At 37.0% G+C, this 69623-nt stretch overlaps 2 long non-coding RNA genes across 2 annotated transcripts in view; both read left to right on the top strand.

Moving 5' to 3' along the window:
• The window catches only part of LOC112955400, a 14929-nt gene extending 9956 nt beyond the window's left edge, over positions 1 to 4973 (top strand). The window contains exons 2-3 of the long non-coding RNA XR_003250877.1: positions 1187 to 1350; positions 4945 to 4973. This is a non-coding gene — a long non-coding RNA (uncharacterized LOC112955400). The remainder of the gene's footprint in view (positions 1 to 1186; positions 1351 to 4944) is intronic.
• Positions 4974 to 32226: 27253 nt separating this feature from the next.
• Positions 32227 to 38803, top strand: LOC112955367. The gene is made up of 3 exons (XR_003250869.1): positions 32227 to 32342; positions 34380 to 34424; positions 38760 to 38803. It is a non-coding gene; the product is annotated as an uncharacterized LOC112955367 (long non-coding RNA).
• Positions 38804 to 69623: the final 30820 nt, after the last annotated feature.

Consider the following 69623-nt stretch of genomic DNA (forward strand, 5'->3'; position numbering starts at 1 on the left):
AGAGACCCTCACAGTGATCAAGCTCCATGTGAAGCATCACCAATGTACACAGGAGAAAAGGATGATTTATGTAATGTACTGCAAAAACKTATTTGGTCCTGGCCACCTTGTCCCACAGAACAAAAGCTTTCCTCCTCCAGGACGGGGTACCAGAGCAGTGCTGCAAAAAGCTGTTTTACTTACCTCAGTGGTGAGCGAGACGCTGAGTTTCTGAAGAGGAGTGTCACTCCTAGAGTTCTCTCTGAGAAATGTAGAGTAGATCGAACTTTATAAAGCCTGTTTCAAAGTGAGATCRTTTCTCTTGTAAGGGAGTAAAATGCATGCATCCTTTTATTTTATATTTGGTGCTTATTCTGAGTTAGAAGAGTCCCATTTATGTCAAAGTTCACTTACATTGCACTAGGTAAGTGAAATAGGAGAAAAGAACAAATACGATAACATCTCTGCTTTCTCTAGTCGTCCTAGAGTCTACCTGAAAGGGAAAACCGAGTAGCAGTTCAAGTAAAGGAGCATCTATAGATATAACCCTCTTTTTTCCCCATTTTGTGTCTGTTTTGCTAGCAGTCAAACAAGCAAGCAAGACTAACATAGCTCTTGGGATCTTTATGCTGATGTAGCCTTCAGTTTAATGGAAGATATAAATATTGCATTGGGAGCCAGTAGGTTAACAGTGTTACTTTGGACTTAGCCCAAAGTACCTGAGATCAGAATCTGACCTACTACTGTTCTTGTCCAYGGGAACTGTAGCCATTTTACTGCCAGAAATGAAACCAAGGATTTGCGGGATATTGTCAGTCTTAGATGTGAAAGAATGACAAGAGTGGAGTAGCTCCCGTGCCATGAAAAGCTGTATGCTTTTTAAGAACATCCATCTTCACCTCTTAGATGTTATGCATTACTCTTCCTTCTGTGTCACAATATACTGAAGAGATAAAATATCTTATTAAGATCAGAAATAATGAGTGGAAGTACTCTGAAGCTTTAGCTGGCTTTAAAAAAAAAAAAATCAGTTGTTGTATGCAGACCTTCATTTTCATTTGGTTTCATATTGCTGTCTTTCTTCCTCACCCCTAATTAYTTCATAAACATGCTTAAGAAAACCATCAGAGGTGTTTTTAGTTAAAAAATTAAAAAGTTAAATTTAGTTTATCAGTGATTAGTGACTGTGCCTTCTGTCTTCCTTTAGCATCTGTGGCTCTTCATCCCATACTTTGACCTGAATTTCTCATTGGATACTGAAAAGGACTTTGCAGCCTACAGCATGTTACAGTATATAGAATTGCTATTCTGGGGGTTCTTCTCAATGAGACACTCAGGATCTTTGCTGGTGACTTCAAGGAACTAAATGCAGTAAGCTGTATGCCACATTTCAGCATTCATTTCTATGAGTGCATATATGTTTTTTTCTTCTAGTGTGTAAAGCAAACCATTATTAATGTTACATATTTTCTGGGTGTGGTTTCTTCTTTCACTCAACAAGGTTCTTTAATTTTTGGTAAAATATAGTTGATACTCATTGAGCTACATAAAAGAATCTCCCTTCTGCTCTCAAAACAAATTTGCCAGGTRTTTTTTTAGCACATTCTAAACATAAACACCAAAATGGAATGTTAGCTCTATAGATGAGCTAAAGGAAAAGTTACTTTTCACAAAAGAGGATTCTGACCATTACTCTAAAGCAAATGAAAACTTGAAAACAATTATTCTAAAAACCATAGTTTCGAAAACAATGATTCTAAAAAGCATAGAGTTTCTAAGTCCGTGGTCTTTTCTGTGGTGTTTCTGTCCATGCATGGCAGAGTTTCAGAGCAATGCCAGTGGTGGAAGATGATCTAGGAACCAGAAATTAATGTAGTCACATTGCTAGTAAAGTGAGGAGAATGATCTTAGGACTGTTGTGCAAGTTATCTCCATTCTTGTAAGTCCATAGAATCTGTCGGGAATTGTGTCTACATCAATAAAATTACTTACAATGTCTTTTAGTTCTAGTTAAACCATTAGCCAAATCAAACTCAGACTTGAAGACAGCCTTGTGCCTCAGGGTGCTGTCAGGTGGCCCGTCATTTTTATCCTTTATATATGTGAGAATGTAGGTACATATGTAAAATGTATGTACATATGTGTGCACTTATATGTATAATCTGCATATATATGTATAATATTATGTGTAAYGTTTTGTTATGACACAGAAAACGTATTTCTCATGTTAGTGCAAGATGGCTGGATATTTTCTTCCCGAATATGACATAGCACTGAAATATGAGGTGTATGGTTTTGGAGGAGAATAACAGTTTTAACTATATTGCATGTTTAAAATCCCAACTGAACATAATATAACTTTACTAGCTCATTTCTCCTGAGGCATCAACACCATTTTTCACTGCTACTGCCATCTGGCATGTCTGAACTATCATGATCAGCATTTTATGTGGAAATGAAAGCATTCAATATGGTGTCTCTTCTCTAATGCTCTGAGGTCAGATACAATATTGCTAGAGGCWGGGAAGATGCTTTTTTATCACACACTTGAGAGACATCCATTTGACATATTTTATAGCTTTCTAGGTTAAGACCAGCCAAGCTTTTCCTTATTTGCACTGACCTGACATGAGGTCATTTGCTGTAATAACAATCTAAGATTCATACAGATGAGGTTTTTATACTGCAGTGTTCAAAGGCCACATACAGCCAAGTATTTGGAGGCTGAAAACCAATTCCTAGTATCCTAGTCCTTTTTTTTTTTTTTTTTCCTTTCCTCCTGCAAAACACTAGAGCTTAGAAAGGCTATGGACTCATTTTGCCCATTTGCCCCAGAAAATCAAAAGAGGTTTTAGTTGCACTCATTTTATCACAGACAGGTTCACAGAATGTGGTCTGATGACTTAGTTAAAAGTATCTTGTAGTTTAAGTTTAAAACTTGAATTCCAGTGTGTAAAAATATATGACCGTTCCTTTTTACAACACAAATTCATGAGTCACTGTCAATTTTCAAGCCTCAGTAATCCATCATGTGAGAAGCAGAGAACCACTAATATCTTTTATCATCAGCCATTTGCAATTGCTTGGAGGTAGAGGAGGAATTCTAGAATGAAGGGTTGAATCTAACCCCCCGTAGATCATTCCATGCTCTTCAATTGCRTTAGAATTCATGCTATTTATGTCTGTACAATTTCAAACTCTAATTTTTAGTGCAACGTTTAAAAGCATGAGTTTTTTTTTTTTTAATTGACGTTTTACAGGTCTTGAAAAATACATGTTAATTTATTATAGCCAGAATGCTGTGAATTCATGGGAGGGAATTTTTTTCTAAGCATTCCCTCTTATTGACCAATAGCGACTGATTTTCATTTCTCTTTTTGTATGGCTGGGTAATACTATTTTAAGGCAAAGTATCTTCCAAAAATGAAGCCAGTCTCTGAGGCAGAAAACCTGCACTTGTTAAAAACACTGGCAGTCAGTCATGAGAGAGCAAGTTCTCTCTTTGGAGAAAGCTTTGCCGTAAACAATGCTCACTGTTACTCACAGTGGTTATAAGCATACACACACAAAAAAAGATTCTCCATGTTTATTGCTTTTCATTAATTCTACATTGCATATATTCAATGTCAGATAAATTGGCAAATTCCTGTATAGTAGCTAGCATTTTACTCTCATTGATTATTGTAAAAATACTGCAGAGTGTATCAGTATACAGTCTGAATAAGCTTTCTTTGTGAGATTGGATTCTTCCTGCACGTGATGTCTTGCAAAACCACTATCTAAGAATGAATTCAGAACATTAAGAATTACTAGGTGTAAAAATCAACCTAAAAGTGTACATATACCTGATCAGTGAAATTTGCTCCTTTTTTTATTACACTGGCAAATTTTGTGTGCTAGATAGATTTGGCCTTTTGAACAGCAACTAATTTTTTTGTGGGAAGATGTTTGTTTCCCAAATGAAATCCCTCAGCTACTCTCAGCAATTTATAGCATAATTACAACTAAACAGTATCTATCATTTATACTTTTACAATGAGAATTTAAAAATAAACTTGCTAGGAATAAAATGAAAMGCCACTCTTGAAACTTCAGTCTAGAAACTAAATCTTCCACCTTTTCCACAATGTTTAGAAGACATGGATTTGATACTGATCCCTACTTAAAATAAAGTGATATGAACCCAGGAGTTCTCATAGTGCTGGTCCTTTTTATAGCCATACTTTGAGGTAGATCTTCAGTTTGGAAACCAGTGAACATTCCAGCAGATATTTCATTATGACTGGAGCCTACAAAGAAACAAAACTAGCAAGAATTCCTAAATAACTTTTTWAAATTGAAAATATAATTTCTAGTTCTCAAATGGATTTAAAGTCTGAGGAGAAGACTACTGGTATTTTCCTCTGGTGTCAAATGCAGCTAAGAAAAAGGTTTAAAAGATAAAACCAATATAAGTGTTCTAGTGCAGTTAACAAAAGCAATAATTCAGTTTTCAGATGTCTGAGCTTGATCTGAGCTTTATCTTACTGATGGTGTCTGGCTGAATTGACTGGTGTGTCTAATGAGCAGAAAATAGATCTGCACAACAGTGACAGTGTATTATTTTTTCTTATTACTTTGTACCCAACTTCTGGAATCCTAATCCTGAAAATGCAAGCCATTTCTCTTTCTCTTTCTTTGTTTCTCCAATGTTGTGAATATTATCTGTATTTTTCAAGTTCTAAACTGCCAAAATACCTCATTTGGACCAGTACTCACTTATCTTCTTCCATTTGACAGCTCAAAAATATGAAATTCACTATCAACTAAAATCATCAGGATTGAATGCCCAAAGTTAAAATTTTATGTAGTATGGCATGCATAATATTAGAATGTTGAAAAAATGTTACTCCTAAGGAGAAAAAGGTTGTAGCTAATTTGGTTGTCCTTCTCTCTCAGATTTTTCTTTTTCCCTCTTTCTYACAGTGTGAAGTAGCATTGATTTTAAGAACATATACTGAAGAAAATATGTTGTAAGCCGTTAGCACTGGTGCCAAAATCAACTTGTGCTTCTCAGGTAAATAGTAAACTTAATATTCAGGTATAAGCCAAGTTATGCCATAGTGTGTGGCATTTATCCATAGCATAAGGATAGTAGAAATAGTTAGAAATGCTAACTATGACCAGCATTTTTAGCTCATTTAGATAGCCTTGTAATTACGAATAATAAGCATCTATAAAGTGAGTCTTTATACATCATTTAAGAAAGACTTTCAGAAACTGAAAGTGAAGTGAATACATTATTTGTGGTTTCTTACTATGCTGATTCTGAGGATTACGAAATTGCGGTAGGTGCTTTTGTGGTCTTTCTAATTATAGCCTTTGGTATGAATGCTGCAGGTTAATAACTTTTTAAGTTATTAATTTGTCTGTTAAAGTGATGATTCTTTCTATATTTTAAACTAGTTTTAGATAAATATTATTTTAAAAAGATAATTAGGGATATTCAAAGAAAATAGATCAGATATTCATTTTAAATTGGTCAGTATAATTAGCATTCTCTCATATCAGAGGGCTGAATTTCAGGAATTATTGATTGATTCATGAAGACAAAGTACTAAAATTGTTTGTTTGACTCTGATAACTATTCAAAATGAGGCAATTTTGTTAATGATGTCTTAATGTTCTTTCTCCTGGAATTTTATTTATAAACATACATATTCATGTAGTTCTGTTATATAACATCTGATGAAAGCTAATTTCTCTTTTGGGTAAGTATCTTATAAATTAAATAGCCAAAAAAACATCAAATTCTTTCTAGAATTTAGAGTATATTTTCTCAAATAATTACATTTTGCTCTCAAATCCTCCCTTGTTCCTTCATTCATAAAGTAAGATAAGCACACAGTTGGCCTCATGAAATTAAAAATCATACTTTATATTCYTCATTCCTGTTTGTGTGTGAGTTTTGGAGATAATATAATTGGCCGTGCAATTCTTTGTTAGTTGATATCAGCTAATGAGSTAAAAAACCAGTTAACGGGGACATCCTACAATAACTGTTTTGCTAGTAAGTGGCAAGTGATGTTCAGATTCATGATTTTTAAAATAAGACTGTAATAAATAATTTCTGGGAAAACATTTATATAATGGTCTTCATACTGGTTATTTGTGTCTTCAGATCAGAATGGGAAGTTTCTTGCTTTTATATTATGCCTGAATTGCTCCAGAAAAGTAATTTTCATTATTTTTCTGGCGGATTTTACTATAACTGAAGAACATAAAACCTGTTTTCCTTTCTCTCACTTGTGTTTTTAATGTGGTTTTCCACTCTATTTATTGAATCAAATTATATGTTATATTGTTTCAAATGTTGTTTTTGGACTGCTTCTAAGAATCCTGTGAAAAAATAATTTAGGCAGCCAGCTCATTGTCAGCCCCGTAAGTATAATTCAGGAGTCCAGCACTTCAGAGACCAGACAAGAGGTCTTCTGTTTGAAAAATCACAACTCTTCTATGAAATATTAATTATGAAAAAAGTAAGGGTGCACTACAAACTAGAAATCAGACCAGCAATTCTGTTAGGGACCTAAGACCATTTTTCTGAATAAGATGTGCATCTTAGTAGATGCGCTTATGTCAACCTCAAACAGAAAGAAGTAATGGAATAAAATGTAATGTAGATTTAAAAAAAAAAAAAAAAAAAAGGGTTTCTCAGTTAGGTATTAACCACTGTCCCAAACAATAACACAAGTAGTACTTGGAAATGGAACAGAGAAGAGTAGAACATCATGTAAGTGAAAAGTTAGATTATGAGTTCCGCTGTGGAAATCACAGCTGACCAGAATCTGGGCAGAGTTCAAACAGATCTTAAGAATACTTCCAATGAAATTACTATCTTCAAGAGCAGTCCCCAGATCTAAGGAACATGTACAGATCAAACCCTATCTAAAAGAAAATGACTGACAAGAAAGAAAAGAATTTCTGTGCTATTGAAAACTTTGCAACAACCAATCTGATTCCCGCCGAATGCTCTCAGCAGCCGACAGACTGCACATTCTGCAAAGCTCCTGTCACTAGAAATTGCAGAACCGTTAGATATGGAGGAAACTGCAGATGTCAGTAGATGCTTCAAGGTACTTCATTAAGTTTAAGCAGGGACACAGGCAACTTTTATTGCCTTCCTGGAAGAAATTCAGGAGCAGCCACTCTGAGTACTCGAAACTGAACTATCTACTTTCCATCTACCTGCTTTCATCATTTGCTGTAATATTGCTGGTCAGTATGTCTTGTTTAAGATTGTGTCTTTCTTTTGCATACATACATGCCATAGAAAGACTGCATGTATGTTTGTATGTGTGTATATGTGTTCCGCATCCTGGAATATCTGTTTTTTGAGGRCACTCTTAGAATGAAGATGTAAGCCTCGTTCTCCAAGGCTCTTGGTTTTGGACAGGTGAGTGGTTTTCTGCCTTTCTGAGCTAACACTGAAATCTGACTTGAGCATCTTCAGGATTTAGAGCAGAAGAGGAGCCATTCTGYCAAGTTAACCTCTGCAGGAGGAGGAAAGCCCTTCCATTCTCCACCGTGAGCTCTTTGGTGCAGGTGCGTGGCTCCRCTGTGTCCCAGCTCCTCCCTGTGGTGGCACTTGAGTGGCTGCATCTCTGCCTGTTTGTATCCTGCCTTGCTGTGAGAAAGCAGTCTGCAAGCGTGACCCCACTGTCACACTTGGGGGCACCCTGGAACAAGCCACTGCACATCCTGCATGTGTGATGTAGATAGTCTGGATGCTTTCCTCTGCATTGAATTGCCACGTGGTTTAGGTACTGTGGCACTAAGGTTGAAATTCTCTGCCTATGTTTTAAGGAGGGCTGCACACTTAGGCTGGGTAAAGGTTAGAGACGGCTTTGAAAAATCTCATCTGTTAGCCTGGAGTTTAGTGTTGCGCTCAATAGCACACAGCTACAAAGCAGAACTGTGAGGGGAAGAGGAAGGCCAAATCATGATGCACTGATAGCTCTTGTGAAATACAAATTCACCTACAGTGATTTTTTATGGACATGTAGTTTGCTGTTGAAAAGAGGATAATTCCAGAACTGGGGACAAGATTAAAAGACTGTTCATGTTGTTACAATTTCTATTAATAGTAGTAATTTCTAATATGTTAAAATAATAATACTAAATATGGAGATATTTATATTATTATAGCTATCTTGTAGAAACTGAAAAAAATACCTCTACTAATATTGAAAAGTTGTTTTTTTAAGATTGCTTTCTTAACTCAGTACCTAGCCACTAATACTTCCAAATAGCTTTTCAGATTCTATGAAAACATACATTTCAATATTCATGGAAGGAATTAAAATTAGCACAAATTTGGAGAATTAAACATGAGTGACTGTAGGATAGCAAAGAGACCCAGGGGAATGATTCTTCTCAGCCTTGAAAAATAATCTTGGAAGCCTATGGGAAATAACTAATCACCCTTTTTTCTTCTCCTAGCTTCAACTATCCTTTCATCCTCCTCCCAGGAGGTAAATATGCTTTATATGCYCTCTAAAGGGACAAAGAAATAACTTGATTTATTTATATTTGTTTTTTAGAAATCTCAGACTTGGAATTCTTTGAGCAATCAAATCAAAAATAGAAATTCCCAAATTCAAAGCTCCTGAATTTTTACCATCTCAAACCAAAACAAGGATCTGTGGGATAGCCAGTTCACTAACAGAGGTCATGAAAGAAAGACTATAAATATCCAGATCAAATGTGATCAGTCATTATAACGGAAAGAAGTTCCCCACAGTCCATCACAAAAATTCAGGTTTATATTAAGATATTGCAAGATAAATGTAGTACTACATACCAAACTATTTCTCATCAAGGGAGTAGTTAGCATTTATGCATTGATTTGTCATCTTTTTCAGATGGTTTCAGTGTGATACAGATGCAGAATTTTWATGGCTATGAATGATGGTTGGATGCTTTAATCTCCCTGGTGATGTTTTACTTTACTTGTTCAAACATACCTGTTGAATACTCTTTATGTATGTTTATGAAAGTTACAAACAAGTAATATCATAGGGAAAATGATGAAAGCTACCTTGGAAGAATATATATATATGAGCAAAAATTAAGTGTAGATATCTTAGGAAGTTTAAGTTTAAGCAGGGTCTGTGTACTACTTTCCTAATGCACAAGATATTAGACATATTGATATATGTCCATTTTTGTATTTCCCCTGCAGTTTTATCATGACAAAATTGTATCTTTAGGTAGAACTAAAATGTCAGATGATAAGTAGTATGTTGTTATGTCTTCTCACTGTACGGTAATGGAAAGAGTCTATAAAATCTACCAGTTAGGAAGTCAGTACACACTGCACCAGGAGTTAACTTGGGTCCTTGCTGTACTTGGATYTGTGATTACACATGTCATGTTAAAGATATTTTATTAAGTCAAATTTCAGATGCCTGTCAAATGATTTGCTTTTGTGCAGAAGCAGCCACAAGAGCTTGTTTTTSATTACTTTATGATGGTCCAGCCGGCGCCAGTTTATTGCAGAAACCTTACATCACAAACCTGCTGAGGCAAGCTGAACAAAMCCCGCACAATTCAGGGCATGGCAGTCACTTCCAGTGTGTGCATGACCATTCGTAAACCCCTGAATGAAATCCGTTATGCCATYTATGCTCAATGAGCCTGGAGAAAACAGAAACATGGGCTCCAGTGAGCTGTCAAAAAGCAGACATATTTGCAAGGGCCGAGTCTGAAGCACKGAAGGGCCTGTCTGCTCAGAATGAGCACCCTTGCCTGAGCCACGCTGGAAAAGTGGGCCAAACAGCTCTCAGGCATCACAGCCAGAAGGGTCCATGTCACAGCATGTGCACAGCTCAGAATTTTCTGGGTTTTATCGTGTTTCAGATCACTGTATGGAGGAGAGATGTTATGGGAGAGGAATTGTCCCTGGATTCAGCAGAAGGGCCCAATATTCCCTGAGCCCATTGTATCACTTCAGAAAGTACTTGTTTCGATTACTAGTGATTTCCTGAAAAGAAAATAAGAGTTTATAATTCCAGTTTTTAAAATGACCCTACAGCATCTGATACCCAGTACTAGCAAAGTTTCAAGAGCCAGTCATTTCATAGTTACATCTCAGGATCTTTTCTGTGGCCTTCTGCTCACTGACTATGAAGCTAATAGCATATAAAAGAGTGAGATGGCCAAGTCAGTTTTGAAAGAAGTCTTGAAATAGCTGCAGCTGAAGCGTGACGTACTTTGAACAATTCCTTTGTCATTGTCTATTTTTTTCTATGCTACAGACTGTGCTACATCAATGCTTGAGCCCTCTCTATTTAGAGAAACAGAATCACATAAAGGATTGGTGGAGATGAAAGGCTCTTTTTAATTAATACACTGGGACCAATATGTGTTCTGTTCTCAAAACAAGATACTAAAACTCTGCAAGAYACTAAAAGTTAATGTACCATGAAACTACTTTAGAGTTCATCTGTTGGGAAAGGTTTTGAACTCATGCAGGATAAATATTTCGGGGGCTTGAACCTAGATTGTTCTTCAGTGGTCTTCCCTGCAAAATGGGGATATCTTTATTTTCTTTCTTTCATTCTTTGTTTTCCTTTTGTAGAAATACAAATATCAATTGTATATAGATCTAAACAGAATATATATTGGAAGCTTTTGAGCTGAACTGGACACACCTAACCTAGAACTTGCTCACACAAATGTGTTTTAAGAATGTAAATGTATGTAAATGTATTTTAAGAAATGTGAAATGCCTTGTTTTCAGAGTAGAATCTGCAACACACAGCAAAAGAAACCTAAAGAACCTCAGTCATCATGTAAAATAYAGAAAATGTGAGCTAGCCATTGTGAAGTTCAGAATTTTTTCAGATCTCATGATGTAGACATTGCTTTATTGAAAAATGAGTAAGAAAATGGCTCAGTACTATTTTAATTGCTTTGTTTCTTCATGCCAACTATAAACACAATTTTAATGACCATTGTAAAAGGTATTGAAAAACTGATCTGAATGACAATTTTAAGATTTTGAGCCTATTTTTACCCTCAGCTGAATAGTAGTGATAACAGTTTTCCTTGGCTTTTTTTTTTTTCACCTGCTTTCTATTCTTTCAAAGTGTTCCACTTCAGATATAATTTCTTCTATTTTCTCTGGTTAGTATGTGCCTCGTGAGACTGGATGTGGATTCAGCTGTTCCTATTGACTTCATAAAGTCTACAATTAAGGCTGCATCTCACTTTTAAAACTCTTCTATTCTTTGGAAGAATTCTGAGCCTCTACTAATCAGTAAATGTTCTTTAAAAAATGGTTCAGCACTTACAGAAAAAGGAACGCCAGCTAGATATGACAGCTTGGACCAATTTTCTTTCACCTGGGATCTTTTACAAAATGCCATTCCTTGATTGCTTCCACTTATTTCTACTCTCATATGACCTATTCTCTGTCCTTCACAGTCTTTCCTTTCAGCTGCTGCTTTTCACCTCATTTCACCTTTTTTTCTGTTGCTTTTTTGCTGTTTTGAAAGTATTGATGTATTTGATGTTCCTGATGATTTGGATTAATAAATATTACACTGTCTCTTGCTGTATGAATACTTACCATGCACATAGCTTAATATTTGTCAGTGTTAATGGATCAAAATAATATCACAATGTTATGTTTTCTGGCCTAGTATACATAAATAATATACATAAAGCAGTTCTTTATTTAGGGTAATTAGCTGTGTATTACTCAACTAATGGCACTTGGAGGCTTTGCTTCCAAATCCATATATTGTCTATATTATCAATAATGAAGATAGTAAAACTTTACAAGCAGTATCAAATAGTTAGGCATATCTAAAAACAAAGCAAAACATTAAGTAGTAACTTAATGTTTATATGAACAAAGTTAAGTAGATAACAATGGGGCTGTCAGTAAACTGTGAATAAAATCAAGAGGTTTAATTTTTATCGAAAATGCTAAGATAATAGTCCCTAAAATAAGCCTTTAGGATTTTATTCCAGAGAAATTATGAGTATGTACTGGAAAATGTAACAATTTTTAAACTCTTAAATGAAGTTAAAACTCATCAAGTTCAAAATGGAAGGATAATCCAACCGCTAATCTCTTTGCTGAGTTTGGCATTTAATATATTTGTGTCAGGAATTTACATTACAAACACTTTTTTTTTTCGTCAAGGAAGATGAATCTGTGATAGGCTTAGCTTCAAAGATACAGTATCTGAAAGGAGCTCTCTATAAATCTGTGTTAAGTTTTACAGAGGCATTTCAACTTCTTCATTGACTAAAGAAGATAAACAGATTCCTGAGCATTACACAGGAGTAGAAGTATGGATAATCTAAAGAAAACCACTTCAGAGAAGGAAGACAGTAGAAGAAAACAACATAAGAGCTAAAATTCAGAAAGAAAAAAAAACCCTTAACTACAGCATATCTTCCAAAAATGTGCACCAATGAAGAGTATAATAGTTAAAAAAACAACCTTTTTTAAATACACTAGGTGTTCCTAACGCTTTAATTCAATTGGAGGAGACCAGCTTTAAAACTGTGCTACACAAGTTTGAGAAGTGTGGAATTTCCCATAAAATGAAGATTTTTTTGAGATATATATTTAGAGGTAAGGCCTCATTCTGACAGTCAGACTTTGTGCTGAGATTTGCCTTGTTAGGCTCTATTTTTTTTGTTCAGTATGGTGTGATAAAATGATAGTGTAGTTTAATAGGCATAGACTTAAGTGGTTTGCAGATAAGCAGGCATTTAATCATTTAATTCTACTATCACAGCCCAACTGTGAAAAGAGGATTCAGGATAACAAAGTATAATGATTAGAGAAAGCTGTAGCATCAAACTGAGGTGAAGGGAACTTTGCTAAATTATAGGGTAACAGCAGGGAACGTGTTTTGATGTTTACAGAGACTTTTTTAGGAAACTGGGAATTTGAATGCCTGTGATAGATGGTGATGTCAGAGGATCTAAGAAATTATGGAAGTACAGAATGAAAGGTATATTGGAGGAGAAAACAAATCCCAAACTGCTACTGCTTTATCATAATAACACAGTACATATCTGTACATATCTGTAGTGCAATGCTTGGGCAAGATTTTCGGTAAGGGTGTGACACAAAGTTGACACTTTGAGATTGATAACCCAAGTCATTTCTGTAAAAGGGGAAAACAGTCTAGAGGATCTCAAATTGCTCACGGGAGACTGGCAAGAAAGGGAATAGCAAAGCTCAGGGGTGAATTATCAGGAATGACAAGGATGCATAGTGAGATGTTAGGAGATCTTAATATGCAGCTTCAATTCCCTTTCTTTGTTTCCGAAGAGGTCAGTGAATCTGACAGGAAGTAGAAGATGCCGTATAAAACAGCTGGGACCTTCGTAACGCTGCTGGAAGTGACCGTGCATCTGCAGACAACAGTAAGTGTGAGTGACAGTGCAATGCATTTCAGAGATCAGGTGGTGGTAACAAAATCACACACTGAGTAGATTACATGTGCTTGGAATTCTGTGTTACATAGTGGAGTTCTGCAAAATGTTGTTCTCCCCCTTGCCTGGAAAAGAAAATAAATTGAAAATTTATGGGCTGGTCATCCCAAAGCCCTAAAAACCTTGGAGGTCTCTTGGTGTTAGTTAGATCTGTCCTTGTGGTCTTGTTTGGTTTAGGGAGCACAGAAGTTCATGGAGGTTTGGTCATTGGGTGGTTTTCTTGGAAGTACTTCAGTACAAATTGGTTTTTTACATAGGGAAGAACCTCATGATAGATGAGAGGCAATATGTCCTTACTAAACGTGATGAAAGTAACCCTCACATAAGTTAGACTTCTGTCATACCGGCATTAGCAGCTATCTCTGTGGTTGTTATTAATTTCATTTATTTTAGGATAATACTGCCTTTCCTACATTTCGGTCCACTGTAAGAGGTAGACAAGGTGAGTGAAGCCCACCTTGAAGCACTTGTTTTGCTTGGACCTCAGCGAGGTCTTTGCTCTATAGTTCAGGATGAGACCAAACTCAGTCAGGTTTGTAGAAACATAGGCAAAATCCTGCCTAATTTAGGATGGCTTGTATTTCTTGTATTCACAAGAAGGAGAGGCATGGCTGCCCTAATTCATGCAGTTTACTAGAAATTTAGCTGTTCACAGGGTGCATTACATAGAGCTGTCTCATCAGCACTAGTCCCTGGCTCTGTGCTGCATAAACCAATTTCTACTATACTTCAGTCAATTCCCCAGTCCTCCTCCTCCTCTCTGCCTGTTACAGAGAAGTGTGATGTGTTAATTACATAATTAACACATCTTCTTTGTAATTAACCCAGCTTTCTTGTTATCTCAACTATCCGCACTAGGAAGAAGGATGGTAGGTGGATCAATTTACAGCGATCTGAAACTGTTTACAAGCATATAGACAGTTTAAAACAAATAGTATGTTAAAAAGGTCTCAACAGGGAAACAAGTTTTATTACTAGCTACTGAGGTAATAAAAATGACATTTTTATTAAAATAATATCTGTGCTGTACTTTCTAATGCACATCTTGGGAAAAGATGAGGAGAGTTTGATTGGAAAAAAAATTGGAAAGTGTGCCCCACTGGGCAGAAAAGGAAAGAGGGAAAGATTACTCAGAAGCAATCACCTGCTGGAAGGAGTTCAGCATCAGAGAGAGAGTTTCCTGACAGCAACCTTTGGATGAAGAATTAGTTATTTTCTCTTGCTTGGAGCATACTGCTTTGCATAGGTTGCTCTCCTGAGGAAAATCCTGCTAAAGGGTGGTTAGGAGCAAGGAGTATTCAGAGAAAGGTACTGTTGTATTCAATTTGGTTTAGGTCACTATGAGTATAGAGAGATTTCATTTTTTAATTTTGTTTGGTTGTAAATGTGACCAAGCATTTTTAAACATCTAGCTGTAATTCAAAAAGAGACTTAGAGGCCTCAGTCCTGGATATTGGTGGTGTTTTGCTTTCAAGTGGCTGATCTCCAGGGTGGAATTGAAAGCCCAATAGAAACTGCTCAATATTGCAATATGTTTTAAACTCCTTTCTCCTCTGGAGGAGAGGTGACCTGCCAGAGGCTGTAAATGCTTGTTTTGCCTACTAAGGAATTGAAGATCTGTTGACAGCTCTCCTTCAAAAAAGGCAGGAGTTACATTCCTATAATATCAGTAGAAGCTGATTATTAAAGTTGCGAGATCTTGTCTGTAGCATTTTGTATATTTKACACAGTTAGTGATTCATGAAACTACATAATTAGCCTTTGAAACAGATACTTCCTTTTGTAGGTAAGTTATACACTTTTTCTTTCATAGTTGTACATGGTCCCTTTTTTTTTTTTTAAAGGAACCACAGTCTCCTCTGTGAGAGAAAGACCTAATAATCTGTCTAGCACCTAAGTTATTAYATAAAAGGAGTTGATATTTTTTCATGTGATGTTTAAAGGAATTAAGTGGCTGCTAATGTGATTTATATATAGCGTAATTCCTAAAAGATTCTATAAAAACTTCCTAGGCTCAGACAAAGGAATGAGGAAAAAGGAATGGTAGTTTTTTAWACAGTATTAGATTAAGAAAAGGGASAGTGTGGTCTGTCAGCTCCACTTGGTCTTTGCTGAGGTGTTTGTGGAAATACACTGAAGCAAAACTTCCAGCATTTAAGAAGCTGTTAAAGATACAGAGGCATTGATGATGCTTTGAAATGTTTTGTGATCTTCTCAGGAAGCTGAGCAGGATTTTCCAGAACTGGAAATCTGGACTCAAGTGACTGTCTTCTGTCCAACTCAAGATTGCAGCATCTGCAGCAGGTTAGAATGAGGCTGGGAGTGGTGCGCACCCAAAAGAGTGCAATAAAGAGTGCTGCAGGTGCAGCAGAACCATATTTTTGTTCACTATTCTTACATAGTCTTATGCATGCCTTTCCTTAAGGAAAGGTGAGAGTTGGATTGCAAATCTTCCAGAAASTCCTTGCAGCTTGTTTCTGCACTTTGGCCAGTGTTAAATTTTACTGTAGTAATTAACGCATCCTCAAGTAAGGTGATTTTTCAAATCTTTTCTTTCTGTAAATGGATTTTTTTTCTTGTGTGGTAAATAAAAACTCAGGTGTAGTGCGCTGTGTGGTGGTTTGTGGCGTGAAGAGTGCAGTCTCTGCTCTGCTCTAGGAGCCACAGTGGATCATGTCCTAGGTGCATGGGGATGCTGCCAGCTCATCCTGCTCTGTAATTCGAGCTCACTTCCTGAAGGTGGCCCCCTGCAAACATGATCAACTCAAAAAATTAATTCCTCAGACACCTGTAATGGATTTGGATACTTATCTGAAAGAAAACAAAGCTTTATGCTATTTTTCTCTTTTCTCTCAAGCAGTCATCTCTCATGGCCGGAGTTGAAACCTGGSTCTGTAGATGTACAACGTTGCCTTGTTTCTATGGGAATTTAGAATGGAGTCTGGAACTATTTRGTTCACCGTATTCCAGGGGTTTACCAGATGAGCACCAAAACAAATCTGAACCACCTTTTGCATCATATCACAAGGAAACTGTTGTGCAGGACCTACTTATCATTTAATATGACTGTAGGGAATGGGCTTGTCCCTCTTCTTTGTGTGGACTTTCTAAATGCATCTGTGTGATGCAGTCTTTGGAGATACTGGGAGTGTTGAGACTAGGTTTTGATATAAACTTCTTTGCCTGTTGGGAAGGATCTCTTACTCATAATTCTGGCTAGGAGCTGTCTTCGAAACAGGAAGAAATTGGCTTCCCYGTGCACCTCTAGGGCTGCTGCCCGCCTTACAGCTCTTCTTGCGTGTCTTTCAATGCACTTCAGAACAACATTAGGAATTTTCATTCATACCAGCATGAACATATGTTTGCTGAAGCCAGTGGGGCTCTCCACCYGTGCTACATCCTCCTGCCTTTAAATTCAGTGTCGGAAAGTAGCCATGCAGCAGCCAAGAAGGAGCTTCTGGAAGCCTTGCATTTACTCTTTAGCAAGCACATTACCCTTCCGAAAGAATTGGGAGAGATGATGAGCACGGACAGCTGTGTATATCTAAATTAGAAAACCTGATGAATAAAGAGTGAAATAAGCTACACGTTATATCCTGAGCGACAGCCAACTAAATCACCCCAGATTACTCCTGACATCAGCCTCTGGGATTCCCTCTTTCCCAGTGAACTGAGTGCTATAAGAAGAATTTACAAAATAAAAGAAAAATTGCCAACTGCTATTCAAATGATAAGTGGTGCATGCTAATTACATTTTGTATGGTGATTAATTAAAAATAACCATGCAAATGTCTAATTTAAGAGTGACTCGATTCACTAAGTCTTCAGACACTGCCTAGCTGCCCTAGGCAGTTGGTGGTTAGGCAGTTTATTCAAGCTTTCAAAATATTCTCAAAATGTCGAAGATAATGAAGGTTCTTGAAAAAGTTCCAGCTAACTTGGAATATATAAACCGAGGTTTCAGAACAGGAAAATAGCACTGCATATATTTGCATTTTTGAGGTGAAATACTATGTATATACATAAAAATAGAATGGAAAGTGCAAATAGTCTAAATATTCTGAATATTTAGCTATTTAGCAGGTTGCAGAGCATAGCAGATGAGTTCACAGATGATTTCATTGGCTGAAAAAAACCCAAACATATTCTTAGATCCAACTTTTTTCCCTCCCCTTGGAAATAGGAAGTTTTTGGTACACATGTGGACTTAGGGCTTACTTGGGGCAAATCAATATACTTGTATCTGTAAAACTATGCCATAACTGTAGCCTGATTTAAATATTTTTATCAGTGGAAGATATGACAACAGATTACCGTAGTCTAATGCATAAGAAATTATGTGAAGACCCTACTCAAAAAGTGGTAAATAAAAACATAAGGAATTACAATTTTTCCCTTTTAGTAATATAAAAGAATGTCAGTGTTTTATTTGTTACTTTATGGTCTCATTTTTTTGTTTTTTTTTCCTGTTTTAACCAAAAAAAGCATGAATGTGAGTCCGAGAAAGCTCTATTGCTTGACTTTCTTGACTATTGCAACATTTTTTCCCTAGTAGAAATATTAAGAAGTCTCTTTGCCAGATATCCAAATGTTTCCCCAAGCTGACTGAGGTTTGGGTGCATAACAACAAATGCTTGTAAGAGCTTGAGGACGAGCTCCACTCCAGTAAAGAAATAGCCATCTGGGAAAAGAGAATGATATTTTAAGGGTATTAACCATGTCATTTGACCAACAAACCACTCGAGATTTGTTTCATCTCTGAAATTGTTCCAGTATATACTATGTATACAGAAAGCTAGGAATTTTAGAGAAGATTTAGATCAATACATTTTAAATGCAGAATACACTTATTTTTCATGCATCARTGGAGTTTTTACTGTTCTCCAAATATTCTACACAATTTCTCAGAAATTAATTCAGTTATATTAGGTATTTGTTTTCTGGGACTCTACTAGTTTATAGAAGTCTGTTTATAGAGTACAAAGTCTACAGACGTTCCTACATGCAAACACTTCACAAACATAAAGGTAAATTAATGAATTGTAGCATCATTATGAATTATTTGTCCAGCTTTTATAAATGGCAGTATTTGTTTATTTAATGAAATGCAGTTTTGAGATTATATGATTGTTTTTCCTGTTCTTGAGAATGTATTTAACACACAGAATAATTATTTTCATGTTTAAATACGTTTCAATATTTAAATAGTTATACTATTTATATTTAAATAGTATTTCTACTATTCATAAAAGCGTGAATAGTAGAGATAGAAGAGACATGSCATGCTAGATGTTCATACAAAATGAAAATGGCCATATAAAATGTGTAACTGATTTTTAAAAATGTGCAGTATTTTGTTCAGTTCTTCATGACTCAAGTGTTTCAAGTGATGGGGTTTCACCTACTTCTCACTGACAGTTTTAGACATCAACACTGAAATCTCCTGTCTACTAAGAAACTCTTTTTGTGTGACCAGAAATTATGTTTAGTGTCCATTATTCAGAGACTTTTCCCCTTTTTCTGTTTACTGATGACCTGCCAGTGGGGCTGTCTCATGTAGTTTGAGGCACATTTAATAGACTTTTCCTAGGTGATAAATGCACTTTGAAAAATGTACTCGTTGCAGAGAAACATCTAATTAGCTCTGTCATCTCACAGTACTTGCTCAGAAAGACATGTGCAAGTAGAAAGTTTCTCCCTTTTCCAGCACTTAATGAGGATTTGCTTTTGTAGCTCCAGGTTTCCCTGCTAGGGCACAACAGTTAGTCACACTGAACACTAGAGTCGGAGGCTGATGGATGATTGTGAGAAATGCCWCCCTTCCTCCCTCCCATTTAATCAACCTGGTAACTAAACCTTGCTTAGCTAAAGGCTAATCAACTCCAACTGGAGATGTTTTCCTCTTTGAGCTAAGGGACTGTTTTTTTTAAGGAGTGCATCTAATACAAATTGCTTTCTTTTTTTTTGGATAAGATGATCAGATGCAGGTCTATCACTGCTCCCAATTTTTCAAATACACTTCACACTCCTTTTTGGACTCTTAAGTGTCAAAAATACATTTTCTGAAGTAGTTATGTACCCCATAAAAATAGTCATATGAAAATATCCTGGATTACCATTGACTAACAATTAAATGAGCTTCCTAATTTTCCAGGGAATTTGAATTAGAAATGAAATTAGAAAACTAAAATTAAAAAAAAAATCACTAGAAAAGAAAAATAAGAGAGAAGGCTGTGATAGGTATTTTACTTCAGCAATATTTAAGCTAAATCTTGCTATTTTCAGCAAGACTTCYACTATTTATTACCTTTTCACATGTTTGTTAGACCTTCACTGCAATTTCTATTGCTGAACATYGGTATATATGTTTTATTTCTACTTGATATTTTGCATGGTGTATCTCAGCATGGAAATTATTTCCTGGGCAGCTTGAAATATTAATCTGTCCATTGCTGAGAACCAACAGAGTGAAGAATAAGGTTGCTATTTTTGTCAGAGAGCTAGATACACAGCTCACAGACATTTTTACGTTTGCCAACAGCTCAAAGTGAAGATGTGAGTAGCATCAGGAAGGAGACAGTGACTCAGAAACACCAGAATTTTAACTTCCCGCTGTACCCTGTTGTTTAAGAGCATGCCARAGGACTTGGCTGCTTGGAAATACCCGTTACTACGATAAACTTCTGCAGCTGGCACGAAGATGGCAACTTGCCTCTCACACCTGGAGAGGCTGCAAGCACCAGCTCCCCCAGGCAAGTAGACCCCATGACAGGTACAGCTCCACCACCAGCCACGGTACAGGCGAACACAGACAGCTGGTCCATGGAACAGCAGGTGAGTCAGGGAGATGTTGGCTCCCTGTGTCCCAGACAGCGGTGTTTGTCTGCTAGGAGTACACACAAAAGTTGCTTTTAGCTTGGAGAACAGCGCGATTCAACCACATTGCTAATCCTGAAAAAGTCTCTAGATAGCACTTCTAGTCCAATTGCTGTTCATCTTTCATGAGTGTGATTGATCACTTTGTTTTGGCACGTTTTAAAATTTGAAAGCTGTGAAAAAGTAGCTAATAATGGGGTCTCACTGACCTTATTCTTCCTTTCTTACAAGTTATATATTACGTATCTAAATAAATACAAAAGATGAAAAAAATCATATTTATATTTCAGCACAGTTATAATGACTGTATCTAAATTCTTTTAGTTCTTTTGTTCCGTACTTTATCCTCTGAGTTATTTCTAAAGAATTTTAATACAAAGTCTTTATATAAAAGGTCTACAGGGAAAAATGCCTAAACATCTAAGTTCATTGACCATTTTAAAGATCCAGTTGCCATAACAACTTGGATCGTCACTGTAGTAATATTCTTTTATTGCGAAACAGTGTTGTTCATACAGTTGTGGTTTCATAAAGATTTTGACCTTCAGAATTTAAGTTCTTTACAAACACTTTCTAGAATGTGTTTTGCAGGAAAAAAATATACAACAGATAATTAAAACCATAAATGTATTTTATTCCTAACAAACAAAAATAAAAATCTTTCCCTCGGTAATAATTGAAATTTTGCTTAGTTGCATTAGAAAGCTCCTTAATATCCCTTCCAGAGTCTTTTTTGTTTTTTATGCTAATAGATAGGCTAGATAAAAGTAGGAAAGGTAACGTTATATTTGTTAAAGAATATTTGCACTTCTCACATATTTCACATAGCATATGAAAAAGGCATTAGTTGCTTGAAGACTGAGTATTTCTGTTAATATGTATGTAAGAATGTGAAGATTCGAAAAGAAATATACCTGGATTTTAGGAAGTGCCTGCGGTATCACCCAAAGATTAGAGGGAAAAGAATTTGGCCTTTCTTATACAATCTTGTATATATTATGGTAGTAATGTCTGCATTTTTATGAGTAATGTGTCTTCTGTCCCTGCCCACTGTATTGCAAGGGTATTATGATGGGAATATGCACCATTTTTCTGAAAAACGAATCTTTTCCTTCCCCCCAGCCCACCCCCCCATGTTGTCAGGATATTATGTTTTCCTACAAGCTTCCTAGGTGGAAACCTTCTACCTTTGGGGAAAAAAAAAAAAAAGCTTCATTTTTTTTTTCTGCTTTGTGAAGTTTTGTCTTTTACTGTGTAATACAAAGCTGGCTCACAGCTCTTACTCTGGATCTCTGAGGCCAGAAGATAGCTGATACTTACTAAAGTATTCTAAATAGAGACATAGAAATCAAAGTCATTTGTTAGCTTCATTAAAAAAATTAAAAGGAGGATTTTTAAGGAATATGCTATTCCTAAACAAGGGGTTTTTTCTCTCTCTCTTTTTTTTTTTTTTTTTTAAGCTCCGCACATATTGTTGCCCTCTATCAGAACTATATTAAAGTTTCATAATATAAGTTAGCTGCTGCTGTTTTGCCAGGGCGGACGGTGCTTCTGACAGCTCTGGCTTGAACCATCCTTCTGCCACCAGTACATCCTGCTTGAGAGCCACCTGCTTCTGGAGCGCTGTTCTGGGAGCCAAGAGGTCTGCAACAGAGAGCTGAGCATTCTCCCCACTTCTTAAATGATACTTTAGCAGGTAGGCTCTGTGCAGAGGGATTTAAGAATAGCCTTGCTACTGTTCTGAACACAAGTGATGGTTACCAGTATCTTTTGTTTTGCATCTAATAARCATATACAAGGAAACTTTGAGAGCATCAGATTGAGCCCTTGTAGGAACTTACTGGGAAAATGAGTGTTTTGTAGACCTCAAGCAGGCTTAGGCATTATTTTAGAGCTAAACTGTCAAAACATTTTTTTTCCTAGAGATATAAATATTTTTTCCAATAGAAAAGGTATCTAGGAAACTTAAAGTTCAAAACTCTCTGTATATGATAGCTTAATTAAGCTGCATTGCAAGGTGGAATTTCATGCTTATTATTTTGAACTAGGGTGGATGGAAAAAAGTCTCATCAGAGTCCTGGTATGTATGTGTCCTTTAGATCCTTTTGTTGAATCTAGTCTTGAATTTCAGTACCGCCTGTAGATTCTTTAGATATCTGTTGCACTCAGTCTGATTCTTGCTGAACATGCCTTATATTCCTAAAGCTACTAGTTGCAGGAATCTTCAATCCGCCAAGTGTTTTTCAGTTTCCATACAATGTTTTTGAAATGCCACAGTATGCTATGTTTGTTATATGTATTAAAAGATGAACTCCATCTCCAGGGCAACAAATATATCATTTTCTATAAGCTCATATGCAGAAGTTACAGTTTTTGTCCCTTCCTTTTTAAAGGGACTTGGCTAACAGACTATCTTAGTGTGATCATGGTTGCATTTTCAATACCTGGTCCAGCTCAAGAACTTTGTCTAATAATTTCAATAATTTGGTGTATTTTATGAAGTTATATACAAATACTAAGAATTATATACTAATATACTATATATTATATATACTAATATATATACTAATAATGGGTAATTATTATACAATACATATAATAATACAATAATAACTATAAATTACATTTTTAAGCTCTATTCTAAAGTCCTGAGAACTCTAATCCCGAGATACCATTTCTCTGAGACGTCTCATGCAGACTGTAGAGTCTCTTTTACCTGATAATGTACTTGTTAAATACTTATTTAAATAAAAATCAATCCTGAGAGATCAAAATCTGATACAAAGAATAAATCTATACAGAACTGTACTTGGCTCCCAATCATGTCTTGTGTTCAAGTTTTTGGAATACCAGCTTGTGCTTACAGTGCTGTAGAAGAAAATTTGGGTACAGGAGCCAAAAAGCAGTCCTATTTGCACAAGCTAGACAGAATGTACCCAGTAGACAGACCCAGACTTGGGTCTGCCACTATCTTCTCTTTTTGAAGCAACACCAAATGAACAAGCAGAAATGAATGTCAAGCAGGAAATTTGGAACTCTGGAAGGGGTCCAGTGTTGCATTTATCAAGGCCAGTAAGGTCCGTAAAGTAGGTAGTACTCACCTTAAAGCAATGGGGACCAACTATATGTCATTCAGCTATTGATACAAATGTCTAAAGCATGGGTCAGGGAGAATGCTCTACTATACTCCTTAACATAGACAATTCCTTAATTTTAATGTTAAAGGAATTAAGAGAACATGGAGACTGAGGGCCCAACACATGAAGAGAACATCCAAGAATAAAGGTAGATTGACTTGCTTTTCTTTTGTTGTCTTGCTTCTTTTCTTAGCAAGATTTGCACAGGATAAATCTGCCACGTTTCCTGTTTTCTCTTCCTGCATCTCATTTTGCCATGGAGATACTGTATTAATGTAGGCTGTATGTCTATGCTGTCCTTTGCCTCTGTGATACTAGAAGATGCTAACTAATGAGCTTTCTTTTCAGTCATCTCCCATCCTTTCCAATTGTGTATATTTTATGAGTCTGACAGAACAACCGTACAGTGTTTGAAAAGGAGGTATGTTAAGAACAAGCTTGTATTTGCACATCCATTTTTTGGGGGGTTATTTTTTAGCTTACGTTATGCACTTTCTAAATCCAGTCAAGTAATTTTCTGGGTCCTATCTTGCTGTTTTATCATGCACATTTACAAGACCTTAATGAAAAACCTACTTTCTGCATAATTAATTGTTGACTATGTTCTTCTGACTTGAAAGGGAAATGCAAAGAACTCTGTGGAACTTTATAGTTAAATATGGAATTTCTCAGAATTATGAATATTCCTGATTATACCTGAGTTCTAGATTACCAGGTTACAAGAATGATATTCTGTGTTTCATCGGTACTGGAAATAGATAGAGACCAGGAGTACTGAATTTAGAGCCACAAAGTTTTTACCAAGATTTCTGAAAATGCGTCATAATTACTATTTGAAGCTCAGTGTCAGGATCTGTGTCTTGAAGGCAATAGGTGATTCCAAACTCTGTATAAAGACCTAACAGTGGTCTAGAGGAGACTTACAAGAGAGCAAAGTGCCCCTTCACATTGCAAGACAACAAGCTACTTACAATTGAGTCAAGTTAATACTGTTTTAACTTCTCTTCCAGGTCTTAGTGCTGATATCAGGATTTAAAAGCAAGAGAAAAAATATCTTATGTGCTGATGCTGTAATAGTGCAATTCAGGTTCAGCTGAAATCTAGCTAAGCAGGGTATATACCATTTTTCATTAAATCTTTTTCATTGAAAACAGTTCCTAGGATTGCCTTTTTGAGGATTTTCTTTAATGTTAGCCCAGGCAAYGCTAAATGGAAATTCACAACATAGTGTATCTGCTTTCCCTGTGGGTGTTTTGCTGCAGAGCGGTGACAGAACTAAAGTTTAACTGCCTCTTTTTACACCAGTTAGCAATAAGCCGCATGGAGCTATAATAACAGCATATATAGCTTTTGTCACCCAGGAGGTCAGGCGGTAAAATATCTGCTATAGCTTTTCCCAGTAAGAGAAGCTCTGTGCAGCTTAGGTAAAATAAAGGTTTTACAAGTTTAACTAGCATAGAATTTTGTGTAGGCTTCTAACTAACTGAAAATACTTAAGTCTGCATATGTTCTTCTTTAGTTCTTTGGAAAGCTGATTTCTGTTATTAAGCCATTTTTCATAGTGTAAGTACTTGCACATTAGAATGTTCTCCTCACCAAAGTCAAATGAGTAGTAGTAGTTAACATTAATAATATTTTAYGAATAAAAAACAACTTAATCTGTGGATTAAGTCCTTAATCTGAAGACTGAGATGTACATTTAGAATGTATGGTGTGTGTCCTTTGACTGTCTTTACAGTGTTTTCCAGTGTTCTACAACATTTTGGTTATGCCTTCTCCAATAATATGTGTTTAGTTTTATTAAAGAAAGGAGGAAATGTGAGTGTCACTAAGGTACAGACTGTGGAAYTTGGTTAACTGCATGATTGACTATAGAGATACTCTCTCTAGGTACCTTTTCTTGGTAGGGTGTATAACCTGCCTGTATAACCTGTATATAGAGAAGAAATTTGATCGCTTAAAAATTAGGGCAGCTTTTAAAAATATAGAAAAAGAGAAATATTTGTTTACTTATTTAATGGAAATTCTGAGACTTAACACAGAATTTATTAGCTGCTTGTTACAAATTTTATAACAGTGTTTCAATCAAAATATCAACTTCCAATGCTACATTAAATTAAACCATAATCTTAACTTTCTAGCATTTCCCCATAAATCTAAATAACTTCACTTAGTGAAGTTATTCTTTGCTCACACTACTATTAATTAGGGCACAAAATGGTCAAGTTGATCCTTCTACAAGAAAAAGACAGTATCTACAACTCTATCTTCTGTAGTATTTTGTTAACGTAGTAAAATAATTACTATTTATAGTAAAAGAGGCCTGTCTAGGCTTACATATCTTCAAACTTTATTGCTAATGCTGTAAAATGTTTCAAGAACCACCTTGCTGATTTTAATGGATTCTTTTTCCCTTGTAACAGTGTCCAGTTTAGGTGGTTAAATAAAGATTATCTGGGCCATAATCAGGGAGGGAGACTGCTGAATCCTGAGTGGGTATGTGAAAGAGATTTAGTCCTCCAAAACAACCCTTTAAGGGATTAATCTCAAGCAAGCTGAAGGATGCCATTTAATTCTCAGGACAGCGGATATTCAGAAAATGTGTGTTGTCTTAAAATGCTTGTTAAGAACCAGAGATAAATTAGTTGGTAGTTTTTAAGGGATGGCTTAGAAGTGAGATCGTTGTGAGGAGGAGATTGGATGGAAGTTATCTTTTTGGTATCAGTATATTGGGAGGATTTTATAATAATGAAATAGTTTTGAATAGTCTTGGATAAACTTGGAAGAAATTTAAATAATCCCAAATAGGAAAGAAAAACATAATAGTAAGAAACTGATACAAATAGAGCTTTCCATTTCTCATGACTTTAAGATCCTTGGTTCCTAACCAAATAAAGTAAAATGGGTAAAAAATGACAGCTCAGTTTCTTAGTCTTCCCTAACAGCAGCTGAGTCATGCTCACAGCTGTGCAGGCTTGGGTTGAGTTGAAGCCCCCCACAATCCTGCATTCGGTCTGCATGAGCTCGTGTTTGCTGTCTAGGTTATAGCCAGGGCCTTCTGAAGCACAAGCATGCTGTTTTTTAAAGTGGTTCTGCAAGACAGTAACACAATTAAGAAACCTATACTCCTACATTCAGCTCTGTAGCCCCACACTTAAAGTCTAAACATTGGCTTTCTGGTTGAGTTCTTTTTAAATATGAACCAAAAGTATTTTAGTCATAGAGCTGATGAAAAGAGTAACGAAAGCACAAGTGAAATTAGCTAGGATCAAAGAGACCTTTTCATCAAGTAAGATAGAGGGAGAATTATAGAGAACAATGTATATTTGCAGGATCTGAAAGAATTAGGAATAGTATCAGAGAAGGAAGCCTCTGGCCAAGTGGCAGCATTAACAATGGGTACTTAAAAGGTAATGGAGCCTGCAGTGGTTTGCATGGCAGTAAGCTAGAGCTGAACCATTATATTCAAGATACTATGTTGCTATAACTGCCACATAGCCATAAATTCTAAGATTATTGCACAGGATATTCAGAGCTATCTGTTTCTTGTATAGTTACAACCCATACAACACAAACACATCAAAGAACATGAAAGGAAACCATTACTTTTTTTTTTGACTGATGAGGAAGATTGGCTATCTTTCCCCCTTAATGATTTATTATTTTCCATGAACACTAGAAATATATTTAAATTGGCTTTCATTATATTTTGATGCCAGGACATATAAAGGACACACAAGTATGGTATATTATAGTAAACAGCATTTTAGCATGTCTTGCCAAAGGAAAGTTATCACAGTGTTCGTCACAGCAGCTTGGACTTGTTTTAAAACTTTTATTAAATAGCGGCTTAATGAAAGCGGGAAGGCACAGTTCTTCTGGAAACTTCTTCATGCAAGGAAGCATGCCATGATAAACGAGTGCATTTTGATGGCCCCTTCCGCCCCTTGATGTGACAGGTTAGAGTGAACATAGACAAGTTTCATGAACCAAACTCTTGTTGATAACCAGCATCTCCAAGGTAAACACTCAGGTAAGGCTTAAGAGGTGGGGATGAAGAGAGCTGAAGARTAATAATAATATTTGGGATATCTTTGTAAGGACTTGTCTAACAATAAGTTTGACATTAATGCCCACAGAGTCTGAAATCTCTGTGAATCTGTTAAAATAAATATTAAGCAGAATTCCAGAAGAATTGCATGTGTAGAACTGAAGTGTTGCATGGTAGCTATTCCCTGAGGAATGTACGTTCTGTCTGTGACTCACKGTCTGCTTAGAGTTTCAGTCTGGAAATGAGACCATTTTTGTTGGATGTTGACTGTCATCCGTGACTTGCAAGGCTTCTTTCTTACCCTCTTCTTTTTTTTAAGTGCTTCTCGCCAGTCCTTGGCACACAAATAACTCCAGGATACTTCTGGAACTCCTAGTGCGGCCTGACCTAGCACCTACGATGCTTTGATCTTTGATTTCATCGTATGACACAGCACAAGCCTTTATTGTATTGCCGCTTGTTATGTAACATTATTTTGAGTTATCAGCGAGGAATGACATTCCARCAGTAAGCCTCTACCTATTTTTCAGTGTAAAACAGCACCCCACAGTAAATTATACTGTTGTTTTCTTAAAACTCTAGGTTTGAAAAACAATCCCAGTTTTGTGGAACAGATTTGCAGCTGAAATGAACTGTCCTAAGGAGGAATGGCATATGGGTGCTTTGGTATTGCCAGCTATCTGACTAGGATAGTGGTATTATTATTTTTCTGTGCTGACAAAAAGATGACAGGTAAGCAGTTCAAAAGAAAGAACTGCAGCAAAGCAATTCTGAAGCTGGTTCATGTAACACTGTTTCAGTTGCAGAAGCTTTTCTGCTAAGTGATGATCTTCCTTAAAGGTACAATATGCTTCTAATGCCTTCAGTGGAATGTAAAAAATAGTAAAACTTTGGAATTCCTTGAAAATATCTGTGTGATGTGATAAAATCTTTCTGTTTACTGATTAAGGAGAATTGTATGGTAAAGTTAACTTAGTAATGTACTGAGAAATGAAAGACTAAACCACAGTGGTGCTGTAGTCTCTAAAAATGTGTTTTTACTGCAGAATTAAAATCAGATAATTTCTAATATAWTTTTTAGTTATCACTATACCTTTCCATATTTACCCATCACGTAACAGAGAAATTTTTATCATACCCAAAGGGAAAATATCTAAATGTGACATGTTAAAATTGACCTTTGCCTACACGTTGTGACTTTTACATGGCAGTATTATGATAAACTGACTCTAGCTTCAGATTTATTACTCAACCCTGACCTTTGGTTATATTAGAATGTTGCTTTCAAGCATGCTAAATAATAATGTCTCTGTGAATGTTAGGAACTGGCAGATCTGAGATGTCAATTGCCAGCTCAATTTTCCTTTCACCTGGGAGTACAGCATGTCGTGGGGCTTTATTGATCTAAGAGCCATTAGAGTCCAGTGTTATAACTCTTCAGTTCTCCACACAGTGCTGTACAGTGCACCGTAAAAGAAACGAAGGCAAGCATGACTTCAGTAAAGTTGGTAAAAATTTCTTTAGATTTACATTTAATTTGAAATTGTTTTTCTTCCTAATTTGGCACATGCAGTCAAAATTTCCCCAGATAATAAAATGATATTTCCAAACAGGGTATCATTTAGTATTTTCAGTGTAGTCTGGAAGCCAGCTGCCTTTGAGATTCAAGTGCTTAATTTTGATGTGACTGAAATGCTTCAAGTAATTGCATTGTTGCAGCTCCGTTACATTCCTGGTAAGTATAGTATAGTAAAATATTTAGCTTTCATGACAGAACGTGGTATTTGAAACTAAGGACTTTACCTTACTGGAGAGAATCATCTCCCAGTTTCTTTTTTTCTAAATATCAGTGACATTGATCCATTCTGATGATATGTTTTGATTTAATGAAATCAGCATACTCTGTTTAAGCAGTTTGAAAGTTTTCCATCAGCTGTAAATTACAGGATAATATTGAATAAAGTATCTCCTTGTCACTCCTGCTCATCACACTCCAGAAGAATGACTATATTTTTATGTAAGGATATCTTTGAAGAGGCACAGCAGCTTCGTATGCATTTGCTTCTCAGATAGCGACTGAAGTTAGTGGGATTTTACTATAGAAAGGACTAAGATTATAATCAGAAAAAACTCATATTCTTACTTTACAAATTAATTTATTTAACATCTACATAAAAAAACAGGAGTTTGGTTTTACTGTTATTGTGCAATTGATGCCAGGATTCATCTGGCTATTTAAGCGAGTGTCTGCTAGTTTTTAGTCTATAGCCTATCTTTAAGTATGTTTATAAATGTTAGATACTGTGAGTCTTAAGAGAATGAATATATCATATGCTTCAAGTGACTGTGTTGCTGTGTAGAAGAGGAGAGCAACTTATTTTCCTTTTTTATGAGACTCTAAATATTCTTTTAATGTTTTAGTGCTTAATGTGAAGATTATGCTATGTTGCCTCTTTCCAAATTATGTTTAATATATTTTAATGTTGAGTGAAAGTAAAGTTAAGTAGTAGGTAGGGGATCCTTTATATAGAGGTGTTTTAACAAGATACTTTCTGGAAAACACGCTGTTGAATTCTTTTATTCTTACAGTGACATTTAATTAGCAATGGAAAAAGAAAGCAGAATTACTCAATGGTTTAGCTCTGTATTATTTTGTGATTTGATATTTCATTCAACCTATATATATCTTGGTGTTTATTTTTTAACATGCTTAGGCAGCTTTGTATAATTATTTTAAGCACGCGGTTTTCCWTACTCATGGTGAATAGGAATGTTCTTTAGAAGCTATCGAAGCAATTTAATAATGGAGGTGATAATTGACACAAAAATCATTGCTGTTGTCWTAAAAATAGCAATGACACTAAAATTCCCATTTATAAAAAGGGGCCTTGTGAGTATTATGTTTGAGTAGTGTAAGTAGAGCTTTACACTTGTAAACATCATTTAACTCGCTTAACTCACGAGTAATCGTTCCAGCATCACTAGGAGATGTCTTTAGTCATCTGTCTTTAAAATCAGGCCCGTTTACAACAGGTGCAGGATTTCATTAGTTGGTTAGAGGCAGGAATGTTAAAATGCTTGTATGAAAGCAGAGGCGCTTTCTGGAAAAAAAATAATATATGGTGCCATGGAAGCAGCCATCAGTCAGCAAAATGGTTGTAGAAAAAGATTCCATCAGCTGGTGCTGATTTCCTTCTACTGATTGATCTGATGAAGCCAGTACAGCAGAAACATGGTAGTCCAAGCACTCAAACTTCATCCAACACACAAACACACATACAGACACACAAAAGGAGGGGGATCCGTTGTCATTTCCAGCTTTTAGGAAGATTCTGCATCTTATTTTACAGAACAAATACTTGTTCATATTATGATAGGAGGAAATAAAATTGCAGCTTCTGTCTCGGTATCACTGCTTAGCTTATTACCACTTTATGAGCATTTCTTCCCCCTGACTGAGAGCATCATTTAATTGTGCAATAAACTTTTAAGGATTTAAGACAAAAAAACTACGATAAAATTAAATGAGATTTTTAAAATGTCGACTAAACAATGTGTCAGTTCACGACACTGGCTCTGGCATTTGGGGCATTGAAAATTGCAGGGACAGATTCATTAAAACTCTCTTGCTGTGGAATGAAGTAGAGGCAGCGTTTTGTCCTAAGTTTAGATGGCATTCAAACTCAGCAAAACACTGCAGTGAAAATGCTGTGGGCTTCGTCGCTCCTGGGGCCATCCCGTCATCCCGCATGGAAGCGGCGAAGCAGCAGCTGTAGCACCTGCTTGTTGTCTGGGGAGGCGGTGGCTGTGCAACTCGCTCTGGGAGCTTCCTCTGTCGGCGGTGACAAGGTGGGCCAGCAGAGCTGACTGTGCCTGCTCAGCTGTTCAAAATTAATGAAAAAAGACAGTACAGTCTAGATCTTAGAACTCCTGAGGAGGAGGTGTTGGATATGTTCCTTGGGGAAGGAAATTTTGCCTGTGGCATTCTTGCAGATTCACAGGATTCATGAATAAAGCCTCTGCCTGACAGTTCAAGGTGATGGCACTCCACAAAAACTCCCGGCACGCCTTTCTTTGCCCATGGGATATATTTTTCTATTTCTGTCCCGGAGGAAATGCTGCTGTTTCTCTAACCTTYAGGCGAGGGCATGCTTTCATACCAACTCTACCATCCTCTCAAAACAAAGTGTAGTTTTTTCAGGGACTGGTGCCAGAGGAAGGCCGGAGAGGTAGGCCTGGGGCAGGCACCTCGGTGGGATCTTCTCCCATGTCCTGCTCACATGGGAAAGGGGCACTTGTGAGTTTGAGCAGGACCCAGGAGGGGCAGGAGGAGCTGCCCTGTTCTTGTGGTCAGTGAGCTGCAGGCAGCAGTGGTGCAGAGGAGAAACTGTTAGAAACAGAGGCATCGTTAGTCAGCTTGACATCAGTCCGAGAGCTTCAGACAGGTAGCATTTCAATACAAAGTACAATCGCAATGGTATTTTCCCTTTTTTTTTTTTTTTTAATTTGACTTGCATTCAAGGCAAAATGTAAAAACATCATTAGAAACTAAGATACTCAGTTTAATTTATGATTCGTTTTGAGAATCCTGGCAGGGAATATTGACAAGGAAAATAGGGCTATTTTTATGTTTGCTTTTAGTTTTTAATAAATTTCATTTTATTCATTCTAGAAGTTGGAGAAGAAAGAATTCCATAGTAATAAGCCTGAAGTGAGTAACAAGATAAGCTTGCTATTCCTACTGTCATCAACAAACATTTTTAAATCAAAGTTTGGATCTCCAGAGTGAGGAGGTAGGACTTTCTCCTGCAGGAGAAGTAGAGCATCAGAATGTACCACTGAGTCTTAGACATAATTTATTTTATCCAAGTTTAAATGCTCATATGAATATGCAAAACAAAGTTGTTGCATTTATTGTAATTCTAATGATTCTTAAATTGAGATGTCATTTTGTAGAGCTTTTTTCATAATAAGATTTAATGCTTTTGAGTGTTTTATCCTTGGTGAGAGGTCACCGTCCAACAGGGAACACCGTTCTGGCCTTTGATTACTCCTTTTGACACCTGTAGCTTTCTGAGATATTTCTATTTCCAGATTGCCTCTGAATATTTAAATTAATGTAAATGCATGAATGAAGACTATGGAAAAAATGTCTTTTATAGAAATGGAAAATGAAAAAAAGACTCAGCTGAGAAAAGCGTTGGACATATATGACATATATTGCTGTTTTCTATGTAAATGAGAAAAATTAGATAAAAATTTACTTAGGACGGTCCTGGAGTATGCAATTAGGGCGAAGTGAGTTCATCTTCTAACCAAAATTCATAACCCAACCACTAACAGACCTTTTGTACTTGAGAGAAAGGAAAGAATATTTTCATTTATACTTCTGAGAAATGGTGGCTTTGAACCATCCATTAGTGTAGGGCAGGCTCAAGACTTAGAACAAGATAAAGTTGCAGCTGCCAGAGCACAACAATCCTCTTGACTTGAATGGGAGCTCTCAGATTACATCTGAAAAATAAAGATTTTCATGTTTGACTGGTCTCTGATGCAATTTCTCTTTGTAAATATTTTATGTTATGTGTAAAGAAGTTGGTGATATTCATCTAGCTRCTTGAGGGTCTTCCTTATTTTGTCTTAGAATGTGGTACCTTTCATTAAAAAAGGAAGCCCTTATAAACATAATATGCTCAATAACATTATATGAAAGTTAAAAAAWATATATATTGTTTTCAGTTAGATCCAAGGTAAGTTATTAATGTGTAAATGCATCCAGTTCCTCAACATTGCTGAGTCCAGGCTAGACTGTAATACACTTCGGAGAGATCCCATAAAAGGTTGTTGCTGCCAACACTTTGTGTGGTCTGACACGCATGTTGAATATGCATTTCATACTCCACCTTTCACCCAACAAGGTGTTTATGTCGTTAGCTGTTTACTGATTTTTGTGGGACTCCCGCCCTTTTGCTTGTCCTTTTCTGCCTTCCACATCTGTTAGGCAAGTTCTCTCAAACCAGCTTGCCGAACATTAGTCTGAGCAGAACAAGAGAAGCAATTCCCAAGCCAACACACTGAAAGCTGTCTTTTGTCTTCTTTCTCCTCAAGGCTGTCAGTAGTAATTGATTGGCTTCCAGCAGACAGCATGAGATGTTATGAAATGTAATTGCCATCTTTTCATAACATTAGTAAAATTGAATTAGTGTGAAAAGTTCTAATTTGCAATTTGCTGAAATTTGGAGGTATGATCAGGCAATGTAGATCATGCCTAGAGGAATCTGCTATGGGAATGTCTACGAGATGTCTTTAAAATGCTAAACACAAGATGTCTTTTAAAATGCTAGGAGATGTCTTTAGAGGGCAGTGATCATGTGGCAGACTTGTAAACCTTGAATGATGGCTAAAGGCCTGTCTGACAATGATGGTGGTGAGTTTTTGTGTAGAAAAAATGGAAGAGACCTTCACGTATATGTATATGAAGTCTCTTTCCTCTCTGCCCAAAACCGTTTGTAGTGTAGYTGGACCAAGGGCTATTTGATACTCCTTGATCATTAGTTGTACAAGAAGACACAGGTTATCACTGCCACCAAAGCTGCAGCCAGCTGTTTATTCTTCCTTTGTTTTCTCAGTTATTTTTACTTGTCTGTGAGGTAAGTGGATCAAGTATTTATTATTTGATTATTAGTGCAGTCACATGTGTGTTGGCAGCGTGGGTACCTCAGTACAGCTTATGCCTTTCTGCATAGAACGTATATTCACAGAGTCACAGAGCCTGTATTGAAACATTCGTCTTATATTTCATTATTTTTTATTTTCCTTTCTTCTGACAGGACATGGGGATCAGTGAATGAAACTGTCAAAATACTGAAAAACAGGTACCCATGTAATTCTTTGTTCTTGGTTGTTCTGATTTCTGTTTCTGCAATGTATTTTTCAATCATTCAGGATGCATTCAAGTTATAGGTGGCTCAGGATACACATATATGGCAAATTACCATTCTGCTGGTTTATATTGGAAGCTTTGTGACCTGTTAGGTGTCTTGATTTGTTAAAGGAAAATAAAACAGCTTAAAAATTGGGCTGAAACGTACAAAAAGTAGTGCTGCTTCATTTCTSTTATTTGTGAAGCACTGAACTGTAGAGTACCCCAATGATAGCCTGCATTAATTTTAACAAACTTGAAAATCTTGCTGAATAGCTTAATATTTTAGTACTTTTTCCTTCTCAGTTTCTCATTGGCCTTTAGCTTTCTGCTGGAAGCACCACATTTGTTCTGTTAGTGTAAATAACTAATTACAAACAGCGCTAAAATGAAATACTACCACTGATAAAGCTAAGAGGCTTTTGGAAACTTCATCACACTCAGTAAAGAAAAAAAAAWTTAATTCAAATTAAAGTATATGGATTGTGAACGTCACTAGGTTTATTAACACAAAACCCATTTTTGTGCTGTTTGCTAAATAGCTCCAGTTTTGTTAGACACTACTCTGCTTCCTAAAACTGGTTTTCTGCTTCTTGCTTTCTACTTACACATGAACAGTCAAATTTATCTTCAAAATCTACCCCAGGGATTTGAAAGAAAAACATGTAGTGCATTTTCTCATAGATGRGTCTTTAACTAAAGGTTAACCTGTATAGGAGTTGAAACACCAGTGATTTTGAGTTGTCTGTTGAWGGTGATCTCTAGCCTTTTGTAAGCAGAGCTTTATTTTGCAAAGGCATAGGGGTCATGGTGTACAGGAGATGCAGTGTAATGCCTGATATCGCTGAAGAATAGAATACTAAAAAGGGAATAATAAGCATTAAGAATAGCATGGAGCACAGCAAGTCCCTCCTATTTGGTTAAGCTCAGGAAATGAAAAAACAGTGGTGGCCCATTTCAATCTGTAACTCATAGTCAGCATCAGTTGATGCTACTTCAATATTTGCTTATTTCTAAAGCAGAATACATGCATCGTATATGTCATGTGAACACTGCATTTAATGTTTGGCCATTCTGCTATATTTTGCTATTTTGGATGAAATCCATCCTGGGAACAGATGGTGGGTACAAGATCAGGAAAAAAAAAAAACAATGAACTTGTCAGATTAAAACCTAAATGGGACCTGGGTGTGTTGGACCTCTTCCAAGAATGAATTTTACCTTTTTCTGCATGAATTTCTGACTCTCCTATGAGAGGGAAGTGTTCTGTTAAGAATGTGACAAAAATACTGACACAGATATAACGTCTTTTCTTTTATAGTCTTTACACCTTTGTGAAATTACTTAGGGGAAAAGAGGGGGAAAAGAAAGAACTACAAATAGATTAGTGCTTCATAATATCTGTTTGTAACTAATATCCTCAAAATCATTTCCCTGTCCCTTTTCCTGTCCTGCTTCGATATCAATGTGTTCCTTAGAGGGACATWACAAAAAAGGAAGGAACAAATAATTAAATTTTTTTCATTTCCATCTTATGCAAAACTGTAATCAATATTAGAGTACTGAAGTCTTTTCATCTTCCTTTTTATTACACACAAAGGCTGCATATTGCATCCTCATATTTGCTACTAACAGTCATCATAGTCATCATGATTTGATTAAAATATAGATAATATCTTGTTTCAAATCTGTAGAAGTAAATATATTCAACAATATTGACTTTATAAACCTAAAATTTTATAGCTTTTTTTAAAAAGTATATATATATTTAGCATTGAACAGTCAGCATTTATGTTTATAAATTCACTTGCAGTATTTAGCTAATATGACAATTTCTACAGAATTCTGCTTTTACACAGCAGATTTTCACCCATATAGCATTTTTCTGCGTACTTCATGCATGTCAGTTTTTCAAGGGAAGCGTAGAGAGTTCAGCAACAAAATTCCTATATACTTATACACAGTATCCATACAAGTACACAGACTATGTGGTATTTGTTTTGACAGACACAGAAATTGTGTGTTGGATGTGAGGGATACTGTTTAGCTAAAGAATAAATATTTCAGTTGTTGTGTGAAGAGAAAAGGAGATCCATAGGCACTTTTCCAGGGACATTAAAATGATCGAGTGTTAGAATGGTGTAAGCAAATATGTATTGCAATATGGGAATTATTAGAGGCATATGGCAAAGCTGTTGACTGTCTTATTCCAAGAGTTGTAAACTGATACTAATTTAGGTCAAGTGCAGAAATTCCCCAGAACTTAGACCAAAACATTAGCCTCGACAGTCCTCCTCCAGTAATATTCTGTACATAGGTCAAATGTAATGTATATAATGTTTAAAAAAGATTTAAAAAAAAATGCYCTTTTTAAAGTACCTTTGAGGGGCACAAATTCAAAGGATGTACTTCATATCTGGAAAAATAACTGAAAAGAGAGCAGAGTTATTTTGTAACTTCCTTATATGCTACAGCTTCACAGTGTGATTAGCTGCTATAAATATGCYTCAGCTGGAGAGGTGTTCACTTGGCTGGTAACACTTTAAATTAATCAGTGTGAACCTCACAGTCACCTAAAACTCATTTTTGTGACTGCAAAGTGCCGTCTTCATCTTCCCCTAACACAACATATGTACATGCTTTTCTCCTCAATGTCTGTGTAATAGCTCTGAAGTGATCTCYGGGGAGCGCACTTTTCATGAGATAATTACTGGCCTGTACTATATGCTCTTCATGCTTTAGGGTATCCCCGGAGAATAATCATCATATTACAGTGTCATYTCCATTGTGATTTAATGTCTTCTTACATTGATTGACAGTCAAAGCAGTCAAAATTAWATTAATTTACCTCGTACTGGTAGTTTTCTAGCACGGTTTAGCACTGTATAATATTGCCTAGAGTAGTGGAGTTACCTTTCTTCCTGACCTCAGCTCCTCACACTTAAAGAGCTACAAAATATGTGACGTCTGGCGACCCTCATCCTTTTCCATCTCTTCTTAAGATCARCCATAAGATCTCACTGATTGTTCCCTACCTAAAGATATGTAAGGCATTTCTGCTGTTACAGGCTTCAGATCTTTACATACAGAGTGTCTGGCATTGAAATGGGTCAGATATGGCTCTTGTTAAGGTTAGATCTCCACTGCTAGTGCAGAGCTGGGGCGTGGTAGCYCTTCTCCTCCTTCCCTGTGGCACTTAGCTGCTGGAAGAGCCCCATCTGCTGAGGGGGACAGCCTGCATCGTTTTGGAGCATCATCTGATTTATATCAGGAAGAAGCCGGTTTCAAGGGCAGTTGTATTTTAAAAGGCAAAGGGGAAAGGAATCAGAGACAGCTTGGAGGACTTAGAGAAAAAATGCAAGTATTTGCAAGTSCAAATGGTACACGTGTCTAATTGCCAAAGGTAGGGTGAATGCAACTTTAAGATAGGAGGCTGATTTTATGGRTTTCGTGATTGCACGCTCTTTTGAAATATATACCTACACTTTCACAAAAAGAAAAGCCTTGATTTTACACTGCCTATGTAAAGTAGCAAGGAAGCATAAGGAAAGAAGGCTACAAGTTGCTCAAATAATTGTATGATTTAGTATGGAGATAAAATAAAAGTATATGAGATTTTTGATTTCCTTTTTCCGAAAGAAAGAACGTGGTAAGAGAACGATATATTGATGATTTGTGATACAATTTATGATTTGCTCTTTAGATATTTATGAAACTATTATCTTTATTTCCCTTTTTTTCTTCTCATATAAATTGATTTGTGGGAAAATTAATAAAAAAAATTACATACACAAAAACTTTGTCCGTAACTGCTGCATACTCAAACTGATAAATGTGAACCGTACTCAGTGTGATATTTAGCAGAAATGAAAATACGATGGTACTAAAGTTAAATCTCTTTTTTTCTCTTCATTGCCTCTCCTATTAAATGAAAGGAAATCTGAATATTATGCATTGTGACAATGGACTCTAACATAGTGAAATAGCATTTAGTGTTATTAAAATGTGAGTTATTCCTGTAATTGCAATTTTTTCAACACTAGAACACTGATKGATGTACATAATATTTGGCTTATAAGTCACATAAAATACAGTAAGAGTAAAATTCTTAAAGCAATTAAGTTGTCTTCTGTTAACATTAAAATTACAGCYAGAGAATATTTATTATGTTAATAAATGTATTTGTTGCATATATAATTGAGATTAAAGTGGAAACTAATGCAAACTGAATCAAAATGTATTTTTATACATAATATGCTTGTAATAACATGTCTGTTTGGTTGGACAGATAGATGACTACGAACTTAATCAACGTTGCCTTGAAGCAGAAGTGGAAATGTACTTCGAGACAAGTCAATGCAGGCAGGAAACTTTAAAAATGGAGAAGAGGCAGTCCAGTGCTTGTTAAGAATGGAGAAATAATGGCCAGAGCCTGTGCTTTACCACACTGCTTTATTTTGTGCTGTACCCACCGAGTTTTCTTCATTTTCCATGYAGAAAGTAAGAATAAGCTCTTTTCCCTACCTCATAGGTATGTTGATCTTCACATGATGGAAAGTCATAAAGAAGGGTCTCGGATGTCTTGGTAACAATTCCTTATGGGTCTGAGACAGATTAAATCACTGAAAATGTAAATAAAATTAACATTTTCTTCAAAAGTGTCCTCAAATCCTTAGCTAAAAGCATATTCGTAGGTCAGTCTCGTAACACCAGTTGCAGCCATTTCAGATCTGTATGCACCAATATATGACCAGTATGGATGCAACGAGAATGCCTTGAACGTAAAAGATAGTGTCTGTATACACAAGCAAAAGGTGTAAATACTATCAGAAGTCTACATTGTCTGTAAAATTGTCTTTACTAAATAAAATTTAACTGCTTGTATAAGGACAATGTGACTACTACCCATAATGCAGGAACATTTCACAAAATACAGAATTAGTTTCATCCAATGTAGCTATTAGCCCCAGGTTGATAGAATATTTGTATATTTTTGGGTTAGGTCCAGAAGCTGTGTTCACAACCACTGATCTATGTCTATCAAGTATTTTGCTCCCTGTCAGCATTATGTCAGAATACTATTATAGTGAAATTAGACAAAAAGCAAGTCAGTCAACTGCGCTTCATTATGTTCTTGCCATGAGTGAAGCCGTTTTGTGTTTGCGTTGCAGAACATTTCGCACAGTTATCATTTCCTTTTTTTCTGGCCTCTGGTCTGAACCGTGGGGGCTGCCTCTCTGAACAAAACYTCATAGACTCTCCAAGGGCACGGAGATTGCCAAATACCTTTCCAAACAGCAGTTCCTAGGAGGACTGTAATAACACATTTTCTACCTTTTGTTCTTTTAAACTTGGAGGGGCTCGGGGCAGAGTAAAAGTGGATGAAATAAGGCTACTTATTCTTTTTTTTTTTTTTTTTTTTTTTTTTTTTTTTTTTTTTTTTTTTATCTATTCACATAAAAGAAACATATTAGGGAGAAATGAAAATGCATTTGTTTGTAAAGTCTAAGAAAATCAAAAGAACAAAGAAAAGCCTGGAAGAACAATTCATATAAAATGAAGTGCAACATGCAGGCAGAATAATGCCGTGGTGACATGCAATAAAAGCTTTCTTAGCTCTAATAAGGGCGACTTCCAAAGTCATTTTAGAAGCAGGAAATTATATAGGTTCTCCTATTGAGGTCAACATCTCATCTGCTATTCTTTGCCATAGATGTATTGTTCCAAAAAAGGGTTAGAAAAGATTTTCTTTTTGATTATTTTTGCTAGCATATTTATTTATGACAACTAAGAGAGATTATTTTTTGCATAAAGACTGACTACTTACTATGTAGACCAAAATGCATATTTTAGAACTTTATAAAATCATCTAAAAAAAGCTTCCTTCGGAAGTGCTGCTGCCAGGATGCAAAGTTTCAATATCGTTTTATAAAATCGAGGTCTCTTCTGCTTTTGGGAAGCCGTATGTCTTGGATGCCTCACTTTGGAGGTTAAGTGAGGTATTATGTGCCAAATATTTCTCTAATCCAAAGTTAAATGTTGCTGTTTCAAGGTGGTAACTTGGAACAAAAATTCTATGTGAAAAAATGGAAAAAGAAAAAAAAATTATCAATAACTTTTAAATATTTTACCTGTTTTAAGCTATTCACATTAAGGTGTTGCTTTGTAAACTTGTTTCTACACGAGGGATGAGTCTCTTTTGTGCCTATGCACATTTGTTTGGTCTAGGTATATAGTAATAGAGAAACTGACATGGTTTTCTGTGGGCCTCCAAATAGTGTATCTGATGTAGTGTTTAACATTTGCATTGACTTTGGCATAAGGAGAAATAGAAATAAAGGGAAGGAAGGGTGCTGTTTCTTTGGATTTCTAGGTCTCCATGAAGTAAAGCAACTCCTGGCAAAAGGAGTTTTCCTCTTTTTCTGTGGGGTCAAACCCTGCGCCCCAAACTGCTGCGTGTAATTCTGTTACATGGCATCAGAAGTAGGAAAACAGCCTTTTCCTCCCAATTATTTGCCTGCATCTTTGCTTTCCAAAGGTTTGTAAAATAAGTGCAATATGCGTACCTGAGCATCCAGCTGTTATTTTTGGCACCCCTCCAGTATCAGAGGTTATAGCATCATACCAGGTAAGTGTTTTTTTTTCATTCCAAGCTTGTGTTAAGTGGAGCACAGCAAAAAGTTACATGTATTTGTTCTCTTCTGGATGACAGGATTGACCTTCAACCAAATATTTAAGAATATATGCGGAGACTGATGTGCTCCAAGCTGCATGATTCAATGGGAAGGGAGCATACTGCTGTAGGAGGTCATCAAGAAGTAAGATAAAACAGCACTCTGAAAGGAACAACAGCAGGACATCACTTAAAATATTATCCAAGAAAGAAAATGGTTTTCTTAAAGGGCAGCACTSTCCCTTGCAGAGGTAAAATATCTGCATTGCAACACTTATAGAACATACATGATTTTTCAGTGGAGTATCATGGCAACCAGATAAAATGCACACAAAAAAGAAATTTTTGTAATCTATTTATGTCTGTTAGAAATTTTCTGCATCCTTGCTTGCCACAATATAAGACTTGSACTGTTTAAAAGGGAAAAAAAATTTCTTAGCATCCTCACACAATAAAGAATATCTCTGGAAATATTTCTGTGCAGATGAAGTATTAGAAAAAGTTGCATATTTTTGACACCAACTTTTATAGTTTAAGTGGAAACATGTTAAAACTTATATAGTAGTTATAAATATTTTTCTGTATTATTAACTGAGCAGATGTGATGAGGGTGCAGTACAGAAAATATTTCTTTGCAGCCTTATTTTTTTTCTTCATAATGTTTTTCCTAAGGGAGAATTTGCAATCTTACATATAAAGATGAAAAGCAGTATTTTTAAAGACAGACATAAGGCCACTATTCTTCCAGGTGTTATATTAGCTCAGTAATGGATTTGATAAGTTCCAGCTGACCTTCGTAACTCCTCAAGTCCCACTTGAGCTGTTAACTAGTGTTATCTCATAGCAAGCAACACCTGATACTCGGTTTTCTTTTATGCTTTTTAGTGCAGTTATATATAACTTCAGACACCTGCAGTCTCTCCGTGCTACATTGGACTCTCTTTTCTGCTTTAAAGCTATATAATATTGCAATAGTTGCTTGAGAAGAATACTGAAATTTTGAATAAAGACATGAGTGGCAGAAGAGAGGAGAGTGGTGTCACTGAAAGCGTCATACAGTGCCTCCTTGTCACCAGCTAGCCAACGTCCCCCTGACTTGGCACCAATGTGAGAGCCTCTTCAAGTCTACATACCTAGGAAAGCAGGTACAGGGCAGGCAACTGTGCCTGTTTAATTAGATGTTTACAGTGAGATACCAGCTGGCAAATATCTTCAGACGAGTCCACTGGACATAAAGGAAGATGTTTCTTTTCTGTTAATGTAGTTTTAAGTTGATCAATCTCTGTTAAAAAGCCTAGAGAGATTGTAGCATGATCTGTTCAATTAGATTTTATTATTTTTTGGTAAAGCAGGACATAGAGCTCTCATATGTATGTGAATACCCAAGAGTGCTTATACACATAAGGACATGAACCCATACATAAGTGAAAACAAATTATCATAGATTTTTAAAGGTAGATTATGGCATTAATGTGGAATAAGTACATTTAAAACACTCTCTCATTTAAAAGCATATGTTACTCATATACAAACATACTGTAATGTAATAATGCATTATGTTTTAAGTAGGTTTGAATGTCCTTTGATTATAATGCTCAAATATGGAACATTAAAGGCTTTCAGGAGGCAAAGGAATGTCAGAACAAATACAGATTGAGAATAACAGTTACACAAAACTAGACTTCTGAATAAGTAACAGTCAAGCGTGGCACCTGCAAATGTCAACACAAATAGTGATTATCATGTGCAAGTTCATAGCTGAATGATATTGTAGCATAACCATGCCATGAACCCCATACCATGGCTGAATGCTATAAAATCCGTCTTTCCTTAAAACTTACCCATTTTGTTTGCACAATTTTAGTTTTCAATGTTTAATGTAGCAAAATAAATGCAACCCCCCAAATTCAAATGGTATGCATTGCAGATGGCTTRTTTAAAATAAAAAGCTTCTCCCTTCTAAAAGTCATAGCTATGGGATTGTTTATTAAAAGCATTAACTGAATTGTTTTCAGGTAATGGACAAACATAGCTTCAAATTTTATTTAAAATTACAGGATATGAGCAGTTAATTGTCCTGGACGTAATTTGATTAACTTAATGTCCTCTTCTGTCAGAGCCCTACAGCATTAAATATGCAACAATAGAGATTACATTAGAGTTGCTGATCAGAACAATAATCCATCTAATGCTGTATCCCATCTCTGACAGTGGCCATTTAGAAAGCAAAAATAAAGAGATGGTCATTTAATATTTTTTCTAAGTTTTAAAAATCAATACTTCATGGATTACTATGTTATATTCTCTCCCATTATACACAGTAGCCTTTTGATGGGTCTACTTCCATTTATTTCTTTAATTATGGCTGCAGCTAAATCCGATGACCAAGTTATGTAATTTTGTAATTGTTATTCCCTTTTATTTGCTGTAAACCAGGTGTTTGTAAGTGTGTGCCACTCAGTTAAGGGGTTTTCATAGGAAAAAATGCATAGATTGTATGAGTCATCCTCTTTACAAGCTGAACAATATCCTTTTAGAGAGAAGCCACTCTTTGTTTAGCTTCAGCACCCCCTTCTCTTCTAGGACAAGACAAGAGTCTAGTGCTTTTTGAAGACATTGTCACTATTCGCTATTATAGTATTTAATAATTTTATTTGTACCTGTTTCAGGACCACCTAGACTTATATAAGAGTTGGAGATCACAAACAGTTTTCCTTTCCTCTAGCAGTAAAGCCGATCTAAAAGAAAACTATTATACTTAGTGTGCTGGCAATATCATATAGAATTATTGAGAAAATAACTTCTAACCTGTGTGATTTATTAACATTCATTTTATTGATCTCTTTTTGAAAATGATATACTAGCATAGCTAAATCAAATTTGACTGCTGTGGAGAAAGGCTACAGTATTCATTTTCCTCAAGCTTCTCTGCTACAAACTTCAAAGCATGGAGTTCAGATTTTCTGCCACAGTCTTTTCCTGGTGTATCCCTTTTTTTATCCCTAGAATATCTGTTGACTCTAAAATTGTTCATCTTGGCACGGGATTGTATGGCCATTAGGCTGTCTGGCACATGCCATGCTTCTGACAATCTTGGGAAAAAATAATAATGCTTGTGGTGTTATTACTAAGATATTCCTCAAAATATTTTCTTTTGTCTTCATTATTTGTTTTACATTTATATTGTGAGAGCTAATGCTTTTTCTGGTCCATTTTATTTGTAACTACCGTGTCTCTGATGTATTTTTCCTGTAAGCAGTTCCTTTTTTATTCAATTTTGTTATAAATAATAGGGCTGATTATTTTCAGGAAGACCTTTCTGAAGGTCTTCCTTGTAGATAGACTGTTGGTGTAGTGTTGTTTTTATTCTGATTGGCTTGTGTGTGTCTTTAGCTGATTTACGTGTTGTATTTTACCCTTTTAGCTGCTCTTTTTCATTTCCSTTTTTACAAGCTTCACATTTCTGCGTACCTTTGGTAACTATAATATATATAATATATATGGTAACTATAGACAATAGAATTACAGATAATTAATGTTGCTCTTTGCTTTTATAAGCATATAGGTCACTGTTACAAGGCCACTCTGAGTCCTGTTCTTCTTCAGGACTCAATCAGTATGATTTTTTTTCTCATTTTTTGGGCTCTGCTTCAAGAATTTGTGTATRATATCAGAAATCTATACTCTCTGTTATCTGGCATTTATCCACTGCRGATTCTGTTCTTGTAATGGGTTTATTGACCATTCTTGGAGCAAAATATGCATTAATCAGTTTAATTGAACTTTTCTTCTGACTTGAAAATAAATCAAAAAACTTCTAATCTTGCTTACTCATACTCAGAATTATTTCAGGAACCTTCATTTCAAAAGGGTCCTGGGAAATGTAGTTCACAAACTACAAGGAATGAAAGGAAAGCAATGTGTGAAAAGGGAAGGAAGGAAGCAAGGTCTTCCTTGAACTGGAGAAGCAGGTATGAAGAGCTGGTTAAAGATGAAAGCAAATTTCTCCAGAGGGCAGGTGTGGTGTAGGGATAGCCCACAGAGAAACTGTGGAGTTTCTGAAGAGTAAAATGAAGTAGCCTGCAGAGAGCAACGGGTGAGAACTCCACTGTCAGTGATTACTACAATAACTCTCCTAAGGGCCTCACCCTAATTAAAATAAAACAAATGCCATGAGAGTAAAATGCTTCTACACAGAGAAATAAAAACAGGGAAATGTGTTATTTTGTAGACTTTTGTTGTTTAGATCAGGTGGGCTATGGAATTTGATAAGACAACAATGAAGGTATCAAGAGCAACTGAACAAATAACTATTTTCCCATTTGAATAAGGTATGTCTTCATTGTGCTGAGTCTTTAAACTCTAGTGAGGTTCGAGGTTGGTACTTTGTGCTAGTGTCCTGTCTCTGAAATAGCAAACATACCCATGGCACTTCATGCAAACGACATTGTAAATGAAATGTTGAATTGAAATTCTAGCTACAAATTGCCAGCCTGCAAAATCCATAAATGGCTTTTAATGGTCCATAAAAGGAGACAGGCTGTATTATTTTAAAGACGGGTGCATTGCTGCTGTATCTYTCAGTGAGCTCACCTCTGCAAAAGTCAGTTGAGTTCTACAGTTACGTTCTTTCACTCAGGGAAATCTCATGATACCTCAGATGGAATAAGGTCTGCAGAATCTAATCCCTGCAGCCTAAATCTCCATGTACAAATGGAGGAGGTATAAAATTATGATGTTCCTGTAGCCGGTCAGATAATGTATCCTTCTTTTCTGGCCTGCTATCCTAGATTGAATAGTTGAAATTTGGGAAATAGTATAACCAAACTAAACRGGGGAGAAATGAGAAATTGCATCATGTTGTTGTATTTTACTATGCAGCATAAATATGTGCTTTGTATGAAAAAATAACGTTGGCTTTGCGAAAACTCTGCAGAAGTACAGTGATTACTTTAAGGTTTTTTATGTTAATGTGCTTTTACCTTAGCAAACTACTGAGGCTCACTAAAGGTGAGCTGACACCAAAGGTGTTGCGCTGTATGCATGTTATAATCCAGACTAGAGGGTACAACCAGATCGCCTCCATTTAGTGAGATGGTGTCTTGTAAATCTGGATCAGCTCTTGCAGTTCCTGTATGTACTAGTCAGCCTTTGTCACTGCTGACTACTCAAGTGCTTATGGTGAATTACAGGAAATCACTGCAAGAGGACAAAAAAGCAATTTCTGTCTTTGGGAACACTGATTATCTGTTAATGTAGAAATGCCAGGATAGGTTCTTTAAAAGCCATGTCAAGAAAGCTTTCTGTGTTGCTGATATTTTACAGCATTACAAGCAACAGTCAAAAGAATCGAACTGCGTGGCTGAGATCCCAGTGTGCTRGTAAAGCAGGATGCTTGGATGCTGCGGGCTCTTCCTAGCCCTGTGGCTCCCACTCATGTCGCAGCAGAGCCCTTGGGCACCCTTGTCCCAGGATGGCATCTCGTTAGCAAGCAGCAGCCCCCCAGCAGCAGCCCCAGCTCCGGGCGTTGCTGCCTAGCTGCCCACGGAGGGCACTTGCCTTCAAATTCCGCCTAAGAGACACGATTGCTAATTGGATTTGTGGAGGAGCAAAACCCTGGCAAATTGAAGGCAGCAAACGGTCCCAAGTGACTTGCTGCAAAGCAGAATAAGTGAATTCCTGYTTTTAATGAATGATACTCCGTTAATTTCCTGAACTTGCAGAAGCAGGATACTTTTTCTATTTTAAGAGTGAAGTTACCRTCTTTGAAAACACTTGTTAGCGGAATCGTTAATAACAAAGTAGGTTCATAGGTAAAATTTGCTTGTGTCAGTTCTTGGTTCAAAAGYTGACATTTAAACAGAGCTGTAGATTTTAGAAGACATTATTGCCTTACTCAAAAATTGTTTCAGAGTTTGCAAGAGACCTGAATTTGGAAAACAGAAGTAAGATGGTAGTTTTYCAGGTTTATTTTAACATTTTTGACACACAGTTATGAGGAATTGAGAAGAAATATTTCTCATACGTCATAGTGTGCTTTGCTCTCTAGTGAAATAATTTCTTAATCACGTAGGTTCAAGACTGAGCAAGCTGGATATAGCCAAAGTTTATGTATATCATTTTGTTTCCAATGAACATCTTACAAGAAATCATTGTAGCAAAACCTGACTGTAGTAGAAGAATTTAAACAGGTGAAAAACTGGGACAGATGGGTCTATTCTGGGTTTTGACATAGCAAAGGATTAGCAAATCCAAAATATCTTGACCTACTTTGTGGGATCAGAGTAAGGCAAAGATTCTCAATAATTCTTGAAATAGCAACGTCCCTAAAATGTAAAAATACATAAGAAATGAGTATTTTTAGCTATAATTTTAGGTAAAAAGAATGATTTCCCTTAGAATCAGCATGCTGTGCTTTTATTTATTCAGCATGCATTAATCCTCCACCATTTTACTCTTTTTATCCATGATTTCTGTCAATCTTCTATGAGGAAAAATAAACCAATGGGAAATAAAACAATGCATCGTCTGTGAGGAGAAAATGTTTTGTGCTTTTGGTACTCGGTATCATTCATTTTTTCCTCTTTTACAAACATGGTTTCAAAAGTAAGCTAAAGCTCATGTTGTAGATATGACTCCCTGGTTTTAGAAACTGCTTATATTTTAATCTTTGGTCACCTAAGTGCCACTGAAGACTGTTATTTAAGCATCTTTAACCACATCTGCTGAGCCCATTTGGTATTCAGTCCTGCAGAAGGAACGACATGAAGTTACAGAGACTGTTAGTACAAGTTAAACATGTAAATTTTTCCTGAACTAGTACGGAACTGTTCTTAACTATTGCTCACAGCAGAGATAACAAAAGTTAAGCGTGATTATTATATAATTTCTAAAAATTATGGAAAAACCCAAGTTCTCGGAGGCTGATTAAGGTTTTTTTTTTCTTTCAAAGTAAGAAGAGGTTTCTGAACGATCTACAGAGCTATGTACTGTTAGTACTACTTTAAAAGGATTACTTGCTGATACTTGCATGAAAAATCTTCAAAAATCAGATTCTCTTTTCACAGGATATTTAAGTCCTATGAACACTAAAGCTGTTCTGTGGTCTTAATTATTTAAATTTGCTTCTACTAGCGAGAAACAAATGCTGGGTTTTCTGTGGAAGGAGGTCATCAACAGTGGAATCCCACAGGAATCTCTGTTTGAGCCTGTGCTGTTTTACTTAAATGACCTGGAAAGAGTGTTGAATAAATGAGAAGGTGAAGTTTGCTGATAAGTGAAAATTACTGAGGTTAGTAAAGAAAGTGAACAAATGTGAATAGAGGGAAAAAAAAAAAAAACACTGCATGGCAGATGGTAAAATGAATGATGAAATTAGTACTAGTTAACTTCAAGTAACAGAAGGAAAATATTTGAACTGTAGCTATGCAACGATGAGGTCTGACCTGACTTCTTATTCAGGTATGAGATTATGACATAGTAGTAGATAAAGTTATCTAGATAAAATAAATGAGCTCTAAGAAAGTATTTTGATATATGATGTTTTGGGGAAAAAAAAAAAAAAGAATGTAAAGAGTGAAGCACCAACCAAAAAAACTGCCTCTCCTGAAAATTAGAATATACCCTTATTTTGAGATAATGATGTAAATATACGGTGCTCTGGCCCATCTTCTCAAAAAGAAGTAGACTAGATCTGTATGACAAAGGGTGACAAGGATGCAACAGGWTTTGAGCTTACCTGGGTCTTTGATCTACCACATCATGGTAGACATCTGATGGACTAGCAAGCTGTCAGCAAGGGGAATGCCTCGGGGTGAGGATCTCCCGTTTGACCCACATGTCCAATCCACTTGCAGGTCTGTGAGGAACAGAGAAGCTGCTGTGTAAGGGAAGGACGGCCCWCTGTTACTCCAGTCCATCAATTCAGACATCAGAACGCAAGTAAGTCCTAGCGCTCCTTGCCATTTTCTGTCTCAGTCCTACTATAACTCTTCAGGGTCTCATTCAGGCTTTTTTGAAAATTTTCTGTTGTCCCCAAGGTAGGCAATCACAACATGAGAAAGGGAAACAGTCCTTATTAAAGCCATAGATTTAATAGCGTAAAGTCATTGATGTGACTTTACCTCTCATCTATCTTTCCAGTTACATTTTCTGTGCTTGTGAGGACTGTCCACTCATTAACAGTGGAAGCAGTCAGACAATTGCTCCCCAACAGTTAACAACAGACTTAAAAAGATGTTATAACAATGTTAATATATAGCTGCAAAAATATTCAGATTTTCCATGTAAACTGGAATTGGCTTTTTTTCTTTCTTCTGAAACTTGTATTCACATAGTGAAGCAGAATAATATTTCATTTGTGATGTAGAAATAATTTTGAGGTCTGCAAAGGTCAAACAGCTCATGGTCTGTAGTACTTTTACAGATTAATTGGCACAAAAATAATCATAGAGCTTGGAAATTCACAACAGGAAAATCCTTAGACCGTGAAGAATCTGCCTGTGGGAAAAAACTAGGGACAAAGAAGAAATAAATTTCTTGTCCTCAGCCTTTTGTGCATCTCTTAAACRTGAAAGAGGGACAGAAAGCATTTCTCAGAATTTAGAAGCTTTATGCCATCTAAACTATTAGAGCAATCAGTAACAAACATAATGAAAATCCCTAGGGCAAGAGTAGACAGTCAAAGGAACTAAGTTACTGAGGACCAGCAAGGTAGTAACTGGAAATTGCTGGTGAAGTCCCTTTACCTCTTTCCATTGTGAAATGCACTGGTTTAATCTAGCTTTAGTTTTAAAAAATCCATGCTTTAGTTTTAAAAATTCTCTATTTGTATTATCTTCTCAGTCTGAAGCTGACGGGAGAAATACATACTTATTTGCAAACAAAGAACCATTAGTTTAAGCTATCATTAAGCGTGTGTAGGAGAGGAAGAGCTATTAAGGCTTGTGAGTACTAGTACCTGTACGATTCTAGGCCCTATTCTTACAGGGCTGAATAGCTATGGGATTGGGAGTAGCTACTTGCTTGTCAGGTTTTTAGACCTGTCTCATCCTTATTGCTGTGCTCCTGAAAATGCAAGAGCAGAGCGGTAACAGTTGATGGAAGCCAGTGCTTGACATGGACTTCTTGATGATGTTCGGCAAGCTTTATTGATTGTCCACCAGAGAGAGCAGCTCTAGGGATAATACAACACTGGTTTTATTGCGAATTTTGGCTTTGAGAACTAATTCTTCCTTCACCTTCAGGAATAGGTGAAATATAGGTGGAATTTTCAGGAAAGGGATAGGGATGTAAAGCCTGTGCTTTAGAAGCATGGGTACTGAAGTGGAAGATCAATCTTAATGCATGCAGTATGCCTTTTATAACCATGTGTCATGCTTTTACCCTTTTTATAAACAGATTTAAATCCTAGGGTTCATGAGAAAAGCTAATGTGCAAGGCTCTGTGCCAGTCGGAGGGCATAGTTATTAAGATGCAATATTAATGGAAATGACCTCTGTCAGTAAGATGGACTAAGCTTGCTGCTGCAGCCAATCTGGTCTTTACCAGTTTTATATTTTGGACGCTCCCTTAGGCACATCAGTGCACTGGCACATTAAGCTTCAGAATTAAAGTAATGTAAATTCCAGCACTAAAAGTATCCCTATAAATAAAGTAAGTAAAAAGTTCAAACTTTAAAATTCCTTGAACAAATGACTTTGGAATACTAAGCACTTCCTTTTCCAAATGCTAGTATGATCAGAGTGTAAAAGTAGCTTAATTTTCCAGTACTGGGCTAACTCAATCTCTTATCTTATTAGAATGGTATCTTTTTTTCTATTTTTAATTCTTTTCCAATACTCAGAAAGAAAAAAATCAGATTATAGATAAATTTTGTTATAATTAGTTATAATTACATCTTGCTCATAGGAATAATCCTGTCAGTCCTGAATATTAGGTATGAGCCTTATAATTGTGCCCTATAGCTGTTCATATTTTCACTAACTATTCCCCAAATCACTATTCTTAACATCAAATTCTACAGAAGTTTAGGACAATCTGGAGTTTATACTTTCTAATTCCTTGTCTTTCTAATTCTTGYGATTATTTTTCAAAATATCTGTTTCCAAACAGCTATTTTTAAGAATCAGTGGAGGAGTGAACGTGTTTTGTTTTTTATTCATTGAGTGAAGCTGTGATTAAAGTAGTTTAAGAGAAATTTTCACTTCAGAATTAATGAACTGAGTAGAGGGCAGATAGGATGTCCCTTTGAAATTATGCCTCTGCCTGTGTTTTAAATGTTCATATATGTAAAAGAAAAAGAGAATAAGTGGATGCATTAGAGAGAATCGAGATTAACTGTGTAAAACAACACTCTCAAATACAAGTGCCTCTCTTTATAGTGCACTGAGAAATGACAAAAACCAAAACACTTGACTGTAACAGTATTGCATGGATTTCTTTGCTAGAATACGGAAGCAATTGCAACTTTACTTTTTTCTAAGGTTATATGAAACAGTAATGCCCCCTAAGTAATTAGATGCCTCCTTACTTAGAGAAAGTAAATACTTCTTGCAAGCAGCTGCTGATTCTGTTGGGTCATTCTCCATATTCTCCTCCAAAATCTGGGGTGTATTTTTAACAAAGGTCTTTTATGTCAGCCAGGCAGTAGCTGGATTAAATGCAGTTTCCTGAGAAATTGCATTTTCCTGAGACTAAGTTTGGGGCAGGTTTGGATGTTGACTTGCCAGTTGCACCTCTCTGAAAAGCTACAGGTAGCTGCAGCGTGGGATGCATTTACAACTTCCAGTGAGCTTCAGTCTAAATGATCTACAGCATGCCTGAGGCTGTGGTAAAAACTAGGGCAGATTCACTGCCTTAGAAGCCAAKGCAGGCAAGTTTGCTACATGCTGAAGTAACTGGCAAAGGGAACGTGCACTCAGCACCTGCTCTATTTCAGGCTTTGTGGAGCTTCGTCTGGCTGCCTCACCCCCTAGTCCTGCAGGAGAGTCTGTCTTTGAATGAGGTCCAAAGGAAAATCAAACAAATGTTTTCAGCCTTTAAGCATTACAAATAAAATRATTTTATATTTTGCCTAAAGTAGTAAGTAGCCTGCATTTGTGTATGTTGCACAGAGTTTTATAGACTAGTCATGTGTTTAATGCAGAAAGTTGGAGATTGCAGCAGTTCTTAAGGAAGGAAGCAGCACTTTGGAGGTATTTTTGTCACGCTTTCTGTGAGTGTCCTTTACACTGCCAGCTCCCGGGAGCCCCAGTCAGTTCTGGGTACCATTGATGATAACATATCCACTTATAATAGGTGAGAGATAACAAAGGGTTCTGAATATTTGTATTATTGTTGTAATTTCCACTTTAATTCTAAAGTGCCTTTATTCATTGTGTATAAATTCTTAGTACAAAGCAGGTTTAACATTTAGAAAGAGCATCAAAGCAGGTATCTTTCAGTTCAAAATAGAGATGGGAGCATCATCGTGCCTTTCTTAAATTGGGACTGATTGTCACAGCTTCACACCAGATTATCAGCAAAGTTGTTCATTGCTCCTTCAGGCTTTTTACCAAGAATTATCCTTTAATTTAATTTTGCTGCTCTCAGCTCATGGAACTGTACTTTTACAGACAGAAATTTCATGTTTAAAACACTGTGTTTTTTTATGTTATTTGGTTTCCTGCCTTTTTCTGTTTTCAACAGAGTACTCAAGACTTCATAAAAGTGAATAAAAACTTTTTTTTTCACATTGCCTGCACAAACTAGAGTGACTGCTGGGCTACTTAGTGGGAGAAGGCCTGTAAGGAAAATGAAACTTCATTTTTCAATAATTTATTTTTCGTAGAGATGTTTTTTTCTGAAAAGTGAGTAGAACTGAGGGAAGAAAGAGTTGCAAGGAACTAATTTTTTTTTTTTTTTTTTTTTTTGTAAAAAAGTGACTCAGGTGCTGTGGAGGAAAGAATATAAAAGCCTTCCACAAGTTTGGAGTTTCTCTCCTGATCCTTATGCCACTTCAGGTTTAAGAAGATGAAAAGACCCCATACATCTTGACATATTAAAACAAGTAATTTTTTTCTTTTTTTTTTTTTAAGCACAGAAAAAAATCTATAGGCAGCTAGCTGAGATATTAAGGCTTGGAGGAAAAAAAATAAAGGAATATTCTGACACCAAAACCATTCAGTTGATAAAGGGGAAATTGCAAATAGATCAATGACGTGAAACAGGCCCAGTGATTTCACTCCCTGAGTAAGCGAAACAGGAGAAGAGGCTATTGCTGTAGGCTTCAAAGTTTCACAGAATGCAGGTATTAATGGATCATTTAGCCTGACATGCATAGTTACAGGTCACTATGTTTCACCAAGACACCCTGTACTGAATCCATTAATATTCTGGAGGAAAGCCTATCTTCCAGAGAAGCATATTGGGAGTCTGCCTATCCTACTAATAGTGTATTATGCAACAGCTCATCATATTGTTGAAAATGGATGTATTTTCGTATTTGAATTTGCTGCTTTTAATTTTTAGTGCCTGTTTCTTAACTCTTCCTTTTCTATGACATACATGGTGTTTTCTCCCTGCCAAAGCACCCAGACACTACTTGAAAGACTGGTTTCTTAGATATGGATTTTTTTATTTATTGCAGTGATCCGTATACAGTAATGTTCTGAATTACCAGCACTTGGTTTAGTTACACATTTGTCTAGTATAGACTGACTCCCTTACGTTTTTTTAACCTTTTCTATCTTTGTAAGCAGCTTATTGGTGACTTTTAACATTACAATAATCTGACTTGTTCTGACAGGTTTCAGGCAATGCCTGTGCTCTTTCGTGAGTCATAACAATTCTCCTCCTTAAYAGAATAACTGTCATGGGTTATATAAGCAGTGCAGTGGAGCTGTTCTTCATTCCTTGTCAGCTCAGTTGAACTTGTTTGCAATATGCTGAGTGGGAGCTCGTGTGACAGTTGTCATCTCGGCGCCCTGTCTCCCCGTTGCTAATGCAACAACCTTCTTGATGTCCAGCAAGTCTCTGAGATCATTAGCTCATTATCTTCATCACTGGAGATGCAGCCTGTTCTCCTTGTCTAGCCTCCTCTGCTATGGGAATGTGTGCACTGTTTGGCAARAAGAAGTCTTTCACTTGACGCCAGCTATTTAGATAGCTGCATGTCTGCAGCCTTTTCTTAAACAGAGAGTAACTCCAGAACATATCCTGAAATCCTCTGTTATTGAAATAGGTCTCTGTGACCTTTATCAGTGATGATAATGTGTGCAATTAAAGGGACCTCGTAATTTTATACTTCTGTTCAATTGACATTGGCATCTTTTCTCCAGGCAGTCAGCACAGTGTCTTGTRCTTAGTACTGAGAGCTTTCACTCTCACCTTAATGTAGTATATGCTTTTTCTTCAGTCTGTGAATAACTGTGTAAGAAGATACTTCTCTTAACAGAAGAGCTTGAAAATTAGAAGGTATATTTTAGTTCAAACAGTACTTCTCAGGATTGACTCTTATTTCAGAGATTACTTAACCTCTAACACTAAGACAAGTGGAAATTTGCTGCTAGCTCTCACTGTACATTTCAATAACTGGTTTTCCTTCTTGCTTAAATGATTGGAGGTTCAACATCTATGTATGAAAATTTACTTTGTTAGTATTATATTATCTATCTCTGAATAGGGAGTAGCCCTTCAAAAGTGAGTACAGCATGTGCATGCCACTTGCAGATACAATCTAAAATTTGCTAAACCCCTAATTGCTAATGTGCTGAATGACTCTCATACATACAAATGAACGTTTAGCACATTTTGTAGCTCATTTGCCTTTATAAGTATCTTTTCAGGGCACAGCCCAGAAAATTATACTTGCAGAAATTTGCAGAAGTGACATCCTGCTGCTGCTTTTAAATGAGGAAGAAATTTGTTCCTAGTTTGTTAGTTATTAGTGAAGACACTTTGGAACTTGAGAGGATGCTGTTAATTCTTTACATCAGCCATGCAGAACTCGACTGACATCCAAAGAGTCTTCTCCAGCTGTAATTAGGAAGTGAAACCTGGGCTCCTCACCTCAGAGTGCCCTTTGCTCCCTTTGGGAGAAAAAGAGAAGAAAAAAAAAAGTAAAAAGAAGATAAAAGATATCCCACCTTAATTAGGTCTAAGCTAGCTCTTTTGATTATATGATTTCTTAGAAGATTTTCAAAATGAAGGTTCATGAAACCCATAAAATTTCACAGCCAGAAGCTGAACATGCAACAGAACAAGCCTTCTCCCCCATGTCTACTAATTGATTTGGGCAACAGTCATCCTCATCCTAMAGATGTGTTGAGCAGCTTGGAGTAGGCTGTGACGCTCCTGCAGAGAGGTTCGCATAGAGCCTTGTCATCTGAACTCTGCTTTCCTGAATTCATAAACAAAGTAGTAAATGTTGTGGTTTCCTACTGGATCGTTCCACCATGACAAGAAAAGAGGCACTAGGAAGCACTCATTCTCCTTCTGAGAATATCCTAGCCTGACAGGCTCTGAAGAGTGGCATTGAGCTTCACACAGAACCTCAGCTTTATACTTCTTTTCTTAATGGAAGAGAATACATARCTACTAGAATTGTTCTTAATCTGCATCATTATTTTTAGTCATGTTATTTTCATGTATTCTGAGCATTATCGTTTATAATCCTTATACTAAATGCACTTTGTAAGAGGAGAATAGCTTTAGATTATGGAAATGAATGTAAGGCTTCACTAAAAACTGATGTATGTAGTGCCTTATATATAAAAACATAACCATGAAGAGGGAATAGTATTCCTTGCCTTATGAAGCTAATTTTAGTGATTCTTTAAAAAAGGATTGATTTATACAGTCAAAATCATCATATATCACATCAACATAAATCCATATGCCATTGCATTTTCCTAAAACCTCAGTTGGGATGTTTTATATTGAGCCATATTTTTCACTGCCATATGAAGGTATTTCTTGAAAATCATAGATACTGTTGTCCCCAGCACACTTGATTGCAGTCTAAAATCCTTCTGGAATGGCTTGTATGATTTCCTTTCTGGAAAAAGAATTCTTTTGCTCTGGTGGAATTCTTTTGTGTGTGCCTGTGATCTAATCTACAACCAGCAGCAATGCTACTTAATGACTGGTATTCTGCATAAACCACCAGCTATTTCAGCTAATGAGAGAGATTTTTGAAGCACTTTTTTCAATTGCACATAGGCCTAAGAAATTACAGTTACGTAGGGTATGCCAGAACAAAGTGTTCCTGTAGGAAGCTGGATCCTCTCACAGTTACAGAGAAGCTTCTRATCATCTCACAGCAGCAAATGTAAAGCTCATGCTTTTGGCTCCACCGTGGAGCTACCAGGTGTAACTGCAAGTGCAGAGTTGCTACTTACTGTGTAATGTGACCCCTACTTAGAACTTAAACCTCTTCGTATTGCTGTTTGTCATGTATCCATGGACACTTGCAAGGCACTTTCAAAAGGATGTTTTGTCCAGAGACAGATAGGAATGGGAGGAATATTGCTAAGCTATCGAGAATAATAATGTTTATGTAAAAGTTAATGCCCTTTGAAGAAATTTAGAAATATGGACGGGATGAAAAAAATCTTTAAATTCTCATTTAAGGAGCTCTTTGTTACCAGATTCTTGCTTTTTAACTTTCTGATATGTTTTAACATTTCATTTTTTCTATTTTTGAACTTTGGATGCTCATAAAACTGTGCTTATTGGAACTGTCCTGATACTTATCTCAAAACTGCAGAGTTTTGATCTGCTTTGGWCAAGCTTTTGGATGTCATTCTCATCTTGAGAAATATTAGAAAGCATATATTTCATGTTAAATCCCCTGCTGTTTCCACATTAATCTCTGCTTTTCAGTTCTCTTGCCCTTTTCCACAAGAAGGATAAGTTCTTTCCTTGCTTTCCTGCTCAAGGCATTTTGAAATGTAAGAAAATAATTCCACATACTGCCCTCCTATATAATACTCATCACGCAGCATTCAATCCAACAGGAATTTAGCACAGTTCACATTGCTAGATTTATTGTGTTTTGGACATAAGCTGTCATTGCAACTGAACTACTTACCTAGGTTTAGGGCATGTTGTGTGTGTTGGGAAAATTCATCCACTCTTCTCTCTGATATAGAGCTCTGCATATGGAATAATCAGGGAGAATAGCTAACCAAACCTGCCTATGGTCACCACATTTTGATAGAGATTCTTATATTCCAAAATACTGGCAACTTATTTCTGAGTTGCTTAACAAATTTCATTTTTCAGGATTAAAGTCTTTTGTGGTTATAATTCCCATGTTAATAAGTAAAATACACGTGTGTAGAATCTAATTTCACCCTACTTCAGGAGCCATAGTAAGATCTCTGATGCATTATTTTCTGAAACTTACTGGCATGTAAGATTCCACTAAACATGTTGGCAGACTGTGCAAAATGCCAGGCAGCATGGGGCACCTTGTTAGGTCAGGAACTTGTTGGAGGGGTTCATCCCCAAAGTCTAATTTTCATATATTTGAGTTTATCGTGATACATACCAAGAATCTGTAATATTTGTCAACTACCATCAATGTTCTTTCTGTAGTCACAGTGCTCAGGCATGTAAATAGTACTGGAAATTATCTTCTGCACAGCTTGCTCTCTACAGAAACACTCAAACAAAATCTTTGGACGTCTCACGTCTTCCTTTTTCAGACTTCAGCTCTCAGTCAGCTGAAGAGGAAATAATGATGTGGTGTGACTCGATACCTGGTGTGTGTGACCAAGTACATAGAAGCAGCTCTATTGTTTCCCTTAGAAGGAACCCTGAGCCAATTCCAGCTTGTTTTCAGTGAAGTTTCAATCAGGCAGAAACATTATTTCCCTTTCTTTATTTTGCCTGCTTTATCTTCTGTTCTTTTCCTGTAGGAACTGACTTGTCAAACAAGCTAAGCCATCAGCAGTTTGAATTATGAACATTTTCGAAAGGATACAGTTTTGGAATTACTAATTCTTTACAACACTAGGCAATTGGAAAACTAGGTAAGACATTGTTTCTGATCCTTGAGGAGAATGCACAATTTAGAGAGTTTTGGACTTCTTCCTAGCACTCATTAAGTAAACAGGGAGGAGCRGCATTAATCAAAGAGATTAATCAAAAGCATTAATCAAATCAGTCAAGCCACTCAGCCTTGAAAGGACCCYTGGATCTCTCAAGTCAAGACCTCTGCTACTGAAGATAACAACAATGCATTTTCCTAATCATAAACTTATCAAGATGCTTCCAAAACTAATTAAGTAGCTTTCTCCCAATAGTTAGGATGATTTTAATTTCCTATTTCAAATTTCACTTCCCAATTTTTAGGATCATTTTTTTTTCTAGACATTTTTTACATGAGTTCATATGAACTGTACTAAACTCAGCTTTGCTTCTTCTRTGCTAGCCCTGAAGGTCATCTAACTCTTCCTATATAACATTCTAATCTTATTTATTGCTCATGGCTTTCAAAATGCTATTGGTCTGCACTAACCTTCACAGGATCAGTAACATAATATTCAGTAACTCTTTTTTTTCCCAAGACCAGCCCTGAGCACTTCAGCCTCTACAACAGATCAGTCTCTGTAGAGTAAAGATAGAAGATTTTTTTTTAGAAGGTCTATCTATATGATAACCTGGAATAGTGCATGCCCATAAAACATAAAGTATACTTCTCAGTCAATGGACTGTATGCATTTGACTGTGTACAGTCAGAAATTCAAGAATGTAGCTGAAGAAAAATGAATAAAAACAAAAAATAACTCATAATGAAAGATGCTTCTAAGTACAGGTCTATATGCAAATCTCATCTCTTCTCTTTAATAATCATATTTTTATAGGATAGAGGTTTGCTTTTTTCTCTTTGCACAGGACCTCAAGAGATGGGGAGAAATTTTGCAGACTAAAATTTGAATTAGCTTGTACTCGGCATTACRCTTTGAGTGACATGAGGTCGGCCAAGGATTAGCATAGGTCTGTGCTATTATCACTGAGACTTGGTAAGCCTGGATGAGGCGCTTTCTTTTTCTGAGAATTTATTTCCACCTTCTTTTCCACTGATAGAATAAACTTTTTTACCAAATAGGTTGCTGCAGTCTTTCTGGAAAGCAAATAGTATAGATGAACCTGTATATCTATGCAATTATGTTTGCTAAACCTTCCATGAAAAGCACTCACAGCGTGGAAAGTACTTTTTCTATAAGCTGTTTGTGGACATGTCCTACAAAGCATATTTCCTTGCTATGATTTATGGGATAGCTGTCCAGAAGGTGTTCAACAAATATGCTTAAGAAGCTTTGCCAAAGCAGGTACATAATTGTTTTGCGCTAAAATCTGTTGCAACCCCAACTAAACAAGAATCTTTATTGTAAAAAAATCATTTGGTAAAAARATTGTTTTATCTTTGTTAGTAACAAAATAGATTTGCATTTGTAGAGGTTGTTAMAGCAACCTGTCAGCGACTACATTAGAACTGATGTAAGCAGGCGGGTTGATTCTTGCACAATGGCAGTTCCATCTTCACTCAAAACCAGATATAAGCAGTGCTTAGAAAACTACTTAAACACTATGGGGTTTTCCCTTTTTCATCAATAAAATTTGCACCTTTTTTGTGAGATACAAGAGTATGTGTCATTGGTATTCATAGAAACTGTCAGGCTTCTTAGCTCCTTTAAGAAACGTGAAGGGTGAATGACAGCTAGGTACTGCTGTCTTGGCAAGGAAGTTCTCTGCTAGCAGCAAGTCTTTGTATGAGACCTGAAAGAAAGAAGAGGTGATATTTTAGCTCGTTCTTATACCTAAAACATATCTTTAAAAAAAAGTACATCTCTTTGCAGTGTAGCTGAAGTTGCCCTGATATTTTAACTCCTTCCTATCATGTGTCTGCAGCCTTGTTCTTAGATTCTAAAGTCTTGAAAATTGTAAAATACATAAATCAGGCCTAGTATCACCAATTACAGCTATTCTGATGACTTACCAAAGGTTTGAAATCATTTAAGTCAGGAATGATAGCTTGATGATGTAACTTTTAAGATTTTTGTAGGAAACCTCTAAATCGCTGCCCATTGCTGTTCAAGTTGTAGTGACTCTTCATCTCAAGAGGAGCTTGTGTGATTTGCTTTCATGTGCCTGTTGTGTACTCTTTGAGTCAGGGACCTGAACCAGTTTGGTATGGTTTTTAGTTAGTGGCAGAATATATATGCATTATTGATAGTGATGAGGGTAAGAGAGTTAATGTTTTTCCTACAGATTTTTGAAGAGTAGATGAAAGAAGGGATGTTGCAATACGACATTCCCTAGTCTTCTGGAAGATTGTACTCTTCCTGCACTCGTCACTGAGAACAGGGCTAACTTCTGAGTTTTTAGGAACCATATTTAGCTGTAATATTAGGAAGGACATAACTGAAAAACATCGTTCAACTAAATGTGTGTGTGTTGGCATACAGGTGAACAGGGAAAGAAGGTGGATGGAGGCTGCGATTTCTAATGGCCTAAAGGAAAGAAGGAAAATTCACTTTGGGTTAAACCACAGCCCTTCTCTAAATTGAAATGGAACATGTGTTTGAATTTTGTTTAAAAGTTAGGGGTTTTATTTTAATTTTTAAGATGTATTTTTTTTTCTCTTTCATGTTCAAATTTCTAGTTTTTAAGCAATCTCTTTTCCCATATCACTTCCATGTCTGTTTTGTTTGGTTGACCGGAATCTATAATTACAGCACAGTTACYTGCTATGATATATATAAATTTGCAGGTGCTTGTATCTGCAAACAGTCCTAAAGAACTTAGGATCTACCACTTGACAGAGCGGTTCATTTTCATCTCTTCCTAAAGAGCTCTTAACGTCACCTATTAAATTTACCATTTACTTCAATGCTGAAAGTTTTTGGAAAATGCATTTAGCTCTATTCTTAGGTATTTTTATCCTTGAATATGGAATGTTTCTTCTGATGTTGCACTAATTGATTAAATGATCTCCTTGAAGTGTGGAGTGTCCTCTATATCCTTGATTTAAAAAAAAAAAAAAAAAAAAAAAAAAAAAGTTTCCTTTAAATAAAGAGGCAAAAATGTATAAACCATGTTTCTTAAGATTAGACATTACTGTGGTGCAGCAAATCTGCTGCAGAATGCTATTTAAAAAAAAGAATTGTCAAACCACACAGAACAATTCTCTTCTAATGCATTTAGCCTSATTCACCTGGTGTTTATACCAGTTTGCTCTAGCTGAAATGAAGCTGTTCTTCCCACTTTAAGGAAAGTCTTCAAGCCAGATATATGTGTTCCAAAGCTCTAGCTCTGCAATGGAAGGAGAGGACGGAGTGCTTATGGATTGGTGTTGCACAAGTACAGGATGTTATTGGATTTGCCCATGTGCCGTTCAGTGCTGTCTAAGGACAATCAGCTCTCCTGTTGAAGTACAGCAGCGCCGGTGCCTGATGCTGTTTCCAGCTATTTGGAGGCAAAGCAAGGTATACAATATGCAGTGATCTGGGTATTTCAAATAGTTGGAATTGTGGCTAGCTTAATATCAGAAATTGGCAGCCCTCGTAGAGATTCATGAAAGTGGTGAGCATGTGCTCGTGAAAATACTATGTCATTTGTTCAAATTGTCCCTACGTCMAGTTCCTTTATAGCTGCTCTCTTGTCTCTTATTCACATTGTGAGGAGAATAACATTTTAAACTACATTTAGTGTCATTCAGAGCATTTTAAACTACATCAGTGTCATGCAGATTGATGTAACATTTCTTTTTAGAATCCAATAGCCATCAATTCCCTGGTTTCTCACCTTAGTCCAGTAGGTAATTTTGGCATCAATGGTTTAATTTAAAAAAAAAAAAAAAAGAATAAGGTTTTCATCAAACTGTTTGTTAGTTCCTTCAGAATGGTCAGTTCTTATGTTTAATCCTTTACCATCTTAGGACTTCTACTACTGCTGAAGCTTTTGTGAGCCTGAATGAAGTTTGAGACTGGAAAGAGAGCTTGTTCTGTCTGAATTTTAGTAGTCACAAAAAAAATCTTCCAGTTCCTCTTAAAAGCTGTTTTGAAATGTGCAAAATAACTCCTGTRCAGGATACTACATAACTGGCCAGTAGAATCAATCTGGCAGTAGCTACTGGTTATGAGCAGCATTCTAGTCCTTTCCATTGTATCTTCAGTTGGCTTATCTCTGGTCTTTCACATTTTTAATTAAAATGTTAAGCATGTTAGTATAGAAATGTGGAAAAAATTTCTCACAAAATACCTATTAGAAAAATACTTTCTGTGATAAACTAGTTATCTTGATCCTGATTTCTTTCAGCATTTATTTCCTAACTTGAATAAAGTGGAATCAGTATTGCAAATTAGATTCACACAGTTCATTGAAAATCACTGGATTTGGTGAGGATAATGTTACATCAAATGACATTTTCTYCTTAATGATGGAGCAATACATAGTCATTAAAATCCAAGTTATGTAATTGCTGGGTTGCAGTCAGAATATATAAACCAATCACCTTGCCATCAATGGCATCTCTGATGCTTTTCTGCTGTTTCTAATGCAATTCAGTGTTTTGCTGTTTTCTAGTAATGTGGTGTTAACGCACTACTCGCTTTGTGGTTTTGTATGTGTATATACTGGAAAGTTGCATTAGTTAAATTGATGGAATTGGTACCATCATCACTATAATCTCCATTTCTCTTTGACAGCTTCATCTTCTAATTTGAAGAAGTATTATGTAGCATGTGTCTTCCTAGGTACACTTCATAGAAATTAATAATCAAACTATCCTTGAGTCAGGGAAGTACTGCACGTTAYTAGCATTGTGCGCTCGATAGGGAGCCAACATTTTAGTTTGCTGCCTTGTTCAAGCTGATTTATTTGACACAGCTGGGAAAGGGGAAGAAGTACAGGCCACTAAACTCAACACCCACCAACCACAACGAGGGTGTGTGAATATCACTGCCCTGCACTGAGACTTACAGCGAGACAGGCAGGGGGGACAGTGGGAGGAAGTGGGGTGGCTGCCTGACCACAGGAGGAAATTCCGGAGGGGAGCAGTGATCCCAGAAGGGTATGTGCTCTTTGGAAACACACACAGTGCTCATAGCATGTTAGAAGGTAAAATCTTTGGCATGGATYGTCTTAGCTAATATAGTTTATATACATTTTATTACTTATAATAGGTTACTTATATTTATAATCTAATAAAGATTAATTTTATATCTTTTCACTGAATTAGAAGGCTTCCAGCAATTCTGTACARTCTTATTCCACCATTCAAACAGATTTTTCTAGTGAAAAGGAAAACTCTAATCATGATAATTCTGCTTGTGCCAGTCACAGCTGGCATACATTGCTGTTATGATAGCTTGTAGGACTCCTGAAAATAGGGCATGAAGGTGCCCATTAAGCGCATGACAGAATCAAAGAACTGGCCTTGACCTTACAAAACGAGGTGGTTTAGAAACTTACTTCAATGGAAAACTCATTCCACTGCCCAATTTTATAATAAGTCAAACACTGTAGTGCTTTTGTAACTTTAAAGTGTTAGGAAATTGGAAAAAATATATATATTTGGGTGGCCTCTTTCCCCCAGCTTGAATTGACTCAGCTTCTGAAGTCCTTCTGAAGCGCCAAGAGCTGGCATAGTGTTTTTCTGTCCACATGACGTGGAGCCAGTCCGTGCCAGAGCAAACAGGCCATGTCCTCACTAAGCTCCATGTGGACCTCTGATCACGATGTGATGCAGCTGCAGCTCTAGAACACAGCTACAAGGGTTTATACTTCTTTTCTGTTGAAAGTGAAATAACGTGAGGGGTCTCTCTCTGTGAGCCAATTGTGACATTTTTATACCAGGAAACAGGGGAGGGTTTGTCATGTATCCTAGAGAATGACAGGAAGGCATGGGGAGGCATTTTAGGCCGGACTTGGGCCCTGTTTTGCAAAGAAATGTTTGGAGCAGCTCAGACAGCCCTGGTAGCAGATGAACAATTAAGCAACGTGGAGCCTCCGCTTGCCCGCTCGCATTTCCRAAGTTTATTGGCAATGGCTCGAGGAAGAAATCAGAACTAAAGGTGACATCTGCTACCTCTTGAAATACTCTGCACATTTAGAAAAAAAAATGGTGAGGCTTTCAATCTTTCTGTTAGGGAAGCTTTGCAGAATTTATTGCTTTATTTCCAATTATATAATGCTGTTTTAGATCCAACCTGGATGAGGCAGTGCGATGGGAGTGCAAAGGCCTTGTATATTATCAGACAAAGGAAGCTCTCCCAGGTATGAAAAGAGTAATGTTGATCTGAGGCCTTAGCAGATTTTTAGGAAGTGTATAGCAAGCTGTCTGAAATCAGCCAGAGAGAAGACCTGAAAGGGGGTTTAATCTTTGAAGAGGCAGGAGGCTTTTGCTAGCTAACACAGAGCCGAGTTTGTAGGGCTAATGTGTTGCTTTTGTTTGTTGAAAAAGATGATCTATAAGAAGCTATCTTTTTTTTTTTTTTCTCATCTAATTTTCTGCAATGCCATGTTCCTGCACCATATTTAGGTCCAAATTACTGTGGATTTTTGTGAAAGGAAAAATGAGAGATCATTTTTCCTGACATCAGTATTCTGTGATTACTGAATTGAGCTATTTAGGCATATTTGACATTGTACAGATAATCTGGCTCAAAATAAACTTTTTTGATTACCCTCACATTTTAGTGATTTCTTTTGTGCACGAGTGAATCTGCAGCTTGGGAGGTAACTGGCAAGAAGTCTGATCTCTCAGCATTTCTGGTTGCTTTCTTGAGATTGTAGTGGCACAGCAGCAAGGCAACAGCAGCCATCCATCATGCAGCTAGTCGCACGGAATAAAGATTTGAACGTGGAAATAATTCATGGCTTTAGCATTGCTCATTTAACTTCCATAGGGCTTCTGCTGGAGCAACAGTTGTTCTTGGAGATTTGCACCAAACTTTGGAATGCTGGAACAGAACTGACATTATTTTAAAAATACCCCCCCCCCTTTTTTTTTCTTTGAGGGGGAGATGATCCTCTCCCCCCCAAAAAAAACCTTGATATCATTTGATTGTTTTTGCTGTTACTAGTTTCACTGCCACTGAACTTCTTATTTAAGCTTGTGGGCCTTTATCTGTGCTATGGCTGAAAAATGTCTTCAGAATGAAGAGTTATTCACCTTTATAATAATTAAGATATTAATATATTTTTGGAGTATACTTCCCAAGAAAATTTTATTTGCCCCATGCAATATTGCTAAACCAAATCACTGAAAAAATAGAAGTCAGTATTCAAAAATCTTGAAACTTCTCTTTTTTTCTTTTTTTTGTTTTTTCCTCAGGATTGTATTGCTGTGTTTCCTGTGTAACTAGGAGGGCTCTTAGCTTTCCTTTACGTTTAACTCATTTAACTCTCAGAGCAAGAGTTTGATTCTAAGGAAAAAAACAGTAAGTAAGATTCACAAGGATATTCCTATAGTTAGCAACAGTATAAATATGTGGTGATGATTTTGAAACTTGGTGACAGAAGTGGAGACAGAGGAGACGAAATGGCTTAGAAGGTCAAAAGAAAAGCTGCTATGTGTATTGTTATTTATAGCTGGAATCTATATATAAAGGACATTTGAGTTTTTGAGGTAAATATGTGAAATTGTTTCRCTGCAGGATACCCTGAAATATATTTTCTGTGGGATCTTGGAGGAACTTAGATTTTGAGCTTTTTAAAAAGCTCCTTACTATCCATGTAGAAATCCTATCTTAGCAATATGATAGCAATATCATACATTGGACTATTCAGTAATATAATGGAATATTTCACCATGTTCTTTTTTATTTTGGTTCCTTTGTTACTAGCATCACACCTTTTCCTTGAGGTGTTGATCCATTTTAAGACAAGTGATACAGAGAGAAGGTGTGATGTGCTGTGAGACGCCAAGGGTCCAAGGATGAAAAACAACCATGATAAAAACATGTCCCTCCTCTAAGTATCCAAACACTGACTGTTAGCAACTGTTTTTCAGTTCTGGATTATATTAGTAGACGACCCTCTCTGCCCATATCCCCTTTGATAGCGTTCCTTGAAAGTGAACTGCATCTTGTCTCTAGCTAAGCAGATTGAAACAGGGCATGGGAACAGACCTGGTCATTTCACATCCTAACGTACGTGGTGCTAAATACTGTAATCAATGAAAACTCTCCTTCCATTACCTTTATTTATCCTTTTATATATCAATATTGCAGGCTGTTAATCATCATTTCCCTAGATTCATTCTTTGCAGAGAGTGCATGAACCTCTGCTGCTTTGTAACAGCAACCATGAACTCGGGCGCTTTATCTTTCGTGTGACTGCAAAATTTGACTCCTGCAATAGTTTATGGACTGGAGAGTGGCTTTTTATATAAAGACTTATTGATTAGTCAGGAGCCAGAGTGTCTTTTGAGTAATTCTATATGCAAAGCTTTGATGTTTAAAAATTTACCATGCAGGCTGTCTGAGTCGAGCTTCTAGGTTTCAAATGCTTGGTTGAACAGCTGCTTGCACTGGGCTCGCTAGATAGCTCTCATCCCTGCTAGAGTGTTTCACACTCAGGTCTGATTTTTTTTTTCTTTGTCCTAAGTTGTCCCAGAAGCCTTTGTGGAATTTGGGACTTCGATGGAGGAGAGATGAAAATATGTCCTGAATACATTTAATTATGATGCCAAGCTGTGCCTAGTTTCATAATCTCTTTCATTCTTTTTCATATGTGGCCAGAGATTTCAAATTGCAAATAGTTCAAGGGCTGAAGTTATTCCCACAGAAGAAAGTGGATATTCTGCAGCTGGTTCCTCTAGGGCAAGCAAATATCARTTATTGCCCCTTGTCTTGATATTTGGTACAAGCTTCTAAAACTTTTTTTTTTTCCTTTAAGCAAGCTTAGTTTCTTAAAATTCAGCAATTCTTATTAGGACTCGATGGCTTATGATTGCATGAAAAATGTGACTATACTCTTTACAAACCAATCTTGAATTTGCCCCATGTGAACTATGGCACTTTCTACAAAATGGTTCTCATGATTCAGGCAACTAAACTGAATTTCATCTCTGGAGAGTGATTGCARACTTCTACCTCCAGAGAGGGACCGAACCAGCACACGGAGGAATTCCAGAATATGTTTCCCAAATCGGTCCTGCCAGCAGTGCTTCTTTTCCATACACTCATTGTATGAGCTCATAACAGTCATTTCTATACTTAGAATACTGGTTCAAGCTATTGCACATCTGTCATGGAGAGGAAGGACTTCCAGGCTAAATCCCTTCAGACAAAAAGGCAAATGAATTGAGATCTTTACCTGCTGGGTAAGTTGCCTTACCTTAGCTGACTAGTTAAAAAAATTAAGTGAAAGAAATTGCTGGAAAAAAGATCAATACTCTTTGCCTTAGTGGTTACTTCTAATCCTCTGTAAAGTAAGATCCTTTTTTTTACTTCACCTTATGAAGACAAAACTGTGATTTTTAATTGTGGTTGACCCAAAGACCTTCTTGGTTATAGCTTCTACAATCAAAAGTATCCCTGCTTGCATTGCCCATTTGTTGATGTCCTACCACGTCCCTATAGCCCAGTAATGTTGAAAAGAAAATAATGAAATATCTCCTTTGTCACTAAGACAACAGAACAAAGCCTTGCACATGATATTCTTCTAAGCAAGATTAAGTTATGTGGGTCTTAAAACTATTGGAGGTGAGTGCAAAATTGCCTGGAAACCTACACAGAGAATAAAATCTCAATGGCTCACTGTCAAATGTGGGATGATACATTCTGCAGAGCTCTCAAGGATCTGTCCTGGATCTGAGTCTGCCAAAGTTCTTGCTAACAAATCTGCATTACCGAGTAGAAAGGATGCTCATCCAATTTGAATATGGTAGTGAAAGATAGGTTTAAATCCAAAATGGTCTTGGTAAACTGGATAAATATTCTAAGAAAAAAAAATGTGACTGAACGTCATACGGTGCAACAGAGAAAAATAACCCCTCCTAGGAATACACATAAGAASAAGGAATGAGATGATGCTAGTTCAAAGAAAACAAAAGCCAACCCAGAGCTTCAAGTGTATCACAAACTGGCCCTTATTCAATAACATAATGCAGTTACAGCTGAAGGATGGAAGCATTGGAAGAGGGACACGTTATGAAACGTAGACACTTTTCCTACAAACACGTATCGAGGTTCCAGGTGACATACTGTGTCCAGCCCTGGACACTGCACTTCGAGAAAGACACGAGTTGGTTGCAGATGCTCCTGATGAAGCCAGTGAGAGCCACCAGCTGTTGGACTGTCCAGGAGTGGTTACAGAGGAGCGTGTGTTAGGTAGGCAAAGACCTAAGGGGGATGCTTGCAAAAGCAAAAGGTGCCTTTGGTGGATAATACCTTTGCCCGAAATCACAGCAAAGAAGCTTCAGGTTAAACATCATGGGGAAGTTTGTAGCTGCAGGTCGGAACAGATTGCTGGAGGAGGCTGTGGAGCGGCTCTCACTGCAGGACTTCCCCACAGGTTACACAAGCGCTGCGCGTGTCGAGAGGTGCAGGGAGAGGTGCAGGAACTGCTGACGGGGGAGTTGGAGCCGGGAACACAGGAGCTGGCCCAGGGGGTCCTGCCGTCCCTGAGGAGCAGGGTGTTGGTGCCTCCCACCCCACCTGCAGTGCTGAGAGCTCTTGTGTTCCTCCCACAAGCTTTATCTCCCTCTGCTTTCCTAAAAATAACCCCCAAGTGCCTGCTTTACGAGCCTAGGCGTGTGTAGGAAATGCTTTCTGCACAAGACAGTTGTACAGAGAGATGAGACCAGCATTGCCTTCCCGAGAAGGAAAACACCTCTGCTCTGCACTGTGTGCTGTAGACGCGTTCGTGCTCTCGCACACTATATATATATATATTGTGGATGCGTTTGTGGAGCGCGGCGCGCTCCCCACCACCGGGGCCGTGGTGGTGAAAGGGCGCTGGGTCCAAACTTAACCCCAGCATCCCCGCTCAGCGTGGAGGAGCTGGAGAGAGAGGGGGGGCGCGGGAAGGCGCAGCGCGGCCGCAGGGCGCCGCCGGGGGCGACGGGGCCGCGGGAAGGCAAGGGGTGGGAAGGGAAGGGAGGGGAAGGGGTGGGAGGGGAGGAGGGCGGTTGGGCGCCTCCCGCGCGGCTCCCGCCCGGGCTCGTGCTCAGCCCCGCGCGGGAGGCAGGAGGCGGGAGGCGCGATGAGCTCACGGCGCCGCCCCCGCCGCCCGCCCGCCCGCGCGGGCCGCGCGCTGACATGAGGCGCTAGCGCCCGCACTCCGCGCCCGGCTCCGCGGGGCCGCTCCCTGCCCGCTCCCCGCTTATTTATCCGCTTTGTGCCTTTCTGATTTATTTGTGCGTTCTTGCCTTTATTTATTTTTCTGCCTCCGTGCCGGCTTGCCCGCCCGTCGCCGCCGCCGCGCAGGTGGGTCCATGAGCGGCGCGGGCGCGCAGCGCAGCGCCGGGCCGGGCGGAGC

This window comes from Nothoprocta perdicaria, unplaced genomic scaffold (assembly GCF_003342845.1).
Source record: "Nothoprocta perdicaria isolate Ctin4 unplaced genomic scaffold, notPer1 scaffold_56, whole genome shotgun sequence".
Taxonomy (NCBI): domain Eukaryota; kingdom Metazoa; phylum Chordata; class Aves; order Tinamiformes; family Tinamidae; genus Nothoprocta; species Nothoprocta perdicaria.